General features: G+C 39.0%; 3 protein-coding genes across 6 annotated transcripts in view; 2 read left to right on the top strand and 1 right to left on the bottom strand.

The window, feature by feature from the left end:
• Positions 1–14284, top strand: part of slc7a6 (solute carrier family 7 member 6) — a 91686-nt gene extending 77402 nt beyond the window's left edge. For all 3 annotated transcript variants that reach the window (XM_039763200.1, XM_039763201.1, XM_039763199.1), the window contains one exon: positions 10973–14284. In XM_039763200.1, coding sequence (XP_039619134.1) covers positions 10973–11040 — 68 coding nt within the window. In that variant the 3' untranslated portion in view covers positions 11041–14284. The remainder of the gene's footprint in view (positions 1–10972) is intronic.
• Positions 14285–32378: 18094 nt separating this feature from the next.
• slc7a6os (solute carrier family 7 member 6 opposite strand) lies at positions 32379–43457 on the bottom strand. Its single transcript, XM_039763205.1, has 5 exons — positions 43215–43457; positions 40018–40347; positions 38428–38640; positions 33293–33419; positions 32379–33066 (listed from the first exon to the last, which is right to left on the bottom strand). Exons 1-5 carry the CDS (start codon positions 43389–43391, stop codon positions 32930–32932), a joined length of 984 nt encoding a protein of 327 aa, XP_039619139.1. The 5' UTR covers positions 43392–43457; the 3' UTR covers positions 32379–32929.
• On the top strand, positions 43448–60745 carry LOC120535388 (alpha-tectorin-like). 2 transcript variants are annotated; one of them, XM_039763204.1, is made up of 9 exons: positions 43448–43466; positions 51685–51736; positions 55076–55174; positions 56120–56328; positions 57775–57935; positions 58218–58451; positions 59323–59485; positions 60189–60291; positions 60584–60745. In XM_039763204.1, exons 3-9 carry the CDS (start codon positions 55117–55119, stop codon positions 60727–60729), a joined length of 1074 nt encoding a protein of 357 aa, XP_039619138.1. In that variant the 5' UTR covers positions 43448–43466; positions 51685–51736; positions 55076–55116; the 3' UTR covers positions 60730–60745. The 2 variants fall into 2 exon arrangements, with proteins under 2 accessions (XP_039619138.1, XP_039619137.1); XM_039763203.1 differs by lacking the exon at positions 43448–43466 and adding an exon at positions 51426–51469.
• The last annotated feature ends 9309 nt before the right edge of the window (positions 60746–70054 follow it).

A 70054-nucleotide genomic window follows, 5' to 3' on the forward strand; every position in this document is an offset into this window, starting at 1 on the left:
AGTTTGAAAATGAAAAGCGATGTGTGAATTAAATACCATGTTATTTCTTAAGGCCAATTAATACTGAGTAGGGTTGAAAAATAAATGAAATTGTAATCTAAAAAACAATTGTTGCTGCATAGCAGTGTCCAGAGTATGGCGAAAATGTGTGGTTTAATTTTTTTTTTTAATTTTGAATATTCATGCTATAATACATATTTGTGAATTTAATCTGTAAGACATGTTCACTGCTATACATACTGGGCCAATTTACAGATTTGAGGCAGCAGTCTAGCCACTGTGCCACCTTACCACCCACTTTTGTAACAAGGAAAAAATTTGCAATGTACCTCTGTACCTAAATGCATGCTCTTTAGTTTCCAAAGGTGCCAACTATTATACACATATGACCAAAGCCACTAAGTCAAGCAATTTTTAAACTGGTTTAGCAAACTATTTATATCAAAAGATAGTGCCTGAGCATTTGTTGTCAAGTGAGTTTATGTAGTAGACAGCATAATTAAGTAAGAAAACCTAATTCTTAAGTAAGAACGTGGAACTAATAATCACAATCTTTCACCCACCCCCAAACTAATGACTGAAAAACACTTTAGCACTAGAGAATTAATTTGCAAGTTTAACTGCCACATCATCAAAATATGTTTTAAGATCAACTTAAGAGAGGACAGGAAGTCATAAATCCACTTATTAAACTCCACAGGCTATTAAAGGCAGTCTCTGTGGATTGTGGAAGGCTGGAGCCTGGTTGCCTGAGCACAAGCAGCAAATACCCCTGGACAGTCCATTTCAGGACCCACACACACACCCAGTTGTCGATGAATGTTTTATGGATGTGGTCAGAAAACTAGAGCATCTGTAGAAAACCTACACAGATTTTGCAAGAACATTCATGCTCCACATGATCGAGGAGTGAGCTTGGGATTTAGAACACTGAATCTGAGAAGCAGCAGCACTCATACTTTGCTATTTGTGACCCCTAATTGTAGTATCTATACTAATAAAAGGCAAAGCCCTCACTGACTGACTCACTCACTCACTCACTCACTCACTCACTGACTCATCACTAATTCTCCAAGTTCCCGTGTAGGTAGAAGGCTGAAATTTGGCAGGCTCATTCCTTACAGCTTCCTTGCAAAAGTTGGGCAGGTTTCATTTCGAAATTCTACGTGTAATGGTCATAACTGGAAGCTATTTTTCTCCATTTACTGTAATGGAGTTGAGCTCGAAAGCCGTGGGGGGCGGAGTTTCGTGTGACATCATCACGCCTCCCACGTAATCACGTGAACTGACTGTCAACGCAGTGCGTAGAAAACCAGGAAGAGCTCCAAAAAGCGCTGAAGAAAACATGCATTATACAATTAAGAAGGTAGCGAAACAATAAGAAGCGAGCGAATGACATATACAGCCATATTCATGAGTGCTGCTACTTCGGAAACAAAGCAATGTGTAAACCTAAAGTTTAAATTAAGTTCATAGACAGGCTGCCGCTGGCGTTTGTCATGCCCACGGGGAATGCAGGATACAAGTTTAATGAGAGGACGCAGGATATAAACGAGAGTTTTGATCACTTTGTAACTAAGTTAAAATTGCACGTGAAGGGCTGTGCTTATGCAAATTCTGAGAGACTGTGTTAGTGGGGGATTGACAGTTAAGGCGGGTGGGGGAGTCATGTCCTCATCTCCCCTCCCATTCACCTCATTTCGCTCTGAGCTGAGCTCTGCAGCTAACGCACGCAGTGTTACGGAAGCGAGTTTGTGACGCTGCCACCAAATACTCACAGAAAAATCCACAAGTTAATACACACGCTGTCTCTACAGTTTCTCCACACTGAATCCTCCAGGCACTACTTACAAAAGGTTACATTGACAATCATATTACGTTATTTTTAAAATGTTTCCTTTTCTTAGCACAAGCACAGCTGAGAAGCTTTGATGCATTTGCTCCATAACGCGTTAAAAAATCACTCATTTAATCACACTTTGCATTCCAAGCAAAGGGGAACTTCTCTCAATGCGTGATTTCCTGGTACACCGATTACATTGATCAGCACTTCCTGATTCATTTTAACCTCTTGGTTTGAGAAGAAGTATGAAAAAATATATGGTTAACACAGAAAAACAGATCACCAATTGAAGCTTTATGAATAATCGATTCGCCATCAATAATTGTTTTGGTAAAGCCATACTCAGTGTAATCCTCCTTCCATTTTATAATTTTTACGCCACTAGCCATGATTAAATGAACGGTAAAAAAGTAAGAGCGAGCGAGGGTGACTTATTCAGGCAGGCAGGCGACAGCTCAATAGCTCGAATTTGGATATAAGTAGGTTCTATTTAGTCGCCAGAAATATCTTTGTTAGGAATGGAAGTTGAATTTAGTCTTTAAATTTCTATGGTAAAGAAAAAGTTATGCAATGATGACTACATTTAACTATATAAAGTCAAAACTTGATTATATAAAGTCACTGTCAGAATAAATAAAGTCAAAACTTGAATATATAAAGTCAGCGTCGGTATATATAAAGTTAAAACTTGAATATATAAAGTCAGTGCTGGAATATATAAAGTCAAAACCTGAGTATATAAAGACAGCGTTGGAATATTTCGGAATATATAAAGTAAGCGCTAGAATATATAAAGTCAGCGTCGGAATATATAAAGTAAGCGCTGGAATATCCATCCGTTTCCCAACCCGTTGAATCCAACCACAGGGTTACGGGGGTCTGCTGGAGCCAATCCCAGCCAACACTGGGCGCAAGGCAGGAACCAATCCTGGGCAGGGCACATGCATCATTTTCAAAACATTAACCGAACAGTGTTTTTTTAATTTATTTTCAAGTTTTGACTTTATATATTCTGACACCGACTTTATATATTCACAAAATTAATTTATTTGCCTGTTTGGCACCCCATAGTATATGTGTGTGTGTGTGTGTGTATATATGTACACATGTATGTGTGTGTATATATATATATATATATATATATATATATATATATATATATATATATATATATATATATACACTCACCTGAAGGATTATTAGGAACACCATACTAATACGGTGTTTGACCCCTTTCGCCTTCAGAACTGCCTTAATTCTACATGGCATTGATTCAACAAGGTGCTGAAAGCATTCTTTAGAAATGTTGGCCCATATTGATAGGATAGCATCTTGCAGTTGATGGAGATTTGTGGGATGCATCCAGGGCACGAGCTCCCGTTCCACCACATCCCAAAGATGCTCTATTGGGTTGAGATCTGGTGACTGTGGGGGCCATTTTATTACAGTGAACTCATTGTCATATTCAAGAAACCAATTTGAAGTGATTCGAGCTTTGTGACATGGTGCATTATCCTGCTGGAAGTAGCCATCAGAGGATGGGTACATGGTGGTCATGAAGGGATGGACATTGTCAGAAACAATGCTCAGGTAGCCCGTGGCATTTAAACGATGCCCAATTGGCACTAAGGGGCCTAAAGTGTGCCAAGAAAACATCCCCACACCATTACACCACCACCACCAGCCTGCACAGTGGTAACAAGGCATGATGGATCCATGTTCTCATTCTGTTTACGCCAAATTCTGACTCTACCATTTGAATGTCTCAACAGAAATCGAGATTCATCAGACCATGCAACATTTTTCCAGTCTTCAACTGTCCAATTTCGGTGAGCTCGTGCAAATTGTAGCCTCTTTTTCCTATTTGTAGTGGAGATGAGTGGTACCCGGTGGGGTCTTCTGCTGTTGTAGCCCATCCACCTCAAGGTTGTGCGTGTTGTGGCTTCACAAATGCTTTGCTGCATACCTCGGTTGAAACGAGTGGTTATTTCAGTGAAAGTTGCTCTTCTATCAGCTTGAATCAGTCAGCCCATTCTCCTCTGACCTCTGGCATCAACAAGGCATTTTCGCCCACAGGACTGCCGCATACTGGATGTTTTTCCCTTTTCACACCATTCTTTGTAAACCCTAGAAATGGTTGTGCGTGAAAATCCTAGTAACTGAGCAGATTGTGAAATACTCAGACCGGCCCGTCTGGCACCAACAACCATGCCACGCTCAAAATTGCTTAAATCACCTTTCTTTCCCATTCTGACATTCAGTTTGGAGTTCAGGAGATTGTCTTGACCAGGACCACACCCCTAAATGCATTGAAGCAACTGCCATGTGTTTGGTTGATTAGATAATTGCATTAATGAGAAATTGAACAGGTGTTCCTAATAATCCTTTAGGTGAGTGTATATATATATATACTAGCAAAATACCCGCGCTTCGCAGCGTTGAAATACCCGTGGATTAAATAAAACCTACACAATAACTATAAAAATCGTAATAAATGAACAATGAAACAGCGGAGAACCCGTGAATTAAATAATAAGGTTGCTTCGTTGTTGAAGCAAGGAAAAAGGACTTTCTTATATGTCATTCTTTTTTAAAACAGTGCAGAAGCTGTGAGAAAGCTGCTTCCTTGGCGAAGCTCGTAAACGAAAGAAGACACCGCAGTGAACACAGAAGATAACCCGTGGATTAAATAAAACCTACACAATAACTTTTATAAACGTTATAACGTTTATAAAACAGTGCAGAAGCTGTGAGATAGCTGCTTCCTTCGCAAAGTAAGGAAACGACTGAAGAGACCGCAGGGATGCGGTAAGTGTTCGGCAACGCAGCTGAAGCGCTGCATTATGGGATCTGTAGTTTATTGTGTTACCAGCGCTTCATATCCCCGGTCCATTAATAACAATAATAAAGTATATAAAATTATCTTGCGGGCCGGATTTAATTACACGCCGGGCCGGATGTGGCCTGCGGGCCTTGAGTTTGACACATATGGACTAAATAGAACTTGAAAAGATATATTTTTCGTACATCGAGCCCGCGTGCTATTGTGGTTTTGCATGCATGCCTCAATAAGTCATCCACCCCTCGCTCTTACTTTTTTACCGTTCATCTAATGAATACACTGAGTATGGCTTTACCAAAACAATCATTGATGGCGAATAAAGTATCCATTATTCGAGTATGTAGATCGGGGTATATATATATACATATATATATACCCGTGTATCGCAGCGGAGACGTAGTGTGTTAAAGAAGCTATGAAAAAGAAAAGGGAACATTTTAAAATAACGTAACATGACTGTCAATATACAGTAATTGTTTTGTGAGTTTTACTGAGTGTTGCTGTCATCAAGGATTTGATTATCATTATTTCTTTCAATCAGGTTCGTATTTGTAGGATGTGTTGTGTTCAAGTTACATTCCGTGTTTGTCAATCGTTGTAAAGATGACAGGTTTCATTCATCGATTCGTTTCTTACTGCATCAATAAACAGCTCATCTTCTTCTTTATCTGAGACCTGACACACTGCATGCACAGGTTTTTTTTACACTGTCTTCCTTTAGCGGGACATTGACTTTTTCCACCGTGTGCTTTGTTTCCACAGTAGCTGCATTTATGAATATGCTTGTATGCATCAGACGCTTCATATTTTTTTGCTGCCTTTTCAATTTTGTAATTCGTTTTTTGTGCAGCGCTCTTTGGAACTGTTGCTTTTTGTCTGTGCACTGCGCCAGTTCACGTGAGCGCTTCGGTGTACATGCATCGAAGTTTCCCAGCTGTGCTGGTGCCATGTCGTGCTATGTCCATGGCTGTATCTAATGTTACCGAAGTCCCGGCACTTAAAACTTTCTCTCGCAGTTTCGCTGAGTTTGTGCCAAACACCACCCTGACCATCTCATCTTCCTCTGCATAAGCACAGTCCTTCACCCGTGAATATTTACCCGTGGCAGTTTGCTATTGGATTGCCGCTGACGGACGGCCTTATATGGGTAGGCACTAAATTACAAACGCCAGCGGCAGCCTGTCTATGAACTTAATTTAAAGTTTAGGTTTACATCGTGCTTTGTTTCCGAAGTAGCAGAACTCATGAATATGGTTATATATGTCACTCGCTCGCTTCTTATTGTTTCGCTGCCTTCTCAATTATATAATGCATGTTTTCTTCAGCTTTTGGGCCTCTTCCTGGTTTTCTACGTACTGCGTAATTACGTGGAAGGCGTGATGATGTCACACGAAACTCCGCCCCCACGGGTTTCAAGCTCATCTCCATTACAGTAAATGGAGAAAAACAGCTTCCAGTTATGACCATTACGTGTAGAATTTCTAAATGAAACCTGCCCAACTTTTGTAAGGAAGCTGTAAGGAATAACACTACCAAATTTCAGCCTTCTACCTACACGGGAAGTTGGAGAATTAGTGATCAGTCAGTGAGTCAGTGAGGGCTTTGCCGTTTATTAGTATAGATATATATGCCAGCAACACTCATGACAATGACAAAACAATTACATTGTCAATCATGTTAAGTTATTATTAAAATGTTTCCTTTTCTTTTTACTTCCCCACTGCCAAGCGCGGGTATTTTGAGATATATATATAGATATATAAGAGAGAGAGAGAGAGAGAGAGCAACACTCCTATCAATGACAAAACAATTACATAAACAATCATGTTACGTTATTTTTTAAATTTTTCCTTTTCTTTTTCATAACTTCTTTAACACACTACTTCTCGGGTATTCTGCTAGTTTATCCATAAATAAGAGACTTTGTGATTTGTATAATCTCACAAAAACTACAAAAAAACTTGTAGATCTGTCCCTCCTTAAATCACTTTGCATCTCTCCATCAGCGTCTTTTGTCCTGTAAATGTGTCGATAAGCAGCCTACTATCACATCCCCCATTCACCACACAGTTTTCTCAGCTCAAGTCTTATTACCCGTGTATCATTTGCTTAGAATTTTATAGAGTGAGAAGGCAAAAAAATGATACCTTTTATAAATACTACAGTAATCCCTCCTCGATCGTGGGGGTTGCGTTCCAGAACCCCCCACGATAGATGAAAATCCGCGAAGTAGAAACCATATGTTTGTGTAGTTATTTTTATATATTTTAAGCCCTTATAAACTCTCCCACACTGTTAACATTATTAGAGCCCTCTAGACATGAAATAACACCCTTTAGTCAAAAGTTTAAACTGTCCTCCATGACAAGACAGAGATGACAGTTCTTTCTCACAATTAAAAGAATGCAAATAGATCTTCTTCTCTTCAGGAGCAGAGAATTTCAGAGGGAGAGAGAGAGAGCTCACAAAGAAAAGCAAACAATCAAAAAATCAATACTTGTGCTTTTAAGTTTGCCGGCAATTTTTAGAGGAGCGTCAGTATCTTCTAAGCAAACAGCCCCTCTGCTCACATCTCCTCCGTCAGGTGCAGAGAACGTCAGAGAGAGAGCGAGATTAAAGCAACAATCAAAAAATCAATACGTGTGCTTTTGTGCTTTTAAATATGCGGAGCACCACAATAAAGCGGCATTTTTTTAGAGGAGCGTCAGTATCTTTTAAGCAAACAGCCTGTGCAAACAGCCCCTCCGTCAGGCGCAGAGAATGTCAGAGAGGGTGAGAGAGAGGAAGAGACAAGCAAACAATCAAGCTCCACGCGGGATGCATATCTTATAGCATTGAGGAGTTTTAGTTAATATGTAATACATGCTCTGATTGGCTAGCTTCTAAGCCATCCGCCAATAGCGTCCCTTGTATGAAATCAACAGGGCAAACACACTGAGGAAGCGTGTAGCATAAATTAAAAGACCCACTGTCTGCAGAAATCCGCAAACCAGCGAAAATTCTGTGATATATATTTAGATGTGCTTACATTTAAAATCCGCGATAGAGTGAAACCGCGAAAATCGAAGTGCGATATAGCGAGGGATTACTGTATATCATTATTTGGAACACATGCATTTCATGTGTGTTCCGAGTCTACAACGATCTATGTAAACACATCGTTAAAATAGAAACGTTTTTCATGTTTTAGTAATAATTGACAAAATGTAGACATGAAGTGTATAATATGTGAAGCCTGAATTCCAAATATCAAATCAAACTCTCCATGCTAGTGTTTAGATCTGGACGGTGTATTTACCCCAAAAAAAGTCTTAACTGCATTCTTGTACCATTACTAAAGTGTCAGCGGGCACTTTTCGTGGCATTACACGTATTTTTGAGCATGCCCGTGTCGATCAAACACAGGAAGCTCTGCAGTCTACTTGTCACTTTACACTGTAGGAAATAAGTAAATAACATTCGATCTGGCTTTTATGTAAGTAACATATAAATATGTTAATGTTTTGAGCACATGCATCGTTCAGATCTAAACACTAGCAAGGAGAGTCGCTCGCTCACATACTGAAGAGTCTGTAGCTGATGGCTGAAGCTGCCGTCACTGTACTTTGTATATAAGAGCCAGATCAAATGTTATTTACTTATTTACTTTTATTTATTTACTTACTTCCTATAGCGTAAAGTCACAAGTGGACTACAGAGCTTCCCATATACATATAAAAAGTACAGCGATAGCAAAAGTGTGGCCATTTATATGGATACATCTTAATAAAATGGGAATGGTTGGTGATATTAACTTCCTGTTTGTGGCACATTAGTATATGTGAGGGGGGAAACTTTTCAAGATGGGTGGTGACCATGGTGGCCATTTTGGATCCAACTTTTGTTTTTTCAATAGGAAGAGGGTCATGTGACACATCAAACTTATTGGGAATTTCACAAGAAAAACAATGGTGTGCTTGGTTTTAACGTAACTTTATTCTTTCATGAGTTATTTACAAGTTTCTCTTTGTTTACAGCCATTGACATGTTGCAGAGGTTAACACATGAGGAGCGGATAGAAATTGTGTTGATGTCTGGTGAACGCAGTAACCGGGTCATTGCAGCAGATTTCAATGCAAGACACCCTACGAGACCACCCATCTCCCATGCTACAGTTAGCAAACTGCTTGCTAAGTTTCGTGAAACTGGTTCAGTGTTGGATTTGCCAAAATGTGGACACATGAAAACTGTCACTAATGAAGAAACATCAGTGGCTGTCCTAGCTTCATTCAGCAAGAGCCCACAGCGTAGCACTCGCCGCATGTCACTGGAGAGTGGCATTAGTCAACATCCTTGGCGGATATTAGCTACTCACAAATGGCACCCTTACAAACTCCAGCTACTGCAGCATCTCAACGAGGATGACCCAGATCGGCACACTGAATTTGCAGAATGGACAAAACAAAAATTGGAACAGGACCCTCAGTTTACGAGAAGATTTTGTTCAGTGATGAGGCAAACTTTTATGTGAATGGTGAAGTTAACAAACAAAACCACCGCTATTGGTCTGACACTAACCCACATTGGATAGATCCCTCCAAGACTGTTGGAACAAAAAATTGATGGTATGGTGTGGTATATGGGGTACAAAGATAGTGGGGCCATTCTTCATCAATGGAAACCTCAAGGCCACTGGATATGCGAAATTGCTACATGATGATGTGTTTCCCTCTTTATGCACTGAAGCTGGCACGTTCCCTGAGTTTTTCCAGCAAGATGGTGCACCACCACATTATGGGTGTCAGGTCCGAGCATTCCTAGATGAACAGTTTCCTGGAAAGTGGATTGGTTGTCGTGGGCCAGTTGAATGGCCCCCAAGGTCTCCGATCTGACCCCTTAGACTTTTATCTTTGGGGTCATCTGAAGGCAATTGTCTATGCTGTGAAGATACGAGATGTGCAGCACCTGAAACTACGGATACTGGAAGCCTGTGCTAGCATTTCTCCTGCGGTGTTGCTATCAGTGTGTGAAGAGTGGGAGAAGAGGGTTGCATTGACAATCCAACACAATGGGCAGCACATTGAACACATTTTATAAGTGGTCAGAAACTTGTAAATAACTCATGAAAGAATAAAGTTACGTTAAAACCAAGCACACCATTGTTTTTCTTGTGAAATTCCCAATAAGTTTGATGTGTCACATGACCCTCTTCCTATTGAAAAAACAAAAGTTGGATCCAAAATGGCCGACTTCAAAATGGCCACCATGGTCACCACCCATCTTGAAAATTTTCCCCCCTCACATATACTAATGTGCCACAAACAGGAAGTTAATATCACCAACCATTCCCATTATATTGAGATGTATCCATATAAATGGCCCACCCTGTAGAACCGTCATCATTATCTGAGTTCATTTCTGTTATAGCGTGTCTTTATGTGAAAACAGCAGCGTCAAAAGCGATGGGAGGGGGGGTAAGTGGGATCGTGAACGCGACTGAGAGAATAAAACTGAATATAAAATAAAGTATCATAAATTTACACCGGCTGTTACAGACTGGAATCAAATGTATGTTTTTATTCTAAAATCGTAAGAATAAGAGCAGCTCACTTCTCATAACGGACTTGTCCGTAGTCAAAACTGTGAAGTTTTGATTACCAGTCAACAGTTGATACCTTTGCACCACCGAAGCGGTCATAGCAAATGTGTGTCAATGTCGCACCCTAACGCAGGTTCTTTTTCTGCAGTTATATTCTTGAATAGAAGTGCATTTGTTCTGTTATATTTGTACCTTTTGTGAAAGTGTTTATTTGATATTTGGAATTTAGGCTTCACATATTATACACTTCATGTCTACATTTTTTCAATTATTACTAGAACATAAAAACCATTTCTGTTTTAATGATGTGTTTACATAGATTGTTGTAGACACGTAACACACATGAAATGCATGTGTTCCAAATAACGATATAGTATTTATAAAAGGTGTCATTTTGCTTTAATGCTTACTCTATACAACTCTAAGCAACTGACGCACAGGAAAACAGACTTGAGCTGAGAAAACTGTGTGGCGGTGGGGAGATGTAATAGTAGGCTGCTTGCTGCTTATCGACATATTTACAGGACAAAAGACGCTGATGGAGAGGTATGAAGCGATTTAAGGTGGGATCTACGAGTTTTTTCATAGGCTCTGGTAATTCTAGTGTTAAAGCCTTTATCACAACATGTTGTATATTTTGTGCTTGCTTAATTAATGGTCTGCTTTGTTTTTTCTCTTTCCTCCCTCCCACCATCCTTGTTTCTTACAGGTGCCTTAACACGGATCACTCAGCTTACATGTTTCTGTGTGCTCACGGACATAGACTTCACTGAATAAGCTACTGAAAATACCCACTTGTAATTGGAATGGAGTGTATGGGGAAAAGCAAACAATGATTCACAAATGGCAGGATGTGAATTATGAGGAGACTTTGTTTGAAAAATGGTATTAGAATGGTTAATGCAAAGTACTTGTGCAATTAGGTGATAATCTTGTCCTAAATACTGTTAAAAAATCTGCCAATGGGTCAGCACTGAAAAGCTTTACAGGTAAATGTTGTGCCTGTTTTCAATAGCTGCCGATACCTTGAATGTTTCCATTGAAATATGACTAAAATTGATAAATGCATATACAATGTATATCTAAAATGAACAAACTAAATACCTTTGGTGCAGAATGTCATCTGTTAAAAAAAAGCTGGTTATGGGAATTTCATCCAGATAAATCAAGATACTGTTTTCTAAACTTACTTGGTTAAAAAATTACAAGCCCTGTTACTGTAGCCTTTTTTTTAATCAATCCTTTGAAAAGAACTATCAATGAACTAAACCAAAGCCATAATAATCAACACAAGCTTAGAGGATATGATCAAGAAGAGCTAGGCATAAAGGTTAAACAGGAGTGAGAAACTGAACTCTGAAATATTAACTCTAAATGAACAAGTTAATGTGGTAGTTTTTTGGACATTTTAGGATGACATTCTTGAAAAGCAAAGGTATAAAAGTGATCAAATGCAAATAAGCTTTAAGTGAAAGTTGTTGTTTAAGAAATTCATATGCAACCTTTATGCATTTTCATACTGCAGACAAAAAATGGAGACTTTTATATATGGCATATTGATCTGTCTTTTAAGGTTCTCCTTATTTTATGTCACTTAAACACTCAAATATCTTTGCTCTCTGGTAGGAACAGGAAAACTGCCTCCTTAGTCTTGCTGGTTGAAATTTAATGTGTTTTTTTTTTTTTTGGTCTATTTAAAAAAAGTTCATTTACAAGCAAATATGTTTATATTTGCTTTTTTTCCTTTTTTCAAAACCGTTCACAATTATGGAAAGTGTTTAATGTGTTTGTTACAATAGAACTGAGTATGTCTAAATATGCAATAGCACCTAGCTCAAAATTTACTGTAATACTACTGAGATACTGTGATAGTTTAAATTGCTAAGAATTGGATTTTACATAAACTTCTGTAAAATTCCTTTTTTATTTTTCAAAGGCTTATCTGTTTTGGGTTTCAATTAGTTGCAATTTATAGAAAGTTTCTAAGAGAATTTATCTCTCAACAGATGGTCATGTGGTAATCTCTACATTATAGGATTTTTTATTATTTCTATTATAGAATTAAAGCCCATAAAGTACACCTAATCAACAATGGCTGTATTTTAATCAGGTTTGTGTAATATCTTAAAAATAAATTCTAAAAAAAATTTTTTCTTAACTTCTGGGTGCTTATTAAAATAACTAAATACATCGGGGCATTTGCGGATCCCAAATAATAGCATTATTTCATACCCAATGCCTGGTTAGCTATTCTTAATTGAGTGAGTTGATTCTTTAGGGCACTGATATTCACAAGACTTCACCTTTGGATATTTGAACCTTGAGGCCAGTGACACTTCAGGATCAAAGTTGCTTTAGGTAGATAAAGAAGAAAATGTTTGTTAAATGTTGATTTTGTAAAACAACATGCATAAAGCATATTCTTGCTAGTATGTACAGTTGGTTTACTAATAATTTTACTTTTTGTTTGCAAATTTAGACTAATTTTGGTTTGTTCCTCACGTACAGAACTATGCTAAATGACCAACTGAAAGTGTACATTGAATGCTGCTGCATTTGTGTGGTCACTGATTAGGCATTGACCATCATTCATTTGTTTGCCTTGGGGATGACTTTAGAAATGGAAAATAAGCTGTTAGTGTGATAGCAAAGGCCAACCTGTTAAACTTACAGAGGTTTGATTTAGCTTTTGATTTTGCTAGTAATACCAAATATCAATTTTGCTGTATTTATTATTATTCAGAGGTTGATATTTATGCTATCATACTTGAGCCTTGTCAGGAGATTACGAGTTCATGCTGCACATGCCTTATGTAAATAAATGTGCAGTCAAAATCTTAAATTGGCATTAAATGTTGAAACCTCTTTATGTACTTACAGTGTTTTGAGTTTTGGAGTTGAGGGTTGTAGAATTGGGAAACCCTTGCAACTCAGGGCCCTGCGCAGTGCAATGAATGTTTTATCTTTGGACTTAAACCAGAGAATGTCTGAGATTGGCACAAAAATTTAAAGAGAAAAAAAAAATACCCTAAGTAAAGAGGAATAGTTCCTCATGAATTTTTAAGGTAATAAAAAAGACAGATGTCAAAATAGAAAAAAAGGACATGGGTACAGACCATTAAATGTGGACATGTTACTGGATATTTTTAATTAAACTATCAACTAAAACACTTATTTTATAAGTGGATTACTCACTGACAAGAGTTTCCTCATGGGACATCACCAACATGGTGCAGTGTATGGGAAAGTGTCCTACTTGAAATTTTAGAGGAACATGCACTGGCAGTTGGAGGGTTTTTATACGTGCCCTGTGTGGAAACAAAGGGCCAATGGGGTGGTTGATTATCATGTTTGTACTGCATATCCCCATAGGGACACTAGTATCAGGAGTTGTTAGCTAGAGCTTGGCATGAAAGATGTAAAGTGCCAACAGTGTAATAGGGACCAAGCAACCCATCCAGGGTTCCTCTGTCCTGAAAAAAATGGGTCTAGGTATGGTTAGTGGTATGAGACTGCTCCTGTTTGACAAGTGGGAGCATGTCGCCATTGGCCGGGCGGGGGCAGTGCAGCGTGAGGGTACTGTTCTCCTACATAACCACAAGGGTGCAGCACACATCGTGGTGTGAATGGGTAACTGAAGTAGTGCTTTGTTTGCCCAGCTCTTTAAGGGCATATGGAAGGCTTTTTAGATGCAGTGAGACAAGGAGCTAGCGACCCTAGCTGGAGAGGAGAAACTACATTGTGGAGCAAAGGCTTAGCTAGCAGGAGAAAGAGGCCAGGATCAGTAGAGAGTGGGTGGTGGTGAGTAAGGGACAGATTTCTTATAGTTATTTAGTGAAGGCAGGTAGACAAACTAAATTTGGCAGGTACAAGGGTTCAAGAGGTGTGTACTCAATCTTTTCTTGCCTGAAATGTGTGTTTAATTTTATGTTGTTCCTTATTTATCCTGTCCTATGTGGTGTATATTTAAGAAATACGGTTTTAATAAATAAAATGTAATAAATGCACTTTGATAAAATAACTTTTTGTTATTCATTCTTACAAGAGATCAGCAAGTGGAGTGTTTCATATGGGCAGCCAATGATAATGTCTACATCAACCTTTCTTATTTTATTTTTTATGGTTGTTACAGCTTTTGTCATTCTCTTGTCTTTTGCCATACTGAAGATTTATTTAATGGCTAGAAATTAATACTTTTTTAACCGTGACCAGAGTGAACACCCTACCAAAGAAGTAGTACTGCAACCGCGTAATCGCTCATTTAATCGCCAGGGCTTCCTTCGCGACCGCTGCGTACGTAGTCTCCCGGTCCAACAGTTTTCGTCTTAGATACATTATGGGTTGTTCAACATGGCTCCCAAGCCTGTTTCCGAAGCATCCATCGGGAGGACAAATGGAAGAGAAAAGTTAGGGGTTATTAATATAGTTAATATAGTTGCAAAAGTTAAAGCCTGTTTCAAGTCATCGAATGCAGTTTCTGCCTTGTCAGACCATGCCACTAGGTTGGGAGCTCTTTTCTTTGTCAGGTCGAACAAGGGCACCACTCTCTCTCAGAGAAGCGAGGCACAAACCAGCAGTAGTACCCAGCCAAACCAAGAAATGGTCGGACCTGCTGCTTCTTTCGCGGACGGGGTCATGTCAGTATGGCATTTAATTTGGAACACTGTGGCTTCACAATACCCCGGCCCACCAGGTAGCCCAAGTATTTAGCCTTTCAACCCGAAGAAACATTTCTTGGAATTGATTTGAAGCCCGGCCTCTCCTAGTGCCCGGAATACTGCTGTGACCTGCTGTATGTGCGTCTTCCACGTGCTGGAATAGATGACGATGCCATCCAGGTAGGCAGCACAATACGTATCATGGGGTCGGAGCACTTTGTCCACCAGACACTGGAAAGTTGCAGACGCCCCGTGTAACCCGAATGGAAGGACACGATACTGCCAGTGCCCACTAAGAGTGCTAAATGCTGTCTTAACCTTTGCGGACTCCGTTAAAGGAACCTGCCAGTACCCCTTTGTCATGTCATGTCATGTCCCAGCCTCTTGAGGAGGTTTTGCACCTGAAGCATGGGATAAGCATCGGACTGGGAAACCTGATTAAGCCGATGGAAGTCATTGCAAAGCCTCCGGCTGCCATCGGGCTCAGCGATCAAGACAATGGGACTGGACCAGGGACTAAAACTGTCCTCAATCACTCCTAGTTCCAGCATTCGCTGGATTTCCAGTTCCATCTCAGCTTTCTTTGCCCCCGGTAGGATATAGGGCCGCTCTCGGACGATCACCCCCAACTCAGTCAATATGTCATGCGCAACCAGAGAGGTCCGGCTGGGTTGTTCACTCGCCACCTCTGGGATGGAGCAGATAGCTGTTTCCAGCTCCTGCCTCTGCCTGGAAGATAATTCCTCACCGAAATTAAGGGGATCCGTTTGAGCAAAGAGGGAGCTGGGCTGACCAGAGGAGGGATCGGTGTCCCTCTCCTTCCACGGTTTCAGCATGTTCACATGATACACCCGCTCGCTTGGTCAACAATTGGGCTGTTTCACCAAATAGTCTACCAATCCCTTCCTCTCCTTAATTTCATAAGGGCGTTGCCAATGGGCGAACAATTTGGAGTGAGAGGTAGAAACCAATACCATGACCCAATCCCCCGGACGGAATTTCCGGAGAGACGTGCCAGTCATAAAGGCGGGCCTCCTCCATATGACTCTTTAGAATTGGACTAATTTTATCAAATCTATCGCGTAACTGCGCAATATATTATAGAATATTTGTCGAGGGAAGAGCCTCTCCTTCCCAGCCTTCTTTTAAGATATCCAGTATACCCTGGAGCTGTTGTCTGTATTAACAACTCAAATGGTGAGAAGCCCGTAGAGGCTTGGGGGACTTCCCGATAGGTAAAGAGAACGAGGGGAAGGAGTTGATCCCAATTCCTCCCATCTTCACTAACCACCTTACGAAGCATCTGCTTGAGAGTCTGATTGAATCTCTCAACTAAACCATTGGTTTGAGGATGATACACTGCGGTTCTTAAGTGTTTATCTTCAGTAACTTGGCTGTCTCCTTGAACATTTCCGTTAGGACTTCCCTAGGGATGCTGACTTGCGCAAATACCCCTACTAGTTCCCGTATGATTGCCTTAGAGGTAGCTGAGCACAAAGGAACAGCCTCTGGGTACCGGGTTGCATAATCTACGAGGACTAATATATATTTATGTCCTCGGGATGAGGGTTCTAATTGCCCTACTATATCGACCCCAATTCAGTCAAAAGGAACCTCAATCAGGGGAAAAGGAGAACAAGAGGAGCGCAGCCCCTCCTGGGAATTTGCCGCAGTTGACACTCTGGACAGGAAATGCAAAAACGGTGAGCCTCCTTCATGAATTCCCAGCCAGAAAAACCGGAGCTTAATCTGCTCCAATGTCTTTTCGGAGCTGAGATGGCCTCCAAAGAGGTGGGTGTGCGCTAACTCATAGACCTGCCGCCAGTAGGCTCGTGGGATTAGCAGCAACTTCCGATTACCCCTAACCCCGTGCTCCGCAACCCGATATAACAGATCATTTTCTATAACGAAGCGAGGTCCCTGTGGCATGGGCTGATGCGTGTGGTGGCCGTTGACGAGAACCACTGCATTCTTTGCATGTTTAAGAGAGTCATCATTCCATTGTTCTCTCTTGAAAGAAGCCGGTGTTGCTCTAAACTGAAAATGCAACTCAGAGAGAGGGTCCGGTCTGACCTCAGGGCGCGGAGATTCCTCCCGAGCTGCCAGGGCACTGATAGATGATGTAGCAGCCCTTGACGGACCTGGAGTTTCTGCGTCACCCTCCTGACCCTCCGTTTACACGGCGTGGAGGCAGATTGAGATGAGTCTTTCTCACTTACCATTAGACCCAGAGCACGACTGGGAGTACTCAATAGTCTACTGCAGTTTCTGTCTGACCAGTCCCGCCCTAGTATCACAGGAAAAGGTGGGTTGGGAAGGACTGCCACGGGGTATTTTTTTAGCGTCCCTCCGAAGCAGATGTAACACCGATTGGATTTATATGCACAAACTTCTCCGTGTTTGCACTTACGACTGGTCGCTGAATTGCTGAGGGTTTTGTTAAAGTGACCCATCTGCCATTCCTTTTTTGTTCATATCTTGCCCTGCAGTAGTGCAAGTGTGCATTGAATATCCAACAGGCTCTCACTTTCCCACTCAAAAGTCTTATTCATAGATACTTTTAATTTTTTCTAAACATTTTACCAACATGAGCAAAAAAAAAGTGTTCAGAAAACAACACTGCTCAGTTATTTCAGAAAAGAGATGCCACAAACTAATGAAGGTGCCGCATCATCTCTTGATGTGGCAATTTCAGACAAAGACACTGCAGAGGCTGGTCCATCAGGGGAAATCTCTTCAGCGCACACTCTGCCATTTGATAAATCTAAGCACCACTTATCTGGCATAAACAATGGTTTAAAGATTTTGATTGGCTAATGGTCAAAGAAAATGTTATGTGAAGAAATGGGTTGTTCCTTTTTAGAACATCTCAATATTGGTAAAAATGCACATTACACCTCTGAAAGAATAATGCAAGAGTTGCTGGATGTCTTAGCATCAGAAATAAAGTCTAACATACTGAAAATTTTTTTCAGTATTCTGTGTGATGAAAGCACAGACATCTCAGTTGTAAAACAATTAGTTATTTACATTAAATATGTTTGCCAGGACACTAAAGAGGTCAGAATTAGTTTTGTATCAACCTGCAATATAATTGATGGCAAAGCGGAGACTATAACCAACACACTGAGTGGGACTATGGACAATCTAGGCTTGAAAACTGCTAATCTGGTTGGACTAGGGGTCAGATTGAGCGGCTGTTATGATTGGGGAACAGAAAGGTGTGACAGAACTGCTTAGAGGTAAAACCTCTGGACTCTTGGTCAACTGCCACTGTGTAAAAACACCGATTGGCCCTTGCAAGTGCCCAAACAGCAGCTGCTGTACCTTATTTAACAAAACTGAATAACATCTTAAGGCAGCTGTTCTATTTCTACCAAAATTCTTCAGATAGAATGGCTGGATCAACAGAAATCCAAAATATTCTGAACATTCCCCGGATTAATCTGAAAATGGCCAGTTACACTAGATCGCTGTCTCATGACTCTGCAGTACAATCATTACGACAGTGCGTGATGAGTGTCATAGCTGCGCTGGAAAGAGAGGCCACTAAACAAAATGACAGCTGAAGGATTAAGCAGATGTATTAAAATGTACAATTTTGTTTCCGCTTTGACGATGCTTTCAGACGTGTTTCCTTTGTTGTCCAACTTATCTAAGGCTTGGCAAAGGCAAGATGTCAATCTTACGGAAATTGAGCCAATTTTGCTCGCCACAAAATTGTCCATCATGGAGTTGAAAGACACTCCTGGGAGATATTTTCAAAGCCTTCATCATTGTCTGACAGAAGAATGGTCAGATCTCCACATTCTTCCTGTTTATACACAGTGATGTAATGTCATTCAAAATTGCAGTATATGATAAATACCTAGAGACAGTTGGCAAGCACCTAGATCCAAGATTCCCTGACATGCCAATTATTTCCAGCTTTTCAAAAGTTTTCAATGCAGAACTCACGATTCAAGTGAATCTGCTGAAATTCTTTTCGATCATTACTCCAAAAATGGTAGCCCTCCAATTTTAAAAGTAGCAGGCAAGAATGGACAGTTGCGTCAAAAATGATCAGAAGTCAATCATACAAAGACTTCAGTCCAAAACAGATTTTACTAAAAATGGCAACGACATTAGAGCTCAAAGTGTTGTTTCCAAATTTAGCCAAACTAGCTCATATTGGGCTAGTGATCCCAGTGAGCACAGCTTAATGTGAAAGGGGGTTTTCTGCAATTAAAAGGATCAAGACATGTTTGAGAAATCACATGAATCAAAGCACGCTAAATAATCTCATGCTTATCTCCTTGGAGGGCCCAGATCCTGGGGACTTTGATTATGGGAAAGCTGCAGACAACTGGACCTCTAGGAAGAAAAGAAGAATAAATATTTAGCTGAAGACACCTTCTGCATATGAAAGTTGGCTTTGAGGAATATTTTTAAATTTTTCTAGGTTTCCCATACTTTTTTTCATTGTTTTCACTTTTCTTCCTGACAGCGATAATACTTGTGCCTCTTGGTTTATGTCATAACAATTGTTATTTAAATTTTTAGGGTTGCAGGATCCTGAATGGGATACTTCCTAAATTTAATAAAAATATTCTGGCACAAGTGTCAAACCTTAAAAAAGGAAGTCATATAGAGCATTGGAAAATAATTATTAATTATTAGCTAATAAAAATAGTGCACATTTAATTTTCCCCATCACGACCAACCCAGATACTTCATGCCACCTGGCTGAATAAAATTTCTGGGGAGAACACTGTGTGTGTATATGCATGAAGAGGAATTAATCCTGACCCTTTGATAGAATTTGGCTTTAAGGACTCTTCTGTAACCACTGTTTAAAGGTTTAGTGTTTGCTCTTATAAGGGTACTGTGAAATACCAGACTGATTATTGTTCATTTGTAATTTTTTGGACAGTTTCATAGTTAATTCAAAGCTTTTAAAATTGACACAATTCTTTAACAGTGTTACTAAAAGATATTAATGATGTCTTTGTATTGTATTAGGTTTATTTTTATTTTATTTCAAGCTGGACAGTTTGACATCCGTGGCAGAGCGACGGGCACTGAGCAGGCTCCTGTCATTCATGGAGAATCCACTGAACAGTATCATCTCCAGACAGAGGAGCAGCTTCCGCAACAGACTGCTGTCACTGTCCTGCTCCACTGACAGACTGAGGAGATCGTTCCTCCCCCACACTGTGCGACTCTTCAATTCCATCCGGGGGGGTAAACGTTAACGTTATACAAAATTGTCTGTCTGTTATACCTTCATTGTTATCACTCTTTAATTTAATATTGTTCTTTATCAGTATGCTGCTGCTGGAATATGTGCATTTCCCTTGGGATTAATAAAGTATCCTATCTATCTATCTATCTATCTATCTATCTATCTATCTATCTATCTATCTATCTATCTATCTATCTATCTATCTGTCTGTCTGTCTGTCTGTCTGTCTGTCTGTCTGTCTGTCTGTCTGTCTGTCTGTCTGTCTGTCTGTACAAGTGGTTTTTTTTTGTCTTACACTGAGTGTAAGATGACAGAGCCAGGTCCTATTCTTTCAAGTGTGGGTGCATTGCAGGAGCAGATTGGTAGTCTCCAGTTGAAGATTTTAGAGTCAGATAGTTTGCTTCAAAATGAAGAAGAGAGTTCACAGAGAGATTGCTTAGAAGAAGTGATTCATATTAGTGAAGAGGTGCAGAATAGCATTCAACAAAAACTTCAAAGAGCTAACCCTTGTCGCTCTGGTCGTGAACGAAAGCCCACAGAAAGAATAGTTGTATTTCAAAGAGACAAGGCTCAAAGGAAGGAAAAAAGGCTAAACTATTTGTATGATCAGTGGGAGATCCAAACTCGGGAAGTAAAAGAACAGCTTAAGGCAGACATTAAAGAAAGCCAACTATCTGTACTGATTGATGAACTTGAAAAAAGAAAAGATGATGTCATAGCCATTTATGTTACAATTCGTAATAACATCACGCCATCTTCAGATTTAAGACACAGAGTAGATGCATGTGAAGCAGTGATGGCTGACATTACCAAACTTGCATATGAGAGGTTAGCTGGCATCGATGGTGAGTTTAATGCTGAAAGAGAAAAATGCCGTCTTCACCAGCTTCTGGATCATGAATATGCTAGATCCATTTATGGCTGTACAGTCTCAAGAGTAAGCAAAAGATCTGGCAAAAATTCTGTAACTTCATGCATGGCAGCAAAACGGGCAGATGCTACAGCAGAGTTAGGAGGAAAGGAAGCTGAATTTATGTTTATGCTGGTAGAAAAGAAACAGCAGGAAAGAATATGGCAAATAGAAGAACAACAAAGAAGGGCGCTAGAGAGTCACAAGTGTGAATTGGAGCGACTGCAAGCTGAAAAGTGTTTGAGAGCAGCACGTGTTAGGCTGGAAGCTTACCTGGACAGATAAAGGAGGTAAACTGTCCAGGTACTCAGGGTTTGAATTTTTATCACAATTTATGTTATTTGTTCAAGATTTGTTTGTAGTATTATATGTTGTATTTTAGTCTGCATTATTGTCTTTTATTCTATTTGAATGTTTTGTATATCCTGTATTTATCTTTATTTAGTGAAGATATTATTTGTAGCCAATGTTATATCGGTCCTGTTGTTCTTTCTGAATTTTGGACATAGCAAGAGTGCTATACAAATGAAGTGTGTTCTTATTAGTATTTTTTTTTTCTTTTGATTGCCCATCGTTTATAATAATAAGTGACAAAAACTAGAGCAGTTCTATATAAGGAAATTAATATACAGCATAATTCAGGGTAGAATATGTATTGCTGTTATCTTCACATTCATGTTTAAAAATATTACATTGGCTTAAATGTTAATTCTAAATTGGTTTAGAACAATATTGCACACATGCAAAGTACATTTTAAAAACATAATCACTTTTATTAATTAACGTTTTACTAAACTCTAACGTGGTGTAAACATTGTAATTATCTATATATATAATTCACTAAGGCAAGACAACCATGGAAAGCACGCCGGAAGGGGTGTGGATTCACTGAGCCGCCGACAAGTAAGACATATAAGCCACGCCCACCAACTCAAGACCATTGGATACGACGAATATCGGACGCGACGACACAGTCATTTATATTCATAGAGGCCACATGCAACTCGAGCCACAATAACTGTTCATAGAGGCATCTGCAGAGGTGAATCGCCATATGCTGTTTGCAGGGTATCTCATGGGATCCTTAAAACAATCTTTACAACTGAGGTTAAAACACAATGAAGTAAGCAGTCTTTAGTTTTACACGCTGTGTGTTGGTTCGTTCCATGCATTGATTTTTCAAATGTTAATTTTCTCCCTGTGCTTAAAAATCATTAAAAATTCGCCCCTGATTATGCGGCGTATAGTACGCCACGGGTTGGCTAGTATTGTATATTTAATTTCATGAATGTAAACGAAAAACTATTTTCAATTAATACAAATCATGATAATTTAAATTTTGTCGACATGTTAAATGGTTCCCACAGACCCAAACACAACGTAAATGTTAATAGTGTGTTTCACAGAAATGATCCGTATTGTTTAGTTTGATGTATGAGACGACGTGATGGCAGAAACCCTCTGAACTTCACAATGATGTGTATTATTTAGTTTGATGTACTGTTTTTTTATCGCTTAATTTCTGAACGGGTCCTTCACCCGACATTACTTTGCGGCCTTTGCCGAGACCTGCCGAAACATTCCAAAAGTAATTTTACAAAGTCCTGAAACGTCAGTTCAGGGTCTGTAACTGCGGGACTACAACTGCGGTGACGTATGGTGCTGTGGCTCTGCAAGTGGATAGTATTGGACTGAGTAGCATCTCGGTGGAATCATCAGGTTACTCTACCCCTGAAAGACACATAAGAGTTTCCAGGTTTTAAGGAGTTTGCAGCTTTTCTGTCAACAGAAGCAGAGATTGCATGTAATCCAATAACCTCTCTTATTGCTCTTCATGCTTCGGAGCATAAGGGTGAGAAACAAAATCTCAGAGAAACCAAGAGAAACATGGCCAGTGTCCTTAACACTCAAAGTGTTAGTGAAAACAGTGACAATCAAATTTTGAGTAAGATCAGTATAGGATCTCAGTGTATGTTCTGCAGTGATGATGGTCATCAGCTTCATAGCTGTTTAGGGATGATCTCCAAGCCTTTGGACGAGCGACGGAAACTTGTGCAAGAAAGGAAACTTTGTTATGGGTGTTTGATGCCTGGACATAATGTAAAAGAATGCTGTCGTCGTAACTCCTGTGACCTCTGTAAGAAAAGGCATCCCACATGTCTTCATGATAGTAGCTACTGTATGTGCCAAGGGCAAGAACATCACCTTTTGAAACTTCAAATGACGTTAATGGCAATGAAAAAACTACTGCAGTAGCGCTCACTGTGACAGAAGGAAGACATTCTACAATTACCTCCACGGTTGTGTCAGTCTGGATGTCATCATGTAGCCGCCCAGATGCTGAAAAACTTGTTTATGCTCTGCTTGATACTCAGAGTAACACTACATCTGTAGACCAAGGCATAAGTGATGCACTAGAAGCAGATACATTTCCAGTGAAACTAAAATCGTCTGCCATGATTGGAAGAGACACACTTGTGAAGAGTGAAAATTGTCTTTGGACTTTGTGTGAGAGGTTACAACTCCCAGATTTATACTGAGCTTCCTTCTGCAAACACTAAAGAGTGCATACCACTAAACCGTTCCCACATTCCTACATGTGAAACAGCACGAAAAATCGAATCATTTGTCAGAAATTGCAAATGAAATCCCACCACTGCAAGACTGTGAAGTTGGGCTTCTTTATAGGCTATGTAGCCGCCGATGTATAAGGCGAAGTCAGGCCCTACGGGTAAGACGCGTGTCAAAGAAATCTCACAGTCCAAAAGTTTGTTTTAAAATATTTAGTGAAAGTTAAAAGCAAATAATCCACACAAGAATAATAAGAAAAACAGTTACACATGTAGAATAAAGGCAAAACAAGGAAAAACTGTATCTTCTATAAACTTAGCTTTTCTTGAGAAACTTTGGGGTTTTCTATACTTAAACGTTCTTTATTTCTTTCTATACTTAAAGGTTCTTAATTTCTTCTTCTGTATGCCTTAAACATACAGTTCAACACTTAAATCTTTTATGTTACGAGTTACTTCACACTCAAAAGGCCCGTAGGCCGTTGGCACATAAACATGCGCCCAGGAACGGTCACAAGCACGAGCACAAACAAGAACACGGTTAAAAACCGTATACCTCTGTACCTTACACAAGGCAAGGCTAGACACTAACTGGAGAACATTTTTCACTCAAAGCTGTTAGAAAAATGACCGGAAAATACCAACACAATTGTATTCGCGGGGGAATAGGAACCTCCCATATTATGCATTATCATCTAGTAAAATACAGTATTCATGAATTTTATAGAACTAGGAAAATGGCTCTTACAGACTATAACTGCTCAAGAGCATTAATGCCTAGACAGGTAATTGAGGGTAAAAATGAAGAGCCTTATGCAGTGCGCACTGACTTAGGATGAAGTATTGTAGGGCCCTCATCACCACATATGGATTCATCTAGCAATATACATCTGTGCTATAGAGTCGCAGTTAAAGAGCTCCCTCTGACGACACCTGCAGATGCAATTCGTAGTTTGGAATCTGATTTAGAAGACACCAATGAGGAGGAAAAAAAGGTCTCTCAAGATGACATCCTTTTTCGGAGAAAACTGCAAGAAGACATTAAGAAATACAGCCTTAACCACTATGAAATGCCCCTACCATTGAAGAAGATAACCAGTCTACCCAATAACAAGTCACTTGTAATTACTGTATTCGGCTTGATCATGTGAAGAGGAAATTACAAAGAAACTAGCCAACCCGCAGTGTACCATACGCCGCATAATCAGGCCGGTTTTTGAATGATTTTTAAGCAGAGGGAGAAAATGAACATTTGAAAAATCGGTAATGTAATAAATCAGCAAGAAAAGCAACATTGTAACAATGCATGGAACGAACCAGCACACAACCATCCATGACTGAAAACTGGCGGACCGCCATCGCTCATGTGCCCACCTCCAACTCGTCACTTGAGTCGTCGTCATCTTTGCACAGTCCAGATGCACCTGTGACTCACATAGACTTTCCGTGGTCCTGCAGGAGTATCTAAGAAGACGCATGTTCGTCGTGGATGCGAATTGTTGTATGTAGCGTGTAAAACAGTTTGCTATGGTGCACGCGGTCATGCGTCGTAACCGAAAACTCGGTTTTTAAAGACTGCTTACTTCATTGTGTTTTAACCTCAGTTGTAAAGGATTGTTTTAAGGATCCCATGGGATACCCCTCGCAAACCGTTTTACACGCTGCATATGGCGATTCACCTCCGGCGTGGCTCCTTCATGCGTGCGCCATAGGTGTCTTACTTGTTGGCGGCTTAGTGAATCCATGACCCTTCCGGCGTGCTTTCCATGATTGTCTTGCCTTAGAGAATTATATACTGTATATAGATAGATGATATGTACAAGGAACATTATGTGAGTTTCACGGAAGACATCATAGAAAAGGGTGAAGCAGAGGAAGTTAAAGATGAGGGCGGTGAAGGTGAGACTTGGTACATTCCTCATCACGGCATTTATCATCCTAAGAAGCCAAACAAATTGCGGGTTGTGTTTGATTGTTCTGTGAAATATAAAGGAACCAGTCTCAATGACCATCGTCTCACTGGGCTTGATCTAACAAACAGTTTGCTTGGAGATCCTGAGATCAGAGTATCACAAGTGCTAACCACAACAGCCACAGAGCAAGAAAGCCTCATAGATCGTCTGATCAGTTTTTCATCCTGGTCACGTGCTGTTCAAGCTGTTGCACGCATTCTGAAGTAACAGAAAGGCAGAATGCAAAGAGTCTTATAATAAAAACACTGCAGAAACAAGTTTATGTAAATGAGCTAAAAATACTTAAAACCGGAGTTCACTTGCCTTCGCATAACAGTCTGTTTTCTCTTGATGCCTTTATAAGGATGGTGTGCTCAACGTGGGAGGAAGGCTTAGTAGCTGTTTTCTTCCTGATTCGCTGAAACATCCCACAATTTTGATAGTTGGTCATTGTCATGAAAGGATCAAGCATCAAGGGAAAGGACTTACAATTACTGTAATGAAATCAGATCAAATGGTTTCTGGATTTCTTCCATCAGTTGGGTGGTAACACATCATATTCATCAGTGCATCACCTGTAGGAAGCACAGGAGACCCATGGAAGAACAAAGAATGGCCGACTTGCCTGCAGAACGAGTGGATCCTTCACCACCATTCACATATTGTGGAATGGATTGTTTTGGCCCATTTCTTACTAAAGAAGGTAGATAGGTAAATAAAAGGTACAGTCTTCAGTTTACCTGTTTTTGTTCTCGGGCCATTCATATAGAAATGCTGGATGACATGTCAACAGATGCTTTTATCAATGGGCTCCGCTGCTTTATTGTGAAATCTATACGTGGTGCAGTTTGCCAAATAAGGTCAGATCAAGGAAGCAACTGTCTAGGAGCAAAACATGAGCTAAAGGAAGCACTTAAAGAATTCGATAATGAACGAGTAATGGCCTTTCTTGCTGATAGAGTGTGATTTTAACATGAATGCACCACACTCAAGCCATGTTGGTGGCATTTGGGAATGTCAGATCAAGACAGTAAAAAATGTGCTTAACATCACTCTCCCACTTTCTTCTGGAAGATTAGATGACTTCTCTGCAAACATTCTTATATGAGGCAATGGCAATTGTCATAATGACAACCTTAATGACTCAAGTATTACATATTACTTGCTGACTCTAAAATCTACTGCTGCCTTGCCTCCGCCAGGAAAGTTTGTTAAAGAGGACATGTATGCAAGAAAAAGATGGCAACATGTTCAATATCTTGCAGAGTAATTTTGGAGCAGATGGCAGAAGGTATATATTTTTGCATTGCTCTCAGACTGCGCTGGCAAATACCAAGAAGAAATTTGAAAATAGGTGACACAGTAATAATAAAAGAAGATTATCTGCCTAGAACTGAATGGTGCTTAGGTAGACTAGTACAGAGCAAAACTGACAAAGATGGGCTTGTAAGAAGGGTCAAAATCCACCTTGGACATACCGGAAGCTAGATAAAAAAAGGAGAACGGCTCAGCAAAACATCAGTAGTCGAGTGTCCTGTTCAGAAGCTGATCTTTTTGCTGGAGACTGGCTAAGATCTGCTCCCCAACTCTTTCCACAACTTGACCCTCACCTCTTTAGTTAGTTTGCTATTTCATTGAGCTTGTTGTTTAATTTATAAATACTGTCATCAATTGTCTGTCAGTGTTGAAATCATTATATTTAAATCTGTAATGATTTGGTGGGAGTGTAAAGGACACATGATGCTTCAGCAGGGTTTGAATCACAGCGTTTGTGTGACTTTTATTTTGATAAGTTATTGGGTGTCTTTGGTTTACATAATTAATTGTGCAGTTTTTGCCGGGAATAGGAAAGGAAAATGGCGACATATGGGGTCAGCAAACAAGCACCTCCTGTTATTTACATGCTTTTTATTTTGTACTTTGCCTTTATAGTTCTTACAGTGTGTTTATTAAACAAGGTCACGGAAACGGTAATAAAAATTCATAAACCATCAGTCTGAGAGTTGACCATCATTCAGCCCGGGGTCGCTACATTAGGCTGTTCAAAAAATAGTGTCTGCATTCTTCTTTACAAACTTAAACATTCACTGTATAAACTGTAACATGTTTCAAGATTTTGCTCGCCTTTGAATCACTGAATGTTTAGTTGTATAACCACCGTTTCTGAGAACTGCTGCACATCTGTGTTGCATGAGTCAACCATCTTCTGGTCCTTGTGAACAGGGATTCTAGCCCAGGAGGATTGGACTACATTCCACAATTTTTCTGCATTTCTTGGTTTTACCTTCGAAACAGCATTTTTGATGTCACCGCACAAGTTTTCTATCGAGTTCAGAGGTGTGGCCTAGAATTACTTTGATTGATAAGAAACACTATAAAGTTTGAGTCTGTGCTTTTGACAAGAAGCATATCCAGATGGGAATCATGCCTCGCACAAAAGAGCTGTCTGAAGAGCTACGATCGAGAATTGTTAATCTACATAAGGCTGGAAAGGGCTACAAAGTCATCTCACATATTTTAGATATCCATCAGTCAACTGTTAGGCAAGTTGTCTATAAATGGAGACAATATGGTATTGTGGCTACTCTGCCTAGAAGTGGGCGCCCTGCCAAGATGACCCCAAGAGCACAACACAAAGTCAGCAATAAGGTAAAGAAGAACCCAAGAGTGACAGCAATGGACTTGAAGAAGTCATTAGTGAGTCAACTATACGCAAAACACTAAACAAGAAAGTAGTCCATGGCAGGGCTGAACGCCTTAAGTTTTCGAAAGAGCACTTGGGACACTCCACAACGGTGCTGGGAAAATGTTTTGTGGAGTGATGAAACCAAACTTGAACTATTTGGGAGGAACAAGCAGAACTTCATTTGGCGTTAAAGGGCACTGCATATCAAAATAAAAACATCATCCCTACAGTAAAGTATGGTGGAGGGAACATCATGATTTGGGCCTGCTTTGCTGCATCAGGGCCTGAACAGCTTGCAGTCATTGAGGGGAAAATGAATTCAAGTTTATCAACAAATTCTCCAGGATAATGTGAGGGTGTCTGTCCATAACTTAAGCTCAGAAGAGGCTGGGTGATACAACAGGACAATGACCTCAAACATTGCAGCAAATCCACAGCACAGTGGCTTCAGAAGAACAAACTCCACCTTTTGGAGTGGCCCAGTCAGAGCACAGCTCTCGATCCTATTGAGATGCTGTGGAATGACTTGAAGAGAGCCATACACAGAAGACAACCAAAGAATATGGAAGAGTTAAGGCAGTTCTGCAAGGAAGAATGGGCTGAAATTCCCCCCGCACGATGTGCAGGTCTGATCTGCAGTTAGAGGAAGCGCCTGGTTGAGGTCATTGCTGCCAAAGGAGGGTCAACCAGTTATTAAATCCAAAGGTTCACTTACTTTTTCCACTACCACTGTGAGCGTTAATTGCGTTTGTAAAATAAAGACATGAAAGAGTAGAATTTTTTGTGGGTCAGATAACCAGATAATTCCAAATGGTTCACATACATTTTACTTTGACTGTATGCATGTTTGTGTACACACATACATATATATATATATACACATACACTGTGTGCACAATTATTAGGCAAGTGAGTATTTTGACCATATCATCATTTTTAATGCGTATATTCCAACTCCAAGCTGTATTAACTTGAATGCTTATTGGATTTAAGCACGTCAGGTGATGTGTATTTGTGTAATGAGGGAGGGTGTGGCCTAAGGAGATCAACACCCTATATCAAGGTGTGCAGAATTATTAGGCAGCTAGTTTTCCTCGGGCAAAATGGGCCAAAAAAGAGATTTAACTAACTCTGAAAAGTCAAAAATTGTAAAAAGTCTTTCAGAGGGATGCAGCACTTTTGGAATTGCTAAGATATTGGTGTGTGATCACAGAACCATCAAACATTTTGTTGTAAATAGTCAACAGGGTCGCAAGAAACGTGTTGAGAACAAAAGACGCAAATTAGCTGCCAAAGATTTGAGAAGAATCAAACGTGAAGCTACCAGGAACCCATTATCCTCCAGTACTTTCATATTCCAGAGCTGCAACCTACCTGGAGTGCCCAGAAGTACAAGGTGTTCAGTGCTCAAAGACATGGCCAAGGTAAGGAGGGCTGAAACCCATCCACCACTGAACAAGAAACATAAGTTGAAACGTCAAAACTGGGCCAAGAAATATCTGAAGACAGATTTTTTTCAAAGGTTTTATGGACCGATGAGATGAGAGTGACTCTTGATGGACCAGATGGATGGACCTGTGGATCAGTAATGGGCACAGAGCTCCACTCCAACGTGGAGGTGGGGTACTGGTATGAGCTGGTATTTTTAAAGATGAGCTAGTTGGACCTTTTGCATTGAAGATGAACTCAAAATCAACTCCCAAACCTACTGCCAGTTTTTCGAAGACACTTTCTTCAAACAGTGATACAGGAAAAAGACCATGATTTTTATGCAGGCCAATGCTCCATCACTTGCATCGAAGTTCTCCACTGCGTGGCCAGCCAGTAAAGGCCTTAAAGATGAAGGAATAATGACATGGCCCCTTCCTCATCTGACCTAAACCCTATCGAGAACTTGTGGGCACTTCTTAAACGCTAGATTTACGGGGAGAAAAACAATACACCTCTCTGAAGAGTGTCTGGGAGGCTGTAGTCACTGCTCCACAAAAAGCTGATCGTCAACAGATCAAGAAACTGACAGACTCCATGAATGGAAAGGCTTATGACTGTTATTGGAAAGAAGGGTGGCTATATTGGTCATTGATTGATTGATTTATTTTTTGAAATGTCAGAGATGTTTATTTGTAAATTTTGAGGTGTTTGTTTATTATTCTCACTATAACAGATGAAAATAAACAAGTGAGATGGGAAAATTTTCATTTTCCTTTAGTTGCATAATAAATCTGCACACTAATAGTTGCCTAATAATTGTGCATATATGTATTCCCCTGATGATGTTCACACTCACATTTCCGTTGTGAAACATTCAGGTTTATTAACATTTTGGATTGACTGATAGCACTGTGTTTGTTCCATATTAAAATTAATCCTCAAAAATACAACTTGCCTAATAATTCTGCACTCCCTGTACATACATACACACATATATATATATATATATATATATATATACATATATATATATATATATATACACACACCCACATACATACATATATATATATATATATATATATATATATATATATATATATACATACAAACCGGATTCCAAAAAAGTTGGGACACTAAACAAATTGTGAATAAAAACTGAATGCAATGATTTGGAGATGGCAAATGTCAATATTTTATTTGTAATAGAACGTAGATGACAGATCAAATGTTTAATCCGAGTAAATGTATCATTTTAAAGGAAAATATGTTGATTCAAAATTTCAAAAGTTGGGACAAGTAGCAATAAGAGGCTGGAAAAAGTAAATTTGAGCATAACGAAGAGCTGGAAGACCAATAAACACTAATTAGGTCAATTGGCAACATGATTGGGTATAAAAAGAGCTTCTCAGAGTGGCAGTGTCTCTCAGAAGCCAAGATGGGTAGAGGATCACCAATTCCCACAATGTTGCGCAGAAAGATAGTGGAGCAATATCAGAAAGGTGTTACCCAGCGAAAAATTGCAAAGACTTTGCATCTATCATCATCAACTGTGCATAACATCATCCGAAGATTCAGGGAATCTGGAACAATCTCTGTGCGTAAGGGTCAAGGCCGTAAAACCATACTGGATGCCCGTGATCTCCGGGCCCTTAAACGACACTGCACCACAAACAGGAATGCTACTGTAAAGGACATCACAGAATGGGCCTCAGGAATACTTCCAGAAACCATTGTCAGTGAACACAATCCACCGTGCCATCCGCCGTTGCCAGCTGAAACTCTACAGTGTAAAGAAGAAGCCATTTCTAAGCAAGATCCACAAGCTCAGGCGTTTTCACTAGGCCAGGGATCATTTAAAATGGAGTGTGGCAAAATGGAAGACTGTTCTGTGGTCAGACGAGTCACGATTCGAAGTTCTTTTTGGAAATCTGGGACGCCATGTCATCCGGACCAAAGAGGACAAGGCCAACCCAAGTTGTTATCAACGCTCAGTTCAGAAGCCTGTATCTCTGATGGTATGGGGTTGCATGAGTGCGTGTGGCATGGGCAGCTTGCATGTCTGGAAAGGCACCATAAATGCAGAAAAATATATTCAGGCTCTAGAACAACATATGCTCCCATCCAGACGTCATCTCTTTCAGGGAAGACCCTGCATTTTTCAACAAGATAATGCCAGTTCACATTCTGCATCAATCACAACATCATGGCTGCGTAGGAGAAGGATCCGGGTACTGAAATGGCCAGTCTGCAGTCCAGATCTTTACCTATAGAGAACATTTGGCGCATCATAAAGAGGAAGGTGCGACAAAAAAGGCCCAAGACGATTGAACAGTTAGAGGCCTGTATTAGACAAGAATGGGAGAGCATTCCTATTTCTAAACACATATATATATATATACATATACATACGCATATATATATATATATATACACAAATATATACACAAATATATACATACACACACACACACATATATATATATATATATATATATATATACACACTAATGTTGTCTATGCTGGTTCAGTTTACATTAGTGATTACCTGGCAAGATTATCTTACAACTTTGAGAATCTACATGTGCTTCCCTTAACATTTTGGGTAACATTCAAGTAGTTTAACTACTAAATAGCCAACTGATAGTCATAGGAGAATGAAGCTGAACCACCTGCATTCCATATCATGTGAGGAATATAGTTTATAAAAAGCGTCCTTTTGTGTAGTCAACTAAACATCAAGCTTTTGTGCAGAATTCAGAGCATTTAGAATAACAGCTGATTTTCATGTCACTGCATTGCTATTAAAAAAAATAAAGAATACATTGTTTACATTAATGCTTGGTAAAAAGTGTTAAATGGCATTATTACAACTCCTGCAACTTTATTAAAATAGTACATTCAGACTATACATAAGTACATACAATACATGTACAGATATTTACAGTAAAGGTTCTGGCTTAATTCATTTTCAAACATTTTAAGGTAGTGCAATAAAAACGTCAAACTTCCACCATCCAGTGTCTGTGCAATGGGGATATGCCAAGTACAGTTGCCAGCTTTATCTACAGAAGTGCTCTGATTAAAAGAGCAATTGTATCAACAAGATCTTTAGCATCAAATTACAAAGGCAATTGTTTACCAAGTGCTTAAAACTTGTAGACCATCCAAAAAAAAAAAAGGGTGAAATGTTCCATGTAGGGAAGGGAAATTTGGAGATCCAGTTGAATTACTTTCAGTCTGATTCATATGTGCCTCCTTCATCAAGGTGTTTTAGGTCCTGCATTATGTCATTCTGGTATTTATCCCATGACCTCCAGCCATTCCTGTAGTGCTGGTTTCTATCCTCATCAGAACTGCTGTCACTGAAATCTTCACAGAAGGGAAGAAAAAGTCAGTTTGATGATACTTGACCAGTATACACTTAAACCGGAGAATATTTTAAATCACTTCTAAGTTTGTATAATGCTAGTCTGAAACACAACTTTTCTGTAATTACTGATGGCCAGGCCTTACCACACTAATTTTAAGCTTTGCTACTATTCTGACTTGACTGAAGACATATGTATGTACTGTGTAAGTATATATTTTGCAGTACCTGAATACCTTTCTTCACCTTCACTATATTCTTCCTCATCAGGATAGTCATTTCTCCAGTTTCCCTCTTCATTTTCATCATCTTCATCTTCATACACTTCCAGAATTTGTGGATCCTCCTCAGGGACCTGAGTACATAAAAAAAAAAAACAATCCAGAGAATAACTGTACATTCAGTGAGAACTAGAGCCACACTGACAGGGCTTAAATTCAACCCCTCTTTTTACTGTCCACAAAACTAAAGCAGATCAGCAGAAAAGGTACTAACGGAAAATTAAAGAGCACTGAAGAAGGTTACTGTTCACAGTGGATTAAGTAAACAACAGATTCTGAAGGGGGAAGTGGAAGTGACATTTATGTTTTGAGCTATGCTTTCCCTCCAAGCAACTCTGCACTCCAGTTCCTCTTCAAATTTCAAGATGTTGACACACACTTGAACAATCTGAATGTGTGAGAAATGTGCTCTGTGATGAACATGCATTCCATCCACATATTTGCTTAAACATTCAATGACCTTGTATGGGTAAAAAATTTAAACACACATAAGTACTGTGATGTCAAAATCATTAACAGCGATATGTTTCAAATAAAAGGTGCAATAAGCAAAATTAAAACATCACGGACAAAAATTCTCCGATAAAAACAATATTTCACAAATTTGCAGCATCTCTAATTTAAGGACAATTTCTGAGTACACTGCCAAAGCTCCTAGTTAAATCTACAATCAGCCTGAAGAACATGCTTACCAGGAAAATGTTTTGCTATAAATAGTGTTTCATCTGGGGTAATGGAATTTGTTTGCCATTTCAGCTACAAGCTAAATAAAAAGTATTTAACCTCAGGCAGGGTGTTTAGATCGATTCATTCTCCTGGGGTCAGGAAAGAAATCTACTTGACTAATTTTGAGAAGCACATTTCATAATCCTGCTATGAGACACGTGCACCTGTACCTCTGCACTGCCCGGGCAGATACTATAATAAATGCTTTTAACTGAGAAAAAAAGTTCTTACTTGAAAAAGTAGATGAGGCTTAACATACATCCTCCTCAAGTTTACAGCAAAACAGACATATAACAAGTAAATACAAGTTAAAATTAGATATGTACTTCTCAAAATTGTTGGGTGCCTGAACAAACAGCATTACAAGTTACTTGCTAAGTTCTGAAGATGATTTGATATCTGACAGGTGAGCCTACAAATAGGCAAAGCAGATCAAAATTCTGCCAGAAGCATTCTGAATTTCCTGATAGTCTGTGCAGGAAGACCACAAGAACACTACAGGAAAAGTACTGCAGCAGACCAACAATCTACATATTAACACATTAAAGAAGTGCGACGTCAGCGCTGTTTGCCTTGAGTTTATTGATACTACGTCATTTGAAAATATTATCTGAAACCATGCATAAAAGAATCAATCTGAATTGCATTAATGTTACTAAATGTAATAAAAAATACTATGTAAACATGACCTTTGACATCCATATATGATCTATGGCTATGAAAAACTACATTATGTGGATAACTCAAATGAATCAGATAGTCAAACACTAGGCCTTTGAAATGGTACAAAAATTAGGATATGAACACTCCTCTTAATGTGTTTTTTTTACCTTGCTTAGCATTTTCTTTGCATAGAAAGTGAAGTGATTACTGAGAAGTGTAAAACTAGGACACATTATGCATATATAAAAACTTGACAAAAAATGACTCATGATTACTTAACACAATTAATCCCAATCATTTCATTTCCTATCCTAGGTGGATTTTTGATCCCTGAGTTCAGAAGCTGTAAGGTCATTGTCAATCTCAGTACTCAAAGTATTTTCTGACGCACACTACATGATGAAATGCATACACAATATACTGAAACCCATACACTATATTTTAAGATGCATATGCACTCTGTAGTGAAACACATACATTATATATTGAAACTTTGACACCGCACACAAACACTCATAAACTGAAATTAGGGATGCTGTAATCAGGTTTTTTTTATGACTGATACCGCCCACCAATTCCATGTAAACAGAACCAACCGATACCAATTGAAAATGTTCTTACACTAAGTTTCTACATAACCAGCCTTGTATAAGCTTATCCTTGGTATTTTTTACAAATAAACTGTAGAGCACAAGTGTTTATTTTTTAGCAAAATAAAGAATTGTATGTTTATTGTTCATTCACCATAAAATAAAATTTTCTGAAATACCTTAACACTCAAATCCCTGAATCCTATGAAAAAAGTTGTAATGAGGGGCCACCTTATATTCCTTCACACCTCTTTATCAACGTCTTTGATTTGCAAATGTGTTGATCAGCACAAGCAACCTGCTATCCCAACCCCACCAACGCAGCTGAAGTTCTTCCAGCTCAAGTCTCTTTATTGTGGTGTGAGGTGTTTTGAGTTGTATAGGATAAATAATATATCGTTATTTGGAATACATGCATTTCATGTGTGTTCCGTGTCTACAACGATCTGTGTAAGTGCAGGATGACAGGAAATGTGAGGCAAGAAATGCTGAACACATAAGTAAAACAAACTTTTTCGATGTTATAGTAATGACATGATGTGTATAATGTGTGAAGACTTTAGTCCAAATAATAAATAAACACTTTCACAAGACGTATACTTTTACCCTATACAATAGACCTCACACCCAGCTATAGAGACTTGAGCTGGGAGAACTTCAGCTGCATCAGTGGAAGATGCGATAGCAGGCTGCTTGTGCTGATTGACACTTTTGCAAAGCAAAGACGCTGATGAAGAGGTGCAAAGGAATTTAAGGTGGCCCAGCATTACGACTTTTTTCGTAGGCTTCAGAGATTCTAGTGTTAAAACAAACATGTTTTTTAACTAATGAATCATGTAAATAAAAAATATCTAATACATATGCATTTGGCATATGTCATTAAAAAAACCAAAAACTAAATTCAAACAATTATCTTCATAATATATTTACCAAAAAGATAAAAAAAATAAACAGGCTTACCAACTTCATAAATAAACTCTTAAACTAACAAGCTTGTTGTCTACTACGTAAAGAGGGTACATTCTAATTAATTAATTCACTGCTGTATTTTTAAGGCACTATGTTCCTGCACGAATTGAAAAAGTGTGCTGCTGTATTAAACAGAAGCTTGGAACGTTGTTTTAGCATAGGATAAAATAAAAAGTTCTGAACATATCAAAGTACTTTTCTTAATTTCAGAGGAACATGTGCGTTTCCGCCAGCAGTCTTCTTCCAGTCAGTTGTGGGTTCCTTTACTTCCACTCCGAGTTTAGTTAGACAACACATTTGTCTGTCCTTCCTATGATTCCTGGTTTTCATCTTATTTTTCCACTTTCCTTAATCTGAAAAATAATAATTTGGTCTTCCCTATGTAAACACTGAGCGATTACTTTTGCTTACAGCCCACTTCCAACTGTACAAATACACACTTACATTCTGAAATACTGTAATACGTGTCCTAAAGGAGCAGTACAACTTAATTTCCATAATGCTCATAAAACCAGAGCTGCCCATCCTGTCATCTATAATCGACTCATTTGGAAGTGAAAATGGGCTAATTTTAATTAGCGGGAGAAAAAAAAATGACTGTTTTCTTAACAACAATACCAGCTTACAAGTTAAAATTACAAAAAGGCAGATGGTGCAGGTGATATGCAAAAACAGATCTGCAAAATATAGCAATATTATAAATTGTGTATGGAGTGCTACAATTTGTAAATTTGTGATAGATGAACTAACAATCAAGTGTCAGCTATTGCCCTTGAGTAAGGATTTCTTTTTTTCCCCCAAATACACTTAAATTATATTCTAATAGCGACATTTGCCCAGGCAGATGCCAATAACTAGGATTGAAACATCAAAAACATGTCAAGGATGTTCCCCTAAAGCATCAGTGCTGGTTTCATACAGCAAAGTTATTTTAAAACTTCTCTCTTTCTGAGGTTTTGCCTCACATGCAAGAAAAAAAAACATCCATATGCATTTTAATGTAGAGTTTTTGTTTCTATTTTGAATTATTTTAATTTTAATTAAGTAAATTACTTAAAGTGAATATTTTGTTCAATTCAAAAAATGTAACTTTCAACATCTGCTCACCATCTGTGGGCAACAGTGAAAATTACAGTTGCTTACTCTGGTGCCAAGCGAAGATACTTGAAATGGGCAAGAAAAAATAAATTGAAATAATTTGTGTTACTTGCAAGAAGAAGAGCTGGAAATTTTGTCATTTTTCTTATAACCTAACCGGTGGAATCACATCAAGCACTAACTTATTTGATAAGAATTCAGTCTGTGTAAAGAATTTAATTTAGCACAGCAAGAAATGAACAGAGATCTAAACAAATGTATATTATTTTCTCTAATGTGGTGCAATAATCATTTCTTCACAACTGTACTTTTAACTATTGTATATGATAAATTTCTGTACTGGTATTGTGCTTGTAGCATTTTCTCTTGCCATGACATAAGCTGTGTTTGTTGCTAGGATTTCACAAGACAGAGCTTATGACCTCTAATTTCCAATACGTCACTCTGAAATTTTTCTTAATAAAATGTCACTATGGTTAAATGAGTGTCAAATGTTGAGCATATTGGTGTGTGCCTTTTTCTACTCATGTTTCACACAAACAGCCTTACATACTCCCTGAGGTTTTAATTAATCAAAAGCATACATGATTATGCAAGGAAATAATTAGCACAAAATTAAAAGAAAACAACTGCTATAGGAAGTCAATATTAAACAAAAAATTGTTTTTGCATTTCATTTTCAATATTTGTTGCTGTGATACTGAAATGACTATTGTAGTGAGCAACTCTCACTGATTTCATGCTAGTAAAAAAATGAAAACATACAATGAGGAATGTAAGGGTCAGAGCGTGTAATATATCAGTCGATGCTGAAAATTGATCATTTGCAAACAACTGTGCTTCAGCTGGTGCCACACAGCATTTTTACGAGTCAACTTTTTATTTTTTAGACTTTATTATTTTTATAGCCAAAGTTCTATCAAATTCTGAACCACACATTATATTGAATATTCTAAATAAGTACATAAATTATTCTAATTTTTTCTGTGAAAACACCTATTTGCTCAACTAATGAGTGAAACCATGGTACACTTACCAACTCATTCTCTTCAAAGTAGGGCTTAACAGACAAGATATCCTGAATCCATCCTGGGGCGGCAGATTCTTGGTAATAAATGTCATACACATATTCGTCTTCTTTCACATTATCCCCCATCTCTTTTTTTGTGTGTTCACCTGACAGAGTCAGTTTTTCACGAATCATTTTCACTGAATTACAGAGGATAGTCTCAGGGTCGGTGGAGAATGGCTGCAAGAACAATTGCAAAAACAGACCAGGTATTTGACAAGTATCATAAGCACATTTTCAAAACCATTCAAATGCATGTAACTTTTTAGTAGCTTGTGATTTACAAAGTAGTAAGAAAAAAGCAGATGTGTAGGTGTAATCAGTTATTTTTACCAGGTTCACAGTAAAGATTACAAATTTACAAATGCAATTACATTATGTTCCTGAAGCACAGACATGGAAATACTTTTCACAATGTGGAATTTATTGTGTACAGATTTACAAAATTTCATCATAATGCAGTTTGATTTTTGCATCAAAGTGGATAAACAGACTGTGTTTCACAAATATAATAATATCTGCCACTTGTTCTTTTGTGGATTAAGCACATTTTAAGGTGCTCAAAATCTTCAACAGGAGTGTTTGAATTACTTAATGTTTGGGAAAAAAATAAGAGGGGCAAAATAAGTAAACCATATTAAAAATATCACAATATTATAGTGCAAGACCCTCTATCTCACACACTGACACTTGCTCATACTAGGTCAATTTATCTATAGGTTTCCCACTTCTTTGACCCCCAAAAAGGAGGGCACTATGCGCAGCAATGACTGAAAAAGACCCCAGAATAAAAACCATAACAATACAACAGCCAAGATAAATCTGAAGTGAAATTTGCTTATAATCTGAGAGATAAAACAAAGCTCTCCCTTAACCAAACACACATCTTGTTATCTTTGAGCACTTTACTTGCTATCTACAAGAGTTTCCTATTGGCCATGAATATGTAGAGGTGACAGAGTAGTTTCTAAAACCTACACTACAGAGGTACGTGGTCCTGTACTCTGCACACTTTGCTAATGCCCGCCTGTAGTAGTATGTTGTTTGACATCACCCTTTCCTTTTCCGCGCATATTCATATCACATCTGCAAAGTGTGCAGAATGCACAGAATTCTTTAGAATTTAGTCTTTGCTCTATGAACCAGTCTGAATTAGAAGAGATTTTCTGTTTTTCATTTTTGAACGACAATGTGCAGTGCAGCTATGGTTGAGTTAACCAAGAGCTAAACTGACCTTGCATTCAATTAGAAGACTCTACACCAGTGCCCTTGAGCCAGTTGCACCAACCAATTAATTGCCCTTATAAGAAGATGGTATAGAAAAATAGTTTTAAGAAACTGAAGGCAAATTAAACTTTTAAAATTAAAGCAAAACAGGGGTAAATACAAAGTGATGTCAGCAATTAAAGAACAAGCTTACGAATATAAAAAAAAGAGAAAACCTAGGATGTCAACAGGGACACAGAAAACAAATATGACTTAAGACCAAATAAGACAGGCCTAAAATATAAGACTTGCTCATTAATTTTTCACAGACGTTCTTCAAATGAGACTCACGACTGATATGTCCTCTTCATCCTCTTCTTGGACAATATCAAATATCTGAAAATCTGGTTTGTCTTGAACTGGGTCATCAGCTTTCCTAGAAGACTTCTCTGCCTTTGCGTCTGTTTCTTGAGCTTTATCATCATAATGTTTAAGTTCTTCTGACACGATACCAGTTCGATGATTTGCCAACACAAGATACCTGCTCTCTTGCCGGGCATTTCTTTTTGCAATGCGTGCTTGTTCGAGGATTCTTTGGGAACTCTGCAGGGAGGGACGTAGAGCCTGAGCGGCACGTTCCCTCGACAGAGCTTCTCGAATTTGCTTTTGTACTGAAGCATCCTGGAAGAGAAGCATGCAGTAAAGTTAGATGGAGGGTAAAAGGATACCAACCACACCAGAACAGCCTTTCACAATGCCCACATTTTAGCATCTTAATTATGTCACTTCATTAACAGACTCACTTTGCCACACATTTAGTAGGAGTTAGTAATATTATCTAATGCTTGACTGTCAACTAATGAAACTCTTAGTACAATATAACACAACATTCTGAATCTTACTTAATCCAAATCAACATTGTAATTGGACAGAGCCTATCTGTGCAGCAACAGAAACAATGCTGGAAACTGTCCTGGATGGGACACCTGTCTTGTTCTAGTTTTACTTTTTTTTAACATCCATCCATCCATCCATCCATTTTCTAACCCGCTGAATCCGAACACAGGGTCACGGGGGTCTGCTGGAGCCAATCCCAGCCAACACAGGGCACAAGGCAGGAACCAATCCTGGGCAGGGTGCCAACCCACCACAGAACAACATTTTTCATTAAATTGTTTTAGTTTTTACTTTGTTTAATATTCCTCAGTAATTATGCTTTAGTTTTCATCACACTTTATTAGTTAGTTTTTCTCACTAAAAAATTTAATAATGAAATGTAATGTATTACAAATAATTTTTTGTGTATAAATACACTAAAGTATACAAATACATTTTTTGCAGAAATTTAAACACATGGGGAATTGACTAAATGTAACACACTAGGACTAGTTATTGAAAGTTACCCTTTGACACATAAAAGTCTTGTAATTCTAAGCTGGATGTGCTGATGTTTTAATGTTCAGATTGAATATATTTACCGTGGAAGAAGCAGGATGCAAAGTTCATAATTTTCTTAACAACACTTTTTGTAAAACGAGAAAAGCACTGTAGAACATCGGTCCATCAGCATATGCATTTAGATGTGCTTTAACAACCCAGTTATTCACAGGAACTCGGTTTCTAAAAACCCATGTAAACACATTCACTGGTTAGAGAAACTAGGTTACTGGTGTACTAAACGGACGGCACGTCCTACCCATTCTAGTGTTGGGCTCCGTGGGGGAGGCGGCCCAGTTGCTTAATTCTTGAAGTTTAAATTATTAGACTGACTTACCCCAATTACAAATACTAACCTTAAAGTTAGTGGGAGTGAAGCATAGTTGCCTATAAGTCCCTAATGTTAATGACGAAAATCCGACTTGCATCTCGATAACAGAAAAGGGTACTAGCTGTCCATTTATTACACAAGTACTAAAACTAGATTAACACATTAGATTTCTCTGCAGGCAACTGGACATTTTGGCCATAAAAACCCATAACTGGATCAGAATTTAAATATTATTTAGTCTGTATATGTCTCTTGAACTCTGTTCACCTGCTACATGTGCTAAATTAGCACATGCTTTTAGGAGAACCAGAAATGTCCACAAAATAAATGTCATGAAGCAAATGCTTAGACAATTGCATTATTTCTTCTTTTGGTTGAAATGATCTGTCTCAATATTTCAGAAATCACTAAATTTACATACATAAACTGAATAAACAGTGATTAGCTCAGCAACATAATCTCGGGGGCAGTATTGTAAGGAATGCATTTAAAAGTAACAGTCTAAATATTTTATATATCATTACTATCCCAGCAGAACTGGGTGTTAAGGCCAGAAGCACAGATACCAGTAAGGCAGTCCTTTACAGGGCTCAGCTGCACAGCCAAGCAGAAAAGAGTGTGCAGTGTACAATCCAGTAACAGAAACCTATAAATAAAGTGTTAGTTTAGTTTTAATCTAGCTTTTTGCTATACTTGTGCTGAAACGGTGGGACACAGCAGCCAGTGTTAACAATGCAAATTCACTGGTGATTCAGGTCAAGGATATGAAAAGGGGATGTGTGTTATTTACAGCATATGAAGGGCTAAATGTGTTTATAAAACACAAGCAAATTATTAAAGGCTTCATGCTTGTTTTCCGATTCACTATGGCAGATGACGGGCAACTCTTTTTTGCACAGTCTAAAGAAGTTTGAGCATTTTACCAAAGCAGAACTCCAAAAGTGTACTTGCACATAAGGACGTGGGTTTTTAAGAAACAAGGCTTCTGCCTTAACCGACTTACACACCTTATCCAGGTTTTGTGTGTACATATAAACACACGCTGTGTGAGCACTCCTACACTGACCTACAGTATACTCTTACTCAACATGCACAGCTTGTAAATGTGGATGGAAACCCCACACAGACACAGGCAGAACATGCAAACTCCATATTGGCAAATCTGGGCTCAAGATTCAAAACCAGCAAAAAAGCACACGTCTCTCCAATTTCTTTTTCCATCTTACATTAGACATGCCCTTAATATTACTCTGATGCAAAGGGCACCTATGCTGACAGCATGACAGTCAATCTCTTATAAAAGAGTTGAACAATTTTTAACTATTAGTATTGTCTTACGAGGCAATGCACACAAGGGAATTAAATTAAGACTTGTATATGGCCATTAGCGAGCAAAAACAAAAGATGAAAATATGGTTGTTGCAATCTGAACATAAAATCAACCTGTGTATTTGAATATTTTTGTTTACACCGCATGTTGTTTCTTTGGTTCATATTTTAATGTGTTTAATGGTCCACCTACATTAATAAAGCAATTATTAAAAACACAATGAAACTGAATTGATTACTTTGTAATAGCATACGTTACTCTAACGTGGAAGTATCACGGGCCCGATTAAATGTACCTACGGTAAACACAGCAGCTTACGCAAACTGCCAACATTTTGTTTTCCTTCACATGCAACTATTCAAATCCACATTCGCAAAGACAGATCGAATATCCCCTGCCTTCCCGGGGTCCCCTCATTACTCGAGGCCCTGGCCTCTTTAAGGCCCGTACCTTTGAAGCGACGGTGGCGGCGAGTTTAAAAACTGCACTCTGGATATCGGCGCCTGCAGTGTCCGCGCCTGCGATCTCTGCGTCAGACTCTGGACGAACACGCTTACATGCCAACACCAAAGCGTCAACCGGGTCTGCAACCCTTTTCCTCTTCACTCTTAGAATAGTCGGAGCCATTAGCGACCATCAAACGTGCGTTGCAATCTGAGAGTTCGACAATCCCAGGAGAATGGAGGCGTGTCTCATTGATAGGTCAGAGGGTGCGAGGGGCGGGGCATTCGCCTTGTTTTTTTCTTGGCTTATGGGAATTTTCGGAGTTTCCCCTCGTAACAACACTTTTTCCATTTTTTTTGTTTCGCGAATTACCAGTTGGTGTTCTGAGAGAATCATGACGCCAGTTTTACTTTTCTGCTTCATCCACACGATCGTTCTGTTTTTGGAATAGTATAAAAAGCAAAATAAACGCTTTGTCTGCGTATTACATCCGCTCCATATATTACAAAGTGCATTTGAAGTGTCAGCGTTACTGCACAACTCAACTAACTTTGGTTAACATTATATTTGAAATGTATGTAAAAAGTATTGTCTCCGCAATAAGACTATGGACTTTTTAAAATATTCATGTAATACATCAGGTAAGAAACGTGAGAGCACGATTTAGGAAAGACGTTGGGAAGCAGGTGTTCTGTAGAACTGGAGGAATATCTCTTTGGGGACAGGATTGAGAGAGAATGTCAATCTAATCACACAGTTTAACTCAGAGTTGTTTCACAATCAAACTCCTTGCATAATTATGTTCCTCATTAACCTTTTTAATGTTATTTTCTATAATACTTTTTAGAGTTACTTAATTTCATAAATATTTTCCAGGTTATCGTGGTGTTCAGACAGGGGATGCAAGTCAGTGTCATCTTCCAGAAAGACAGACAATAAGTATGTGACTGTGACACTGGCTGTACAGTATTGTAGGGTAGCAAAAGTACAGTAGCAAAAAGAATATAGTTGCCCCTTACTGAAAATACTGACAGGACACAGTGTTTTTGTGGTGCCCAGAATTATAGGGATAAAATGTAACAGATTTTAACCCCTCTTTCTTCTGTATTCAGGAACAGGGAGACTTAATTCAGAGATTCATGAGCCCACTTTAGGACCACTTTACATTTATGTCTCTCATTCATTTTCCCAAATCACTTACAGTCGTGGCCAAAAGTTTTGAGAATGACACAAATATTAATTTTCACAAAGTTTGCTGATGACAATTTGCTTATACCCCTGAATGTTATGAAGAGTGGTCAGATATATTGCAATTAATTGAAAAGTCCCTCTTTGCCATGAAAATGAACTTAATCCCAAAAAAAAAAAATGTTTCCACTGCTGTTGTGAAAAAGGCTTCAGGGCACTCAAGAAAGTCCAGCAAGCGCCAGGACCGTCTCCTAAAGTTGATTCAGCTGCAGGATCGGGGCGCCACCAGTGCAGAGCTTACTCAGGAATGGAAGCATGGAGGTGTGAGTGCATCTGCACACACAATGAGGCAAATAATTTTGGAGGATGGTCTGGTGTCAAGAAGGGCAGCAAAGAAGCTACTTCTCTCCAAGAAAAAACATCAGGGACAGACTGATATTCTGCAAAAGGTATAGGGATTGGACTGCTGACATGGGGTAAAGTCATTTTCTCTGATGAATCACCTTTCCGATTTTTTGGAGCAGCTGGAAAAAAAGGTTGTCTGAAGAAGGAAAGGTGAGCACTACCATCAGTCCTGTGTCATGCCAATAGTAAAGCATCCTGAGACCATTCATGTGTGCAGTTGCTTCTCAGCCAAGGGAGTAGGCTCACTCGCAATTTTGCCTAAGAGCACAGCCATAAATAAAGAATATTACCAAAACCTCTAAAACTTTTCCCAACCATCCAAGAACAATTTGGTGATGAACAATGCCTTTTCAAACATGATGGAGCACCGTGCCATAAAGCAAACTTGGCTCAGGGAACAGAACATCAAAATTTTGGGTCCATGGCCAGGAAACTCCCCAGACCTTAATCCCACTGAGAAGTTGTGGTCAATCCTCAAGAGGCGAGTGGACAAACAAAAACCCACAAATTCTGACAAACACGGAGCATTGATTATGCAAGAATGGGCTTCCATCAGTAAGGATTTGACCCAGAAGTTGATTGACAGCATGCCAGGGCAAATTGCAGAGGTCTTGAAAAAGAAGGGCCGACGCTGAAAATATAGACTCTTTGCATAAACTTAATGTAATTATCAATAAAAGCCTTTGTAACTTATGAAATGCTTGTAGTTATACTTCAATGTACCATAGAAACATCTCACAAAAAGATCTAAAACACGGCAAACTTTGTGAAAACCAATACTTGTCATTTTCAAAACTTCTGGCCACGACTGTACTTGGGGGAGCATCATGGAACAGATGGAGCCTGTCCAAACAACCATTGGCAACAATACCTCGGCAGGGCACCAGTTCATGTCAGGGTGAACACACACACACTAGGCTACTTTATAATTACTTTTAAATTACCGCATACCGTACTTGCCAGTTACTTGGATACACTTGAAGCTGGGCAGGTTTCTTTTGATATTTAAACTACGGAGGTATGTCTCTCTCTTTCTTTATTTTTTATTGTTCCTTTAGTGAGGCAGTGATGCTCCTGGAGAAATATCTGCACTAGTAATTATTTGTGGTGTTTTTTCCTGACTACATATGAGTACATTTATTACATAAGGAAGCGTATTTCAGTATTATCATCTTGTTAAAAAAACTATTTCCCCTCAAATTTCAAAGTTAGCATTACAACAAAGGATGCATGCAGAATGATTTTTAAAAATTTCTGTGCAGTGAAAAATGTTTGACAGTCCCATTAGATACTTGACTTTGATGCATGTGTTGATCTATGTACACATTTTTTGGACAGTTTTTTTTTTAGGCATTAATTTTGTAAACCTGCTTTTTCCAATCTGTGCCCATATTTATCAAGCGTCTCAGTATTACTCCTAGAAATTACACTAAAAGTCACGCAAAAATAAGAACTTGTCCTATCTCAGACTAGAACATGAGACGTATTTACGAAATGTCCTAGTTTCAGTTCCAGTAGGAGGCCATGTCTGTTATTTTACTGCACCCCTTGCTGTAAATGTCCAATTTTCTTATACTAACACTGAGACTTCACCACAATAATAATAATCGAAGAAGAAGGCAAACATCATGTAGATTATTGCCCTAAGCTGCAAATAATTGTCATGAATAATGTGAATAACATTGTACTGAACAGTGAGAAGGAAATACCAAGACACACACACACCAAGTGAGAGTTAAGCCCAATAATGGGAACCTTTATTTAACAAAGAATGATTCCCAGCAGTACTCCCAGAACAATCACCCTCCTGCTGTTATTGCATATTGGAAACTCCTAGTAAAGTATACAGTAACACTGACTCTAGCCATGGCTATTCTTGGGCTGATACTGGTTATATTCACTCTTTCACTCTTCCTGATAATCCTTCACTGTGGCGAGCTATGTCTCTTTCCATGACCCTCCTTTATCTTCTTCGAGGCTCTATTTATCTAGTGCCCAGGGAGTCACCACCTGCCTTCTTGAACCTTCCAGGCTAGTACTCAGCTCAGCTCCACTTTTATTGTCAGTCATCCACATACATAGTATATGGTTGAACAAAATTTTATTCCTTGCAACACAACATACATTTATCATACACCAAAACATTACCAAAACCAGTACAACGATACAATGTAACAAAACAAAAGACACAGGACTATGAAGCTCAAGACATGTTCAATATCCATAGTAAAGTGCAAAATGTAGAGTGACAGTACATAACTGAGGGAATGTTATAGAGATATGGTACTGGGTGACATGTAGGAGTTCAAAAGTCTGACAGCTTGGGGAAAGAAGCTGTTATAGGACCTGGGTGTGCTGGTCCTAATGCTGTGGTATCTTCTACCTGACGGCAGGAGGTCATACATTATGTGTGACAGGTGAGAGATGTCTTTCACAATGGCAGAGACTCCATACAGACAGTGTGTCTGAAAAATGCCCTGGATCAAGGAGAGGGAGACTCCTTGAGCAGCAGAGTCTTGTTCTCATGGGCTTTTGCTATTCCCAAAACACACATTGATGTGATATGTCAGGACACTCTCCAGAGTTCCTTTGTAAAAGTTGGTAAGAATGGGTTGTGGTGTGCTGATTCCCTTCAGTTTCTGCAGAAAATAAAGGCATTGTTCTGCCTTCTTGATAGCAAAGGTGGTATTGATTGTCCAGGAGAGGTCATCAGAAATATACACACCAAGAAGCTTGTCGCTACTGACTCTCTCCACAGCAAAGCCATTGATGAGCAGTGAGGAATAGTCAGCCAATGTCCTCCTGAAGGTAAGGTATAAAGCACATCTTTCATGGGTTTGTGGAATGCAGAGCTCAGCGTAACTGTGTGACATTTTGCTGTAAATCACTCATCCAGCTCCACTTATATTCTGGGTAATATGCTGACTACTACAATACAGTTTGTACCCAAAACCAACTGGGGTAATGATCTTTATGAGTGTGCCAATTTTCATGAAGGCAGCTTGCTTTAACAACAGGGGGATAAAATTGATGATCCACATCATGAGGTTATGGGAAAGAGTAGTGAAAGCTTGGTTAAGAAAGGAGGTGATGATTAATGAGCAGCAGTATGGTTTCATGCCAAGAAAAAGCACCACAGATGTGATATTTGCTCTGAGAGTGTTGATGGAGACGTATAGAGAAGGCCAGAAGGAGTTGCATTGCATCTTTGTGGACCTGAAGAAAGCATATGACAAGGTGCCTCGAGAGGAGTTGTGGTATTGTATGAGGAAGTCGGAAGAGGCAGAGAAGTATGTAAGAATTGTACAGGATATGTACGAGGGAAGTGTGACCGTGGTGAGGTCTCCAGTGGGAGTGACAGATGCATTCAAGGTGGAGGTGGGATTACATCAGGGATCAGCTCTGAGCCCTTTCTTATTTGCGATGGTGATGGACAGGTTGACAAACGAGATTAGGCAGGAGTCCCCATGGACTATGATGTTTGCTGATGACATTGTGATCTGTAGCGATAGTAGGGAGAGTAGAGGATAGTAGAGGAGACCCTGGAGAGGTGGAGATATGCTCTAGAGAGGAGAGGAATGAAGGTCAGTAGGAACAAGACAGAATACATGTGTGTAAATGAGAGGGAGGTCAGTGGAATGGTGAGGATGCAGGGAGTAGAGTTGGTGAAGGTGAATGAGTTTAAATACTTGGGATCAACAGTACAGAGTAACTGGGATTGTGGAAGAGAGGTGAAAAAAAAGAGTGCAGGCAGGGTGGAATGGGTGGAGAAGAGTGTCAGGAGTGATTTGTGACAGACAAGTATCAGCAAGAGTGAAAGGGAAGGTCTACAGGATGGCAGTGAGACCAGCTATGTTATATGGGTTGGAGAATATGGCACTGACCAGAAAGCAGGAGACAGAGCTGGAGGTGGCAGAGTTAAAGATGCTAAAATCTGCATTGGGTGTGACGAGGATGGACAGGATTAGAAATGAGTACATTAGAGGGTCAGCTCAAGTTGGACAGTTGGGAGACAAAGTCAGAGAGACAAGATTGTGTTGGTTTGGACATGTGCAGAGGAGAGATGCTGGGTATATTGAGAGAAGGATGGTAAGGATAGAGCCGCCAGGCAAGAGAAAAAGAGGACGACCCATGAGAAGGTTTATGGATGTGGTAAGAGAGGAAATGCAGGTGATGGGTGTAACAGAACAAGATACAGAGCACAGAAAGATATGGAAGAAGAAGATCCACTGTGGCAACCCCTGATGAGAGCAGCCGAAAGAAGAAATAGAAGCTTGCTTTAACATTACCTTACTTGGAGCTGTGGTAAAATGTATAAATCTTCAAATTACCTAATGTATAGTAAGTAGTTTCCTAACTTTGGAAAATTGCTAAAATGCTTTAATTCCAAGGACCAAATTTGTGTCATTTTGGGATTTTTGAGCCAGTTAGGACTGTTTTCCTTCTCGGAGACACCTGATAAATATAGGCTCTGGTGTCATCTGTGCCTAGATGGATCACAGGCACACTCATTCACACACAACCATGTTCTCTCATGTCATCCCAGTTTTGAATCTCAAACTGACTTGAAATCCATTCAGTCTTAAAATTTAGAGGAAACAGACACTAATGTGCTGAAAGCAAGAGGCCTGAAGTTGTGAGGCATTGACCCCAACTACTGTTCCATTTCAGTAGCAATTATTTTTTTCCTTATACGTTGACATTCCTAGGGGGAAGATTTAGCATATTTAATAGACTTAAAAATACATTACCATTTAATTTCATAACAATATGTCAAAATACCATGTGTTGTACATATTATTTCTATATGTACTGTATAGATATTTTTTATATTCTTCAAATATGGGTAGCTAGCATTAGAGAATCAGGAAGCCAAATTATAAAAAAAATAGCAGAGTTGAAGCAAAACATGATTTGTCCTCAATAGAAAATATGCTAAAATAATAAGTCCTAAATCAACTGGAAAGTTTAAAAAGATTGTATCAGACAAACCTAATGATAAAGATAAACAGATTAAGCTATTGATACAGCTTCATCAGTGATATAAGAATGGCATCATGCCAGTTTCTTCTTCACCTTGGAGCTATGGCAGTGCACACTTAGCTGGAAGTTGTGTGATCATCACCTACTGTACTGGAATGTGAAGCAAAAGCCACTGATACAGATTGAACCCCAACAAAGTTTTCATTACAAATTTAGTCAAAGCCTGGCACCTCCTTCTTTGCCTCCAAAATATCTTTTTGTGTAACCCCTGCTGAGCTCTTTTGATCTCCTTCATTCTTCCAAGTACTTGTTAAACTCTATTAGCAAGCTAAGGAAATACATTTAATTTGTAATAAGTGCTTTTTCAGGCTAATATTCTGCTAGTTGTTCTGTAACTATTCCATCAGTATTTTTTAATAAACCCATTCTGCTTTCATGTTTACCAATAATTACCATGTTACACATGCATGCACAAATTTGAGTTTTATCTTAACTCAATTTTTCTTTTTGTAAAAACTCGATTGCTTTGTATGGATTGTAATAAAATTAATAATAAAAAAATAAATAAATAAATTTGAGTTTTATCCACCATACTGCCTTGTTATAGTTTTACCAGTAAAATGCCTAATTTGTTCCAATTTACATCATCCATGAAACCACTTTTCATTTCTATCCATAACTCTTGCCATTTCCTAATCCCAATCATATTATTTGTATTCATTTTAGTTCTTCCCCATCCATTATAATTTCAACATACACCTTCCGTTTTTTAATTGCTTAATAACTCTGCTTAAGCAGTCAACAGAACTGGACCACTGTGCCCAAACTAAAGCGCTTTCCATTTATCAGTAAAGTGTAATGACTGAATGGCTGATTCTTTATTATAAGGGCAGAGCCTGAACAGATCATCACTATACTTCGTCGGTTTTAACTTCTTCCATCCTCTGCAGTCCATTTGGCATTGTCGTTATTTCCGCTATGTATACAAACCATCACTCGGCTTTTTTGTCGATTCTACAATACACGAAGGCATTCAATAGTCATTAGTACCGTCAGTGTCGAAACAACTGAATATTTTCTGCACTTATTTATCTAGCAATGGCTTATTCGTACACTCGTGCGTATATGCATCCTGCCCCGCCCCACAGTTATATGCGCTCCCTCTTAAGCACCACATGCTGTGATTTAATATACAGGGAAAAGTCAAACTAGAACTGATGCATCTGACTTTTTTCCGTATTCAAACATCTTAGGGACTGTTTAAAATGTTGTATTAAAATATCTCAAGGGATTGACTTGATTTTAATTTTAAGAATACAAACATTTTTGATTTTTAAAGGCTTGTCAATCGTTTCGTTTGAAAAAGTCACAATTATTTGCAGTTTTAAAAGTCAGCATCTTTTGGGGAATGGGACAGACTGGGAAATGTGTTTTCCTGACCTAACCATATTGGCGCGAGCGCTTAACTTTCCAACCAATCCGCTCACGAGGATGTCATTAAGCGTCCGGAAAACAGACTCAGCTTTATCCAATTCATCTATAAATTGCTTAATATCAGCTTCACTTACACCCTGCAAAGCTGTATACATCTAAGTGCATTAAAAAACCCAGCAAAAAAAAAAAAAAAGTTACAAGGAATTATAAAAAATAATAACAATTATTAAAATAAAAAAATGAGGAAAACGGTATGTTTGGTTCTGTTTATTAAGTTATAGTATTTCTGAATCATTAAGATTTAATTTTAACTTTCCCGATCGTTTTAAAGTATAGGTGCCATGCTTATGTGTTGTACTAGCCGGCCAATCTCTTCTGGGGTTTGGCTCAAACTGTCGCCGGATAGCGTCTTCTTTTAGTTGTTAACAAATTATTTGTAACTGGCTGATACTTCTTTTATTTTTAGGTGTCCATTGTTGGAATTCTCCTGCTTGTTGCCGTCCTTCACTACACATACAGTAAGTAACCGTTTTACTGTGGGATTAGAGCAAGGAAACGAATTGAGAGAGCTAAACAGCTTTGTATACATTATTGTAACATTACCAGACAAATGATACGTGCGGACGAAGAACCCCCACACCTCAATATATCAGATTATGTCTGTTGGGGAGAAACGTGAAACTTTATTTGCGGCATAGCAGACCTTCTGTTCAAATATGCGCTCCCCATAAGTGGTATAGCCTACATTTTCGAATTTTACTACTGCTGCTTTTTTGAACTGTACTTTTGTACCCGAAACTGCTGCTGCTATGGGCTTTGAGAACGTAATGTTCAGATCCGGGAAAAGCCTTTTTGTAAAACTTATTTTATACTTCGATGTTTTATAGCTTTGATATGTTCCAAGCAAATGATTGTCGGATGAATCTTTATGGTTAGTGTTACGGAATATAACATTTATGCAACTATAAATGGCCAAAGTAATTTTAAAGTTATAAATTGGCCCAGTATATAATAACTCCTCTTAGCTTAAAGAGGTTTCCCAGGTCTGCTCTGGCGCCATATTGTGGCTTCTGTTTTTCGCTCCAGCTCAAGGATCCAGGGGCTGAGCTTTCCTGAAAAAAATGTTGGTATATCTTTCATGCGAAGTCTGAATTACGTGTGTGATTAACATTTATTGACAATTAAGACGAGTGACTTGTGGTGTCCCACCTTTCCCAGCCAGACTGATTCAAGGTGGGCAGTAGCGACTTTTTTTTTTCCCCCCCATGTTGTGTCTTCAGGTCTTCAAATCACCTGTTGTGGGTTTTTTTTTAATGTCCGATAATAAAACAATGCAGTGTTTAATTCAGAACTGTTATCCTTTTGTTTACCCAGCTCCAGTCCAACTTTGGAGTTTTAAGGCAGTTGCCCTTCCTTTGTAGACCATTCTTACTCGCACACTCTTCCCAAAGCAGGTCATATATAGTCGCTGGAATGTAGAAATAATTGGGACCACCCTTTGGCATGGAGTGAACATGCCGTGTCCAGAGATTTTTATTGCAACTCTTCTACACATTTTCTCCGTAGGGGGAATGAACGGAAATCAAAAGTGCAATTGTAAATCCTGTCTGTGTAGCAAGGGAGCGAGTCATTTAGTTGAGACGATCTTGCTAATTTCAAAGCATTTACTTTTAAAATATTTCGCCAATGAATGCTTCTCTATTACATTAGAGCTGATGTCCCAAACCACGAAAAACAGTGCCTTTTCGTTCAATATTTATATTGCATATTAATTGTAAATCCACATTTAAAAATAGTGGTGCAAGTGTGTGTGTGTGCGCGTGCGTGCGCGCTGTTACCTCTCCATAAGGAAAATTAGGTTAAATTCCCTGGTGCTTACTGTGGATGTGGGGTTTCCTCCCGGTGCATGTATTATAGATAGATAGATCTCTCCATCTACATATCAAAAAATTAAAGGAACACTTCGGAGCATAGCATCAGGTGAATGAAACTTGTAGGATATTAATCTGGTCAGTTAAGTAGCAGAGGGGGTTGTTAATCCGTTTCAGTTGCTTTGGTGTTAATGAAATTAACAGGTGCACTAGAGGGGCAACAATGAGATGACCCCCCAAAACAGGAATGGTTTAACAGGTGGAGGCCACTGACAATTTTTCCCCTCATCTTTTCAGACTATTTTTTCACATGTTTTCCATTTGGCTACAGTCGGTGTCACTACTGGTAGCATGAGGCGATACCTGGACCCTACAGAGGTTGTACAAGTAGTCTGACTTCTCCAGGATGGCACACCAATTCTTGTCATTGCCTGAAGGTTTGCTGTGTCTCCAAGAACAGTCTCGAGGGCTTGGAGGAGATTCCAGGAGGCAGGCAGTTACTGTAGGAGAGCTAGACAGGGCCGTAAAAGGTCCTTCACACATCAGCAGGACCAGTATCTGCTCCTTTGGGCAAGGATGAATAGGATGAGCACTGCCAGAGCTCTGCAAAATGACCTCCAGCAGCCCACTGATGTGAACATCTCTGACCAAACAATCGGAAAACAGACTTCATGAGGGTGGCCTGTGGGCCATGTGCTCGCTGCTCGGCACTGTGGAGCTTGATTGGCATTTACCATAGAATATCAGAATTGGCAGGTCCTTCACTGGTGCCCTGTACGTTTCACAGATTAGAGCAGGTCACCCTGAGCACATGCGACAGACAAGGAAGGGTCTGGAGAAGTTGTGGAGAACGTTATGATGCCTGTAACATCGTTCAGCATGACTGGTTTAGTGGTGGGTCAGTGATGGCCTGGGGCGGCATATCCATGGAGGGATGCACAGAGGTCTACAGGCTAGACAACAGCACCTTGACTGCTATTGGGTGATGAAATCTTTAGAGCCACTGTCCGACTCTATGCTGGTGCAGAGGGTCCCGAGTTCCTCCTGGTGCACGATAATGCCCGACCTGATGTGGCGAGAGTATGCAGGCAGTTCCTGCAGGATGAAGGACTTGATACCTTTGACTAGCCCCCACACTCCCCTGACTTAAATGCATCAGAACACCTCTGGGACATTGTTTCTGTCCCTCTGACACCACCAGGTTTTACCTGAAACTGTTGGGCATGCATACAAGCATGTGGGGGCCGTTCAAACTACTAGCCTGCCGCATGTTTTCACTTTGAATTCGGCCCTCTGTAGGTTTGTGTATGTGCATGAATGTATAGATATTTTGTAGATATAAATTCCCTAACTCTCATAATCTAAAGACTTGCAGGTTAGGTGGATTGATGTTAAATGGACTCTGTGTGTTTGTTCATCCTGTGATGGGCTGGCACCTATGCCTTAGATGTTTAATGGTATAAGATTTAGCTCTTGTACTATAATTTGCTATACAGTTGATAGATATTGTTTCATACCATCTTTCTTTGCACTGCAATTTTTCATGTCCGGACTTGGATGATCCGCTATGACGAGTTGATCAATATGTTGTACTAGTTTGTGGGTTAGAGGACATCTAACAGACATCAGGCATTGGTACAAATGACAGCTCCAAACTGGAACTGATAATTCAGTTCCTGTGTACCATCTTGTGCTTTTTAAATGACAGACTTAGTCTCCAAAAGTATTGCCTTTGGTTCTTTCAAGGTTGACTAAGCTCGGGGAAGCTTCTCTGCATTGTTTAAGACTGATGTTGGTGAAATTCATTCGGGGAGAAATTTTAAATGGCTTAAGTGGGTGAAGGGCTGACACATTAAATGTAAAAGCAAGGCTATGAAGTTTGTCTTGCCAAATTTAGTTTTTGGTAGAATGTGAGAATTATATATATCTCTCTATCTCTGCACTAAATTGGAGTTTGCTTTAATTTTAAGCTTGTTTTGTCTATAGCCTGTGATCCGGAGTTCTGCAAAGACCCTGGAACGTGTCGGATGGAGAATGATGGCAACTGCACTTGTTTAGGAGGATTCATGGGTGACAAGTGTCAGGGTAAGCTATAAATTGCTTGTTGAGGCACTTTAGTGTATAATTTTTAAAGACGGTGAATCTAAAGGATCTGGGCAATCCAGAGCACATCAGTTATACTCAAAAGGGCAATTTTTTATCTTTGACTCTATTCAACCAACTTTAAAATTTTTTTTTAAAGTTGGTTTAATCTTTCTTTCACCTCTACATTTTTTTAAAGATGCATTTTTACAAACCAGGAGACCTGTCTAAGTGCAATAGGTCCCTTTTAATGAAGCCCCTTCTGGATCTAGGTCAGGTGTTGGTGGGTTGTTTTTTTTTTTTTTTTTGGTCATTTCCTCTCTTGACCCCATTACTTGGTAGTTTTGTTCACACCAAAAGGTATAAGAATTGGGGAGCAGTCCATTCAGCCCATTTCATAGAGAATGTGATTCTTTGTTTAACCTGAATGCCTTCAGCTACATCATTATTGGTATCCTTGTGGAAAATCCCAGGCTGCATGATTACATAATCCTGGACTTCAGACTGCTGGAGTAAGGCTTTTCTATTAAGACCAGAGATCTACTTGCTTTTCACTTTATTTTAATTTTTTTTTTATAGAAACCAGATGAATAAGAGCTTATTGTGCTGTTGCAGCAGAGATTTTTGGCTTAATGGCCAACTGTTCTGTTGCTTTATAGAAGTACAGACAACTAAAATCTTACTGTGATTCTAACCATGAGTTTTCATTCAGGATGTCTCGATGCAAGTACTCCGTGTTAATTATCTTCCAAACTGAACTGTTTTTGTACATGTTATTACTATTATAGTGCTTTTAAACAACTTGCAGTATTCTAGTCCAGTCAAATTTATGTACTGTAGTGTTTTGTAGGTGGTGTCATTGTGTGGGGTTGGTTTTGGTTTTAAATCTGTTCTTCAGCACTCCCAATAGTATGTGGAGCATCTTTTACTTATTTTCTTTATCTCCAGACCTCATAATGAAAGTTATTTGTGACACAAGCTTCATGAAGGTGATGGTGATTAAAGAGTTTTTTCAGCACCACAATGTTTCCCTGAACTCATTGAGTCTAAACAACCCTTCATGCCTCCTTTATGAGGAAAAACAATGGCATGTACATTACTATGCTGCAATCCTCACAGGCACTAACTATACATCATGTGGTGGTACAGATCCAGAGGTATGCATTTAGAAGTTTCCTGTATATACTTATACAAGTACAAGATTAATATTAATGAAACATGAACTCTGTGTGGTGAAAGATACCTGGTGTATTTCAAAGGTCTGTGTTGTGATTTAATGCATGTGCATGGGTACGTATTTAGCTTGCTATAGAAACTGGACATTCAAATTTTTACTAAATTTAAGTTAGTGGAGACAGTTAAGATGTTTATCGTAATGGATTGGAATCGCACCAATTTTGCTGTTACTGTGTAATTTTATTTCAGATTGAAATGGATTACAAGCATGAGTATGCATAAATTCAGGGGTTCAAATGAGCCTAATATATTGAAAATATAATATTCTAAACTTTGTGTATATGTTTATAAACCCATTACAACGTTTAAGAGGGGCTACACTTAAGCAGTTTACATACCGTGCCTATAAAGTAGATTGGAAGTTTTCATTTTGTTATATAGCCATGGGTTAGTTTTTACTTTTTTGATACTGATCATCAGAGACTCAATGTCTGAGCAAACTGATATCTGCAAAGTGGTCTAAAATGCAATTTTATCTGTAGAAAATATTCAATCTCATTAATGATGCACCCAGATGTCATTTGATATAGTCAAAAGGTTTCAGAACCAATATAATGGAAGCTACCTGTTTGCAGTGAAGGGGTTTCAATTGATTGTAATATAAATGCACTTTAGCTGGAAGGTCTAACTTGTGGTGAGTCAGCGTGGCCTAACCTGCACAATAACAAAACGCCAAGAAATTCTGTTAAAAGCAAAAGTCTAGGAGTAGAAGCAAGAAAATGGCAAAGAGCTGTAAATCTTTCTAGAGTAGGCCATCCCCAAAAGCTGAGTGATTTATATGAGAAGATGACTAGTTAGGGAGACCACCAAATGAACTCATACAAGCTACAGTGACCGTGAGGTTGGAGCAAATAGGCAAAAGATGTATGCACAGGTGCTTCAGCTGTCGCATCTTTCTGGGAGAATGTTAAAGAAGTCAAGTGGTGTGGGGATTTAAAATAAAATCAGAGTCCAGATCTCAATTAACCTGAGAATTTGTAGCTGAGCTTGAAAGAGGCTGTATACTCGTGATCCTTGTGGAACCTGACAGTTTGAGCAGCTTTTCAACGAAAGAGTGGTGGTGGGGGTTTTGATGGCCAATTACAGCCTCCAGGCTTTAACAACTAGCAACGGTTAATCTAATGAACTGAAGGGTGTTTGATTTGTGTGTGTGTGTGTAAAAATAAAAATAGATCACTTTGCAGAGATCTGCTTTGACATTGATCAGCTCTTGCACGACCATGTCAAATGTGACGCCTATAGGCTCCTGAGCCTATTGTATGTTATTTCCTGTACGTTTTTGAGTTTAACATTAATTGCCAGGTCAGTTGAATTAAAATTCTCGTCTCTCTCTCTCCCTTCTCCCCCACCCCCAATTTTCTTTCAAGAATAATGGGACTCATGTTACCTTTTCAAATAAAGTGATTTCCAGGTACGACCAAATTGGTGAAAAAATTATAAGGGATTACCACTTAGAAGTGATCTTCAAATGTGTTTACCAGCTTCAGCAGCTGGTTAGCCTTAAATTTCCCATCCATCCTTCTGTCAGGTGAGTATGGTGTCCGATTTCTAGGGTGGTCAAAGCCCACCCAAACGAGTGTTATTGGGATTTAGAACAGCTATGTGTGTGTGTGTGTGGTCCCCTTCTCTCTCCAATTGAACAGCTTGTCATTAGTTGGATTTATAGCAAAGAAATTTTTACAGTGGTCTTGGGAAGTTTTTTTGTGAGAATGTTTTTACATTTTATTTCAGTTAAACTCTTCTGTGTACAATTTGCAGAGGTAATGGCATACTAATTGGGTTTTTTTTTTTTTTCTCCCCCTCTGTACAGAGAAGCAGTTCTGCGAGTACATCATCAAGAAGTATTAATTGTAATGGAAGCCTTTAAGGACCACAAATATAAAGAAATGTACTCAAAATCTTTTTCTTTGAAGCTTCGGGAGAGAGTTAATATACAAGTTCGAATGGTGAATGTAGATGCTTTCTTAATGCTCACTGTGCTTGAGTGTTGGGCAACGCAAACCATGAACTACAAAGGCCTCAATCACACGCTTATTCTTCATGGGTAAGTACTTCTAAATGTAAGCAGTCCATTAGGAAAAACTGCTGTGCTTTTTGCATGCTGGATGTGTTTGGCACTTTTTAAAATGGAAATTCTCTAACCTTAAACTGTGCGATGTGTGGGTGCTGCAGTAGACTTTGCTTACCTGCATAAATGGATGATGTCCTTGTGTTAGATATTGACTGACATGTTAAGGGACTGTGGTAGCTAAAGAATAGAAACAGTCTAACCAATGTTGCTGGAGGAAAATAAAAAAAAAAAAAAAATATATATATATACCTTTTGACAAACTGGTGGATACAATATATAGTCCAAGCCCTTTTTTGATGTGGCATCAGAATGGATTTCATCCCATATGGATAAGGACCCCACATGTTTCAGCTGTGCTTTTGATTTTTAGCCTCTACTGTATGAGCTGACAATCCTGGGGGGTGGGGTATAGAAGGTGCTAACTGGACCACTTTCTGTAACGGTTTGGTCTTTGTTCAAAACCGATATAAAATATGACAAACTGTTCTGTGGTGGGAGGAGGTGAAGGAGCTGAAGCCTTGACGTTTAGAGTGGAAAGCCTTGTCTGTCACATGGAGCTACCATATAACAAGTGTTACACCATAAGATGTTGGCTGCAAAACCAGTAGATTTTTAAGCATATACTCTAACTGCCGTCTTTGAATGAAAACTGACATGCACAGTGGGTGTAGATGGTTAGTGCTTTAGTTAATGTGGTAGAGATGTGCAGTTATACTTTAGTCATTAAAGTTAATTGCGTCATTTTTCTAATTTTGGTAACTGTAGATCTGATAGTTTTTAACATTGGGTTTACTGTGCTATCCTGCCCCTCGCTCATTCTCTTCCTTTTCCATTCTGGACACAGGTGCCCAGAAGACTCCACAACAAAATTTGACAGTAAGAATGGAGCTCATATTTATTTTCGATTTAGCTTTGCAATGTTCCGGTTTGTTCCACATCCCCATGAGCTTTATTTGCATTGTAAGGTGCAACTGTGTCTGAAGGATGACACCATTGATTGCATACCGGTAAGTGGCTGATGTACCAACTTGGAGTTTGCTGATTGCATGGTTTTGTTGTGTGTATCCTTTTAGAAGAATTACTTGGTGCCTATATTTGGTCTGGGGTGGCTCTCTTCTACCAAGTGTCACTTATGACAGACCCTCTTGTGATCTTTTTTTTTGTTGTGAATATTACCTAGTCTTTTTTGGGAAGCTGCAAGTCTTGCTTGCCAGAGCCACTTTCTATAAATTTTATTTTTTTTATGTAGCTTCCTGACCAGTAGAGTACCTGTTGAATTAGTCCTTCAAACATTCTGAAAATGTAATCCATGATGGGCTCTCCTAGTACTCAAGGCATGTTCAGATGTCCATAAACCCAACATACAAGCACTGGGTACTAAACTGATGCTTGGAATGAAACTTTGCACATGACACACATGCTGTACATATTCTAACTTGTATGTGGAATTCTCAGGATTCAGCTGTTTTCCAGGATTCTAGGATCCAGGCAGGTCTGTCTGAACAAGCCACCATATATGATGTGGAAAACTAGGGTGACTGTTTCATTTGGGGCATTTTTCTGAGAATATGTAAAATTTATACAATACCACTCTTAAATGCAATTGGAGCTTTATCCTAACCTATGTTTACTTTTATTCAGTGTTTTTTGATTTAATCTCTGACCAACCCAAAGCCAACTGGGTACTAACCTACCCCTTCCTTTTATTAGAACTGCGATAGAAGCAAACGGCAGTCAAGGGAGATCAAGGCTGAAGCTGAAGGGATGCTCTCTTATGGTCCAATTAGAATTGAAGCTTCTGAAGAAAGATCAAGTATGTATTGGTCCATTTATGACAAGGAAGGTTATGTGGGGTCAATTTTTATGGTCAAACTGCTTAAATATTCCTTCTCAATGAAATGTATGTAACGCACAAAGTGGCCACTTATTTAATGAACGTTTCAGTTTTTGAGCCATTTGGGTGGTCATGGGAGTTTGGCAACTCCAATGACTTTAGGCTGCCCCCTTGTGCTACTTGTTTGCACATAGCATGTGGTATCTCTCCTGTTATAAAATACTTTTTTTTTTTTTTTATTTTGTGTTCTCCAACCCCACTCCCCCTCCAGGTTTACTATTATCGGCTGCCCTTCCAGTCATTGCCTCTGTCCTGGTGGCCGGTTTCCTACTTGTACTGATCGCCATTGCAAAAGCCGCCATCAAAAGGGAGTCCCAGCTGGTTGCAAATGCAAAATATTTCAGAAGTGGGTCCTGAAGTAAAATAAAATAAAAAAAAAAACAAAAAAACAAAAAAACTGACTTGAACCATTTTGGTGTTCCTTAGCTGTGTAATGTAGCTGACCACTGAAATCTGATTTACTGTGCTCCTGTGATCTCGCAATGCTTAGAGAGCGGATTAACCAGACTGATCTGAAATTTAACAAAATGGGGCTAACCCAATTAAGCTGTCCTACTTTGTATAAACTATATATGTAGAGAAATTTCTTCTTTTTATGAAGAATAGTTTGCTATGCTTGTGGTGTGTGTTTGGGGGTTTCCTTCTCTTGAAGGCATAGGTTTGCCAGCCATGTCTCCAAAAAAAATTTATAAATAGCTCCATAATTTTAATGTGGCACTTCTCTATTTTTCTTGAACTTGATGTTCAAGCTAATCGCCTTTGTACTGCTGTGGACAGAGTTTGTATGGCTGCCTCTTTCAATGCTTTAGAAATGTATTTTGATTCTAAAATACATTTTCAATAGAAATGTGTGGTGACATTTATTATTGCCTCTTTGAGGTTAGTCCTACTGGAATTTGTAGGTACTTGGAGAAACCTAATCTTTCATAAGCCTGAGTGCAGATGTGGATATGAGAGAGTCAAACGGGGAAAAAAAAAAAAATCTTCCATTGATGATAAAAATGTGGCCATTCTACCTCCTCCTAGGTGTAACATGTCAAGTGTTGTTCTTCAGGTAGATTTGAGGTTTTAATGCAAGTGTTTCTTAAACTGGTGAGGATGCCTTACCTTGACTGCCTTTTCAGAATCTTGCGTGAATTAAGTGCTCCTACCAATGGATTGAGAAACAGCTGCCGAGTTGCAGCAATACATTTAAAGTGTAAGAACGTTTTAAAGTGGTCGAATAATTAGGGAGTTGTAAGGACCATCGTGATGTAACTATAGTGGTGGAACAGAGAAGACTGCTAGAAGTAATTATTTGTAACATCTGGGTGTCCTGTAGTATCTATCTAACATCAGCAAATTCTGACAACTTCTTGCACAGTACCTTTCGGCTTCCTAATGCAAGTCAATTTTACACCAGTCTACCCACTGCACTTTGAATTCCCCTTTTTTTTTTTTTCTGATCACCTAGCTCTCGTAGTGCCTTATGCAACTTTTATGGGCTGGGTGGTGACCAGGATCCTAGGGTATTTTCTACTCCTTTTTGTAGTTGTAGAATTGCAGCATATTTGGGGAGACATTATCTTCCCTCTCTCAATTCAGCTGAATATTTGAGACACCAATAAATGGGCCCAGAGGTATAGAGCGAATTTTACGATTATGCGTAAGAATTGCACAAAACCTCAAACTAAGACAAGAGTTTGTTGTATCTGAGTAGGACACAAGTATTTTTTAAGTGTCTTATTTCCAGCCATTAAGAATGAACGATGTCACAATTTTGTGGCACCCCTTGCTAGAAATGAACACTTGTGCTAATGTCTCTTTATACTAATGCTGAGGGTTCACCATAAGGAAAACATGAGGTGGATAGTGTGCTAACCTGAACGTAGATGTTGCCACTTTACAAAATCATAAGTAGTATTGTAATGATCATTGCTATGGGAGGACTGAAACAAACACAGAGAATGAGAGTTGGCATGTTTAACAACAAACGATTCACACCCAAACTTCTGGATGAATTGCCCCCTTGCCGTTTTATGGCCCCTTCTCCTAGCACCTGAAGGCTATATCTATCAACTTGGACTTTTTTTTTGGCTTGTATGGTTAAGTGAATAGTCCAGGCCTTTATGGACTGCAGACCTCCGTGCTCTGGTGTTACCTGTTGCTGTCAATTATCTATCCATCCCTGTCTCGCTTCCGTTTGCATCCATGAACACCTGTGTGTGAATAGTATACTGCTTGCAATTAACATGCATACTCATACACCAACCGGGCAGTGATCTTTGTGTGTGCCAATTTGCATGAATGCAGCTTACTTTACCATTTTCATACATGTAGTGGTGGGGAAAATGTATAATCTGTGTATTACCTTGTGCTTGTAAGAGCATTCAAATTTTGGACCTACTCGGATCTTTGCTATTGCAAAGCTGACTTTTCCATGTGCCCTAAAAAGCATAACATTACCAACACTTTAGTTTCAGCTAAGAGTGCATAGCTTCCTCATAACCTTCACATAACATACAAGAATGTTACAGGTATTTGCTCTCTTTGAAATCAGTATTTTTATGAACTAAGATTTTGTCCAGTGATTCTCAAATGTTCATTCTTGCCAGGGACGTACATGCTGAGCTCTGCCTGAACATCACTTTCTGGCCACTCCAACCGCGTTAGGACAATTCACAAGCTCTTCTGTTTCCTCGTGCAGCTCTACTGATCTCTGGCAGAGGCTCCAGTGCAGAAACGATAACCCTGTCAACAGCTGTGCTCTTAGTTGGAGAGAAGAAAGACAAAGTTGCTTAGCCACTAACATCGGCAAAGTGGTATCCTTTACTTTTTCTCCCGCCGCTAATGCACAAGCGATGGGAGCACATCTGCAAAACGAACCTTCCAAAGAACGTGATGCCCAGAGTAGTTCCTTTCAATTACCTGACATTTCTACATTTCAATTTTTTTAAACTGATTTCAATAGTTTCTAGGACCCCAGGCTTTTTACAACACAGGTTTATACAGCTAGTTAAGGAGAATGGTCTAAATTGAGCGTGTCCAACTTCAGTTCTGGTGGGCCGCAGTGGTTACAAGTTTTCATTCTAATCCTTTTCCTAATCGGCTAGCAGTTTTCACTGCTAATGAACTCCTTTTCCCTTCATTTTAATAGCCCTGTTTTTAAGGGTTCAGTCCTCTGAATTGATTTGTTTCTTCAATAAATGACATCCAAACAGACATGAGATGTGAATCAAGCCAACAGAAGACCAGCTAAATTGGAACATCAAACTCCAGCCAATTTCACTTCAACCAGTTTCTTAATGAGAAGCCAATTCTTGAATATCATCACTTGTTTGTGCTCTGATTCTAACACAGCAGACTGTTCATTTTCTGTTTTTCCTAAGACCACCATCGAGATGTTTCGGTGACCTGAGCCGACCAACTTGACCGAGACCATCGTCTTTCTTTATTTTCAGGTTAGCTGGTCATGTGGCGGCTTGTTTTGTGTTTCATTATTTTTTGGCTGCTCATTAAGAGGGGGAAAAAAAAGCTAAGGGATCTGAATCATGTTAGTTGAAACTAAGGCGAAACCAGTTGTTCAGCAGCAAAGACTGCTTGCTAATTAAGATGGTTAGAATGAAACCCTGGACTGGAGTTGGACACCCCTGGTCTAAATCGTCCTAATGGGGGTGGTCTGTCTATCTTGTATTAACAAGTTAGTGAAAATCACTGTGTTAAAGGTAGCGTTAACTAGTCAGAGGAAATTAGCTGTATTTGAAAGCGAGGAAGAGTTTTGTTCAAATTTTGATTTGAGTTGTGGTGAAATGCAGTCAATCTTAAGGACTTTGTCTTTTAAACCCCATCTCCCTTTGTTTTGGAAGAGGGATGCCAAAACAATGCTTCCTTTACTGAGAGGAGGGGTAAATCTATGAAGTCTAAAGATGCATAATCTGTGGGCTAGAATGGGCTACTTCAGAAAGTGATTTGGTGTAGCAATTGAAAACGTTACTTTGGGTCACTGATTGTAACTATCAGTTTTAATATAAGAAATAGTAGGAAATAATTAATTATGCCGGAAGAGGGAGGCAAAGAGCTTGATGGCCTTAGCCCTAGATGCGTATTATTGAGTTCTGCTGTGCTGGACCTGAAATTCTGCTCATTGCGATAAGGTTGCATTAACTTGAGTCTTTCAACTTCAAGTTTTAACATCATGGCCGTTGATCTACTAATGAGGCTGTTACCTTTGTAATACAGAAAGTTGTTACACAAGTTGAGCTATTTTTTTCCATCTTCCAGAGGTTAAGATGTGAGAGATTGAAAAGTCTTAAATGCAGCAATTTGTAGCTTCCCAACAATTATCTTCCAAAAGACTTTTGTTATCAGTTACTCATCAAACGAAGTTGTTTTTTTTTTTTTTTATAATCTGTTGCATCCTCATTTGATGAGACGGGCTTGCGAGTGAAAATGAGAATTTTAAAAAGAACTATCTTATGATTAGATTGGGGTGGATGGAATAGACAAATGTAAGTAGGACCCAGGCCCACTAATCAGGAAATAAATGTTGGTTCACTTCTGGGATTTATGTTGTAGAAGATTGTGTGTTGGCTATCAGACAGACATCAGCTAAACCAAGATCTTAGAAAAAAAAAACATGCATTGAAAGTGTTGATTTAGGATGGAGATGGGAGTATACTTAGGAGGGATCTTCACAGGAGGTTGCAGGCATTTGAATCGGGAACCCTGACAACGACTTGTAAGAACAACCAAACTCGTCAAATGTAGCCAATGACAAGTAAATGGCATTTTCTTTTGCCTCTTAGCATTAGAAGTACACGCAATACATTGGGAACAGTGGTGGCTTGGGAGGATGATACTGTAGGAAGTACAGAGTCAAATGTTAAAGAGAGAGGAAGTGGAATAACATTTTATCAACTGTATATTTACGTAAGACTGTCAAGGAGAGAAGAGGAGGTGTGTCACTTTATGTGAAATATAATTTTCATGATTATAAACACGAGAGAAGAAGGGAACTTTTAGAACTACCAAGGAAGAAATGGTTAGATATGGAGTTTGATACAGGCCACCAACTTCTGATATTTCAAGTACCAGCATATCATTCAGTCAACTAGCCCATGTGCAATATAGAAGTACAGTGATCATTTCAACTTTCTCATCCTAAATTAAATCATTCTTGGAAATACAATAGAAGAATCCTAAATGGTGGTCATGACAAATGACTGTTTTCTAAAGTTGGTTAATTGACAGGAACCAAATAGAACCAGTAAGCTGAGAGAGCCACATGGAAGTAATGTCACCAGTGGTGTCTCTCCATGGTCTCTCTTTCGACTGTTACTTTTTCTAGTTTTATATTAACGACATTGCTTCCAGAATAGTCAGAGATGTGAAGTTTATGGATGAAACTAAAAATGAATGTATAGCAGATACTGAAAATACAGAAACAAAACTCTTTCAGAAAACTTGATAACTTTCAGAAGTGTATGAACACTTGCAAATGCGAATGCAAATATGTAGGCAATAGGATTAAAGTTAAATTCAAGATGGAAAACCCTGTATCGCAGGATGCCACCTCTGTAAAGAGTTTATGGACTAATTGGTATGTTTACCGAACATCCTTATATGTAAAATTGTGCAGAAGCTATTAAAAGGACAAAGTATTGAGTTACATTGTAAAAATGTTTGAATTGTGCTGTTATGCTTGGACTGTAAAATAGATTATTGTGATCACACCTCTAGCACTATGCGCATTTCTGCTGTCCATGTTACCAAAAAAAAAAAAAAGGACATAGCAGTACCCGAAGTTTTGCAAATGCACTAGAAAGCATATCCAACAGCATAAAGCAGTTATACCGTTTTAGTCTTGAATAGAGTAGGTTGTGTGGATACCTAATCCAGGTCTACAAAATTTCAAATGCTGATCTTACAAAATACTTTTGATTAAATAGCAAACTTCAGAACACCAGTGGAAATTTAGGGTAAGCACTTTTTTTTTACATAAATAGTTACAAATCTGGATGTGATAATTGGCTAAACATGCAAGCTTGAGGGGCTGAATGATCACCTCCTCTCTGTCTAAATTCTTACATTCAAGTGTTTACATCAGTATCTATAAATATATCAATCAGTCAAAGGCTTCTGAGCAGTTTCTACAGGATAATTGAGATATTTTCTTTGCATCTGTGAAAGTGAAACCTAAGAAAGCTCACATAGGTTAATGGCTGGTGGAGCCATTGTGCTCAAGCAGTAAGCTACTATTTAGGTCAAAGTGTCATGATCTCCTCACAAAGTTAGGTTGACCAATCTGTCCTATCCTTAGAAACGTCTTTGAATGGCTAGGGAATTCATAGAGGGTTACAGGACAACTGAGAATTATAACTTCAGCATCGACCTTCCATAGGGGGCTCCAAGAGAGTATTCTACCTCCAGTGTCATAAACTCTCAATTGGCTCCCCTTGAACCAGAGAAGCAGTAAGTCTAACCCAGGGTCTTCTAAGGATGATCTTGCTGTGCTCCTCACCCTAGTTTGAAGAATGATCCCATCAGTCCTGCACAAGATCCTCATTTCTGTTGCTTGTATTCACAATTTAATTTGTTTTATCACTACCTAAATCTTAGGGCTGTAGGTGAGAATGAGGAGTAAATTTTAAAGTTTTCACTGTGGACTTCTATTTAACCACCATAGTCAAGTATAACATCTGCAATATTCTCACAACTGCACCAATTTTTTAGTCAATCTCTCAATCATTTCTTCCCTCTTATGAACAAAACTCTGAAACATTTGAATCTCTCCACTTGGGGCAGATGCTAATCCCCTAAGAGAACTAACGATTCTTTAATGTAAGTGAACCATGACCTCCTATCTTGACATGCTGATTTTCATACCAGTTTCATCAGATTTAGCTGTTGCTGGTCCAGTGTGTTTGCCAGAGATTACTGTCTGATGAGGTGAAGAGGACAACTATACATGCTTTCTACACATTGAAGTAGCATGCAAAAACACCCCAACACTATCTAGTGTTTGCAGCAGTTCCAGTCCGCTCACATCCACCTCAAATACTAAGCTAATAAAGACAGGTAACTACAACCTTCTAATCACAGACTCTCACATCTGCCTCCACTGTTAGGGGCTTAAATATAGTCTTATCCAGACTCCATGACCCCAATTACTTTGGATATCTAGCCGAAGCTGTTCTGGAAATGGTAGCTGAACTCCTCTCAAATAGGGGCATGTCATTCTGGGTAAACATACAAACCATTTGGGTTTTCCAGAACTGTCCAGTAGTCACTCCATCCATCTGAACCAACTCCCTTCCAAGTGGGCATCAGTTGACAGCTCTGCACCTCTCTTTAACTTAACCTACAAGGCATAAGACCTCAGAAATGATATAACTGCAGTGTGGTCATTGACTTTTGGCACTTATTAGTCTTATTCCAGGTACAACTTTAAGCACCCCAGTTTTGGAACATCATGTTACTTATGAACAATTCAGGACTAGCACATAAATATTAAAACTATTCAGTACTCGGGTTCAGATCAGACAAGCCATTCCTAACAGTCGTGACCCACCATATATCCTCATTCCCCATGGAAGCATTACACTCTCCCAATAGGATTACTGATTCAGTAAACGGTACACTTTCAAGCACCAAAGCTTACATCTCCAAGTTCATATACCCTAAAATAGATATTTAACATTTGAACACAAGCAACCGTCAAAGTTATACTGGCTCCAGTTACTAAGTCATTCTAACACAACCCTCTTGAAGATTGGAACAAACTCCAACTGCATGGTACTCGGAAAGGGGCATGGGGACAAACTTCTTGGTCTTTTGGCTAATATCAACTCAAGTGCACTCTTCACAAATTCCAAACTGCAGTCAGGGCTACAGTGGCTGCAAGTTTCTTTTATTGTATTTTTGTGATCACATTTTTATTAATGAAAAAAGAAAAACATGGAAAACAGTTGATTTCAAATATACATATTAAAAAAGAACAACCTTCTCATCCAACCTTTCCCACCCTGCGGCCAAAAAAAAAATGAAAACTGATATGAAGTTGACAGAATAGCCAACTAATGCACCCCACAGAGGAGAGCCTACTTCAAAGAAAAAAAATGTGATGAGAAAAAGCATGAAAAGGGAGAAATCACATTACGGACCAACATCCGACCAACCAGCCCTTGACTAATTGTACAGCATGTAGCCAGTTTTGAATAGTTGAGCTGGATTGCAGAGAGTTAAAGAAGGACAAGATTATAGAAGGAGTTACAAGATCAGGAAATGTCCAACTGTAGGTTAACAGCAACTTAGCTGTGATGGGAAAAGTCATAACATTAAACACTGGAAAAGCAGATATGAGGAACCTTTTCAGAATTAGGTGATAAAATAAATAAGCATAAAATATTAGACTGAGGAAATAAAAATGTTTGAACACACAATACGAGATTTGAATCAAGAAAGCAGGCCATATGAGGAGGACCTAAGAGTTGTAATGAACTTCTCTACTACATCCAGACAGTGCACTGAAACCATTAAGAAGGCTAAAAGCATGCTAGGTTATATACAGTAGTATGAGGTGTAAAGTACAAGCAGGGGAGGTGATGTGAATGATATATTGTGCAATAGTAAAGCCCCAATCTGGAGTAATGTGTATAGCTTTGGTCTTCATCTACCAAAAAATAGCACAGAAGTGCTGGCAAGAGTACAGAGAACAGTGACTAGGCGGACTCCAGGATTATAAATTATGAGCCATGAGCAAATAATAAAGGAATGGAACTCTTCAGTTTAAGCAAACGGACACTAAGAGGTGACATGATTATAATTATAAAGAGAGTTAGTACAGTGGATCTCAGCTGTTACTTTAAAGTAAATTCTTCAACAGGATCACAGCTGGAAACTGGTGAAGGAAAGATTTTACATAAACCTAAAGTTTTTCTACACATCGAAATTACAGACAGAATACTGTAAGTTAGCAAGTAATACGATAGAGAGTAGGGGTTTGGTGACCTTCAGAAATCGACTTGATATTATTTTGAGAAATTCGGTGAATGGAATTATCAAGTTTCTTGGACTAAAAGACCTTTCTCTTGTCCATATTGTCCTCATGTTCTAAAAAGAAAGATCCAAGAGGAGAGCTTAAAGGAAGATAGGAATGGGAGAAAAAAGGATTGTGGAGATTGATTTGACCACCTAGCACTATAGGACAGTAGCAGGGAAACAGTTCCAAAATATATGGTGCCAGGGAGTAGAAGAATTGGGACAAGTCAAAGAGGATCTGATTCTAAACCCATGAGGTAGTGTCTCTAAGTGGTTAAGAATAATGTGAGATGAAATTAAGTTGTGTGTGCTGATAATTCGATTTTTTTGAACATTGTTTGATGCTCTGAAAAATGTTATTCCAGCAAAATGCAGGGATTGAGGAAAGGTCAGCCATCCATTTAGACTGGAAGGGTTAAGAGAAGCTTCAGCATATTGGAAAGATTTTAATTTAAAGAGTACCAACGATAAAGTGAGAGAAGAGATGAGAGGGGGACTCCACATGCTTTGAACACAGATCTTGGCTGCAGATAGAAAAAAAAATAGGAAAGGATAGGATTGGTGCAGTAGAGTGAGAAGAACATTTTGAGCCTTGGCTCATGAAAATGTCTCCAAGATTAGAGATGCCTTGCTGAGACCATGCAAAATAGGAAATATTGAGGTC

This window comes from Polypterus senegalus, chromosome 9 (assembly GCF_016835505.1).
Source record: "Polypterus senegalus isolate Bchr_013 chromosome 9, ASM1683550v1, whole genome shotgun sequence".
Taxonomy (NCBI): Eukaryota; Metazoa; Chordata; class Cladistia; order Polypteriformes; family Polypteridae; genus Polypterus; species Polypterus senegalus.

Coding starts and splice junctions, on each gene's coding strand:
- slc7a6os (XM_039763205.1), bottom strand. CDS start 43,391: ATGGCTCCGACTATTCTAAGAGTGAAGAGGAAAAGGGTTGCAGACCCG. Junction 40,348..43,214: donor CCGCCACCGTCGCTTCAAAG/GTACGGGCCTTA, acceptor CTTCTCTTCCAG/GATGCTTCAGTACAAAAGCA. Junction 33,420..38,427: donor ACTTTGAAGAGAATGAGTTG/GTAAGTGTACCA, acceptor TTATGTACTCAG/GTCCCTGAGGAGGATCCACA.
- LOC120535388 (XM_039763203.1), top strand. Junction 57,936..58,217: donor CCCATCCATCCTTCTGTCAG/GTGAGTATGGTG, acceptor CCCTCTGTACAG/AGAAGCAGTTCTGCGAGTAC. Junction 60,292..60,583: donor AGCTTCTGAAGAAAGATCAA/GTATGTATTGGT, acceptor CTCCCCCTCCAG/GTTTACTATTATCGGCTGCC.